The sequence below is a fragment of the Leishmania braziliensis genome, chromosome 29 (genome assembly GCF_000002845.2).
Source record: "Leishmania braziliensis MHOM/BR/75/M2904 complete genome, chromosome 29".
Taxonomy (NCBI): Eukaryota; Euglenozoa; class Kinetoplastea; order Trypanosomatida; family Trypanosomatidae; genus Leishmania; species Leishmania braziliensis.
This window is the reverse complement of record NC_009321.2, coordinates 1-51,302: the sequence shown is the minus strand read 5'-3', so window position 1 is coordinate 51,302 and position 51,302 is coordinate 1. Positions and strand designations below refer to the sequence as shown.

Genomic DNA, 51,302 nt, shown 5'->3' with positions numbered 1-51,302 from the left:
CCGGTCCGTCTCATGGCTCTCAGGAGTACGCCCAGAAGCGCAAAGAAGAAAACCAAATGGAAGCGGGAGAATGGCGGTAATGCGCCCCACGAATGCTGACTGCCCATCTTGCGCTTGCAAAAGCAAAAGAACAGGCTCTGCGTGTCTGTGAGTGTGTGCCACTGTCTCTGCCCGTCGTTCTATCAGCGATTCCTATTTCGCTGCTCGAGTATTTCTTCTCTGAAGCAGTCCGGAGCCTCGCCGACTGCTGAATGATTGCTGTAGACCTTCCTCTCCCTTTCCACATCACCCAAGAGGGCTCGCGTGTGCTTTTCTTTGCGCTTCTTCGCCGCACCGCTGGAGACGGCCTTTTCCCAGATTCACCGCCAATGTTTCTCGTCTCTCTTGTACGCTTCACCTTCACGCACGCGCATAGACGGCTTTCTCGACTCTATTTCATCCCGCGGCGCTCTTATCAGCATTGTTGTGCACGTGTGCTGCTGTCCGTGAAGACGTGACGAGTAACTGCAGAAGAAGTAGAGTTCAGGGAAAACAGAGAGACGCACGGCGGTGGTCAGCGTACACTGCGAGCACAGGTACAGAGCGAGACAGACACTACCTACTGTCGTACTCCGGTGTGTGCGTCTGGGGGTTTCTCCTCCGCTGTTCTCTGGACCTCTGCTGTATAAGGATTACTCATTTTCTTTTGGTGTTCCCTGTTCACGCGCGGCAGCAGCACCCTGACCGGTTTCTCTCCCTCCTGACTTCCACCTTTCCCAGCGTTCGGCTCACTCTGTTGCTGCCCAAAGGCCCAGTAGATCAAAGGTCTGTCTCGCTTACGAGGGTGGAGGTCGCCCAAAGAGGCGCCGAAGGGCGGTGTGGTGCATCGTATCGGGCACTTCCGCACCTCTTCGATTGGGAGGCTCTTTTCGTTTTGCTTTTGCTTCTCGTGCCATCGGCCAAGGGGCGCTGCGGGAGACGCGATCAGCGGTCCGCGAGCCCACTCAACAAGTGTAAAGCGGAAAGCGCAGAGATACCGAGAGAGAGAGTGTGTGTGCGCGTGTGTGCAGGCGTGTGGGGATCGCAAGCGCATTGTTGCCCTCTTCGTTTGTGCTTCTGTGCGCCTGTCAGCAACGCCATGAAGCTCGAGATCATCGAGTGCGTGAGAAAAGAGCACGCCGCGGGTGAGACGCTGACGTTTCAGCTCAACGAGGTGGACAGCTCGTTTGCCAACGCACTGCGACGTGTTATGCTGGCAGAGATTCCGACACTCGCCATTGAGTATGTGACAATCCGGCAGAACACATCGGTGCTGCCGGATGAAATGATTGCACACCGGCTCGGCCTTGTGCCGCTCTTCTCCGAGAAGGCGAAGCGCTTGAACTTTCCACAAGATTGTGGCTGTGGCGGGAGCGGATGCCCAGACTGCCAGATTACCGGCTCCTTGAAGGTGCAGTGCCCGCCAAATCAGCACAGCAAGCAGGTGTTCATTGGCGATTCCCTGCAGATTGATAGCGCTGAGGTGTACCCAGTGAGTGCGGAGGAGCATGGCATTTGGCTGGTCACTCTGGGACGCAGCCAAGTGTTGGATCTGAATGTCTTAATACGCAAGAACATTGCCAAGACGCACGCCAAGTTTATGCCGGTGGCGACGGTGGCGATGCGCTACGCTGCTGAGATCCTCCTCAACCCCAACGGGTTCCAGGCACTCGGGAAGACGAACGCGCGTGAGTGGGTGGCGCGCTGTCCGCGAAACGTCTTCCGATTTGTCGAGCGCACTGGACAGGTGGAGGTACAAGACGAGGGGGCTTGCATCTTCTGCCGCGAGTGCACATCGCAAGAGCCCCCGTTTGACAAGCTCCCCGAGCCGCTCGTGTTTGTGCGGCAGAGGAAGAGTAAGATGGGCTACTTCGACTTCACCTTTGTAGTGGAGTCGACTGGGGTGCTGCCGGTGCTGCAGATTGTGTACGATGCAGTGGCGGTGTTGCGCAAGAAGCTGCAGCGGGTGAGCGAGGGTCTCATGAAGAACCCGAATGCGGACGGCGTGATGACGCGCACGATTGGCCAGTCCACGACTGCCCCGGTGGTGCCCAACGCGGATGCCGTGCGGAAGGGAGCGGAGGAGGATAACCTAGACTTCACAATGCAATAGGCGCGTCGGCATTGTACGTCTCGGTGAACGCAGCATAGAAGGTGTGCAGATCACGGGAAACCCCGCCCAGCCCTGCGACTTGTGTGGTGCATGGCGCGCTGTCTCTGTCTATCCTGGTGTCTTGCGCAGCTTTTCTGTGTGACTGGAGGAGGCGACCAGGAGGGAGAAGCGAAAGGCGCACACGCATTTCCCCCTCCACCCCCACTGGTGGACGTTGTCGTTGCTGTGGCGCCGGCTGCGGCGAATCCATTTCTTGACTTTCGTGTTGTATCTTCTCTGAGATGAGGCGGTAGCGGCTGGAGTGATAGGTAAGGCGATGCGCTCTCCCCACTCCCTGTGTTAAGGCACGCTATAAATTGGCCTCCAAGCCACAACAGCAACTACCCAAGGCATCATGTGCATTCGGAGAGGGGCGAGAGGAGGAGGCGCAGAGTGGCGGCAGCTCTAATAGCCACTCTCATGCGCTTACTCGAGAAGAGAAAGAAGGGGGCGGAAGGGGAGGCGGTTCACTTCTACATCTCGCTCACCCCGGAGCCCAATCCTCCCTGTCGCCTATGTATTCATCATTGACGTTAGTGCTCGCCATGACACCTACTCTTACTGCGAACTCTTGCGCCCCCCCCCCCTCTTCCCAATGGCGTGACGGTGACAGAGGAAGAGGAGATTCACTTCACGCCACATTGTGCCTCGTTCCGTATCATGTTCTCTCTGTTGCACACGTAACGCCTCCCACTCTTCTTCTTCCTTGAACCCACGCTGTGGCGCTCATGTATGTGGATGTGCTTGGGCATCTACACGTGTGGAATAGCCGTTTGGGCGACTCCAACGCCACCACCGCCACAGCGAGCTTTTCTTCATTTGCTGTCAGGGTTGGGCGTGGTGGTTCCTTGACGCGCACCTCCTTATCTCTCTTGCGCTAGCTGACATCGTTTTTCCTCCTCCACCGCCGACGGCAGCCATGGAGGCGCCGCCCACCTTTTCATCCCGTGTGGGCCCGTCATCCACGCGTCTGCCAGGGCTGTCAAAGAGGGGCGCGCCACTGCGCGTCGGTGCGACTCGCACGGTTCCGTGCGTACGACAACGATCTACAGGGCTACTGGGGCTGCTGGAGCGTGGTGCCGTCGGGCCAGAAATTGATTTGGAACCTCTGCTCACGACGGACGGCCCCATGCGGTCGCAGCGGGTGCAGCTGCACAAAGCACCAGATAAGCGGCAGCGCCGTCCGCACGTCATGACCGAAAAATCTGGCTTCAACTCTGTCCGCGCCTACAAGTTGGACATGGAAGAGGTATCCAAAATACCAGCCTCTCTGAATCTGAGCGAGCTTCAGGAGTGGGAGGCGACACAGGCACAGGAGAGGCGTGTGCAGCGGTGCACCGTGCATGCCGCCGCGTCCCCGACAGCGAGCCCTCCGCGGATGTCTGCGTCTGGCTCGTCTCCGTCATTGGCTGGTGCTACAGCTGACTCGCTTCACGCCGCCGGTCCCGTACGAGAGGACACGCGCACCTACACGGAGCTGCTTGACTGGTACTCGATGCACGAGTTCATCATACGCAAGGGAAAGACGCTACGCAACACGCCTGAGTTTGCCTCCTTCAAGCGGCACTACGCGTCAAGCTGGAGCGAGGTAGAGCGCCTTATCGAGGTACTGGAGGAGATGCTGCTGAGCTACAGTGTTGAGCTGGTCTACGTGGATGGTAAGCGGCTCGCCCAGCTGGCCTCTTATCAGGCGCCCGACTTAATCTCTACGACGGAGATGCTAGAGTGCATCACGAACGCCGAGGAGGTGCTCCCCTTGCTCATGGATGCGTCACGCCCGTACCGCTACGGCCACCAGCGTCAGCAAGTGGCGTCTGCCAAGATCCAGTCGACGTGGCGCATGTATCGGCAGCGCATCGCCTACATCCACCTGCTGATCGGCACCCGCGCTGCTATTTCCATTCAGCGACAGTGGGCAATGTACCGCGCACTCTGCCTGACGCGTCGCACCATTCGTTCCTTCCGCGAGACTCGCATGAAGCAGTGGCAAGAGACGATGAGGGAATTCAGGGCTGCATGGCCGCGCATTGAAGAGAGCCGTCGCACGGTAGTTCACCTTCCTTCTCTTTCTTACCCCACTTACCAAGCGAAGAGGATGCCCTTCTACGAAGCGAGGCAGCTGGGGCAGCTAACACGACTGAGCATGCTAGTGGACCCGCGCGTGCAGCTTGTCGTTGTGGTGCCGGTGAGGCCGGAGGCGGAGGTGCAACAGTATTACACAAGTCTGCTTGCTGAGAGCGGCGTGCCAACTGTCGCCGGTCGCTTGACGTTTGTGGTACCCGAGAACACACAGCGGCTTCCTGCTGGGATGAGTCTCACACGTATAGTGCTGCTCTCCCCGCGTCTCCTAAAGCTGCTCTCTGCCCTGTGTACTGGCAAGCCAGCCTACATCGTACCCGGCGTCGTTGGGGCAGAAGAGCTGACATTGGCAACGCAGCTGAACATACCGCTGCTGTCGTCAGAGCCACGTCTGGTGCAGGGCTACGGCTCCAAGAGCGGTTGCAAGCGCTTACTGGAGGCTGCGGACGTTCTGACACCTCCCGGCGCGACGCAGCTGCACTCTAGAACGAACCTCTTGCATGCCTTGACGGGCCTCATCCTCAGTCGCCGCGCAGTCCAGCGTTGGCTGATCAAGTTGGAGAACGAGTTTGGCAGTCAAGGCCACGCATACCTCGACGTGAGCCGCCTACGTTCTCTGCAGGGTGTGGACTCTGGGGCTAGCTCCATCGACGCCGCGTCCCATGCCGCGCTGAGCGCGGCGGTGTTTCATGAGTTGGAGGTACATGGTGCGAAGCGCATGCGGCTCTTGCATCCAAGCAGCTACCCCAACTGGGAGGCGTACCTCACCATGTTTGACACCGTGGGTGGATGTGTCGAGGCCGTTCTGCCCGGGCTTTGCGCCTCTGTCACGGCAAACTTGTTTGTCGCCCCTTCTGGTGTGGTGCGGATTGAGTCCGTAGTAGAGCCGCTTCTGGCCCCGGCCTTCACCGCGATGGGGTCACTCTTCCCATACCGCACCAGTGTGCCGTACGCGGCGGTACGCGGCGCTTCTCTCAGCCTTGGCCAGGCGGCGTATCGCAAGCGTATTATAGGCTACCTGTCGGTCGACTTCGTGGTCACCAACGAAGTCGACGCCGAGAACACTGCTTCTTCCTCTTCTCAGCCGCGGCTCTGGGGTGTAGACGTGGACTTCGGGCTTACTACGCAGGCCTCTGTGCATGCGCTCGCCAGTGTCTTCAGCGGCAGTGTGTGGGACGAGAAGGAAGGCTCCTGTGTGAACCAGAGCACCGGCAAGCCGCTCGTGTATGTGTACAGCGGCGTTCTGTACAACCCGTACATTTCCTCTATTCGCCACTCCTCCTTCTTTTCCCTCTGCCGCAATCGAGGGCTCGCATACGACTGCAGTCGCCAATCGGGGATCGTCTTCCACTTCCTCAACGTCCTGCTGTGCAATTGCCTCGGTGTACTGTCGGTCGGCTCTGGGGAGGAGCGTGTGGTACAGCAGATAACAGAATTCCAGGCGCTCCTGAACATGGAGCTTCCCGCTCAAGGTCAGCATTCGGCTGACAGCAACTGCGTGTACTTTGCTTCCCTCGTCCGACAGCTCTCGCAGTTCTTGGCGTGAGGAGAGAGTGAACGCGTATGATGGTGGCGGTAGGGCCGTTCGTGGCGCGCCTCTATGTGTGTGTGCTTGTCGCCCACGTGCGGAGAGGTGGAGAGGGGTGTGTGGGACCTCTGTTTCTTCTGTCACGTGTGTGGGGGCGTCGATGTCTTTGTTTCCTTCCTGTTTTCCCCTGTTTGTCACCTACGATGTATAGAGAGGGCATGTTGTCCTGTCTGCCCCCCCTTCCCCCTCCCCCCCACACCACTGCTTGGAGTTTCATCATCTTCGCACGTTGGTGGCGTTTTTTTCGGCGTACACTCACTCGCCGTCTCCCTCTTCTGGCTCTTCGTTTTGCTCTTCCCCGACGCGCTTAACTCACACGAGGAGCGTCGGTGCGGCCCTGCCTCCTCCTCGTGTTCGATGCGTGTGCGCGGCTGTGTGTGCTGGCGCTCCTGCCCGGACCATGAAGCCGTGCTCCCATGTACACGCGTCCTCAGTAACTTGGGAGGCGCTTTGTCGTTGCGCGCACCAAGACGACACGAACCCCAAAGCAAAACAGAACTGACGCTCGAGACCCACATACAGTGTGCATACACCCGCCTGCGCTGAGCAGCATACCTGCTGTGGACGTTTCTCTTAGCAAATGCCTCCATGACAGTCGTGAGGGCCTCCGCCTGCGTTGCTGCATCTCAAGAGGTTTACCAGGATCGTCATGCTATGGCCTTCTCTTCTCCTTTCCACCCTCTCTCTATGCTGACACAGTCATCTGTGCGTCGCGAGGCTGCTTCCTGACGTTCTTGCCATGCATGATTCCTATCAAGGCTCGCCTCTTTAATGTCGCCTTCGCTCTTCTCTCTTCCCATTGGAATCCATGTTGAACACATGCGGTGGTGCGGCTGTCGAAGCATTTGGAAGCTGCACCACTGCAGGCCGCACTCTCCATTTTTCTTTTCTACTTCTCTCTCTTCATTCTGTCGTTCTCTTCCCGCAACGTGTTGCTGGCCCCGTCGCCCCCCTTTTTCTCTCTCTCTTTTTTCTCTGTCGACACTGGAGCTGACAGCCACACCCGCGATTGTCGCTCTATTCCACATCACCTTTCCACTTCCTTAGAACTCCTCTCTCGCGCGCAATCAGCCCCGCATCCTCTCTCCCCTTCGCTCGCAAATTTCCGCCGTTCGGCGTCTCATTACCGCTACGAGGCGAGAGTGGCTGTCGTCTTATAAACTACCACAACCTCCGCAACCCTCTCCTCGATACACTCCCGCTTCAGAGCGGTACGTCAGCTATGGACTCTAAAGGAAAGGAGGTGGTGGTCGATGTGCCATCGAAGGACCCACAGAAGAGCGACACCATCAATGAGAGGAAAAAGAAGGAGCATGAGCGCAAGATGAGCGAGGAGGACATGTTCATCAAGGAGGAGGTGGAGCTGCTTGTGGCGCGAGCCGCCGACAGCGATGTGGGTATCGCCAAGATTGCGGTGGAGCGCCTGGTGGATCTTCTTCAAACAAGCAGCAGCAGTAGCCTGGCTGCCGTACCACCGCCGCTGAAGCACGTCCGTGCTTTGTATCCGCAGCTGGAGGCGGCGCTCAAGAGCTCCCAGGACCCCTCTGTCTCGCGTCGCCTGCACGACCTCCTCTCCTTCATCTCCATGACGCTAGAGTCAGGCAGTAGCGGCCGCACACTACTGGAGCACAAACTCAAGGGTACGAAGAACGACTTGGCGCAGTGGGGCCACGAGTATCTCCGCTTTCTCGCCGGCGCCATCAGTGAGGAGTGGCGCGAGCGGCCCGCCAACAAGGAGTCGACCGACTCCCTGAATGGCTTTGTGGATCAGATCGTGTCCTACATGTTGGCACACCAAGACGAAGCGACGGCGATCGACTTGCTCATGGAGATCGACAGCGTCGTGCGCATTCTGCCGCTCGTGGAGGCGTCTAACTACAAGCGGATTGCAAGCTACATCGCGGCAATCAGCAAGTATTTGACTCGCCCCTCGGACAGCGAGGCGCTGCGTACGGTGTACGATATCTACAAGAAGATGCGGGCCTACCCAGATGCGTCGCTCATCGCCCTCATGCTGAACGATCGCAGCCTCGTTGCACAGCTGTTCAGGGAATGTACAGACAAACCAAGCCGCCTGCAAATGGCGTTGTTGTGTGCCAGGCAGAAGTGCTTCCTTGATCTGGATTGTGAGGAGGACGAACTCTTACAGGATGCGAATGGCAACATGGGTCTCTCGCAGCTGTACCGCCACACGGCGCAGGAGCTCGGCTCCATGGCTCCTAAGACTCTGGAGGAGGTGTTCAAGATGTCGGCAGATGAGAAAAACGGTCCGAAGGACCTGCAGAACAACTTGGTCTGTGCGTTTGTGAGCGGCCTGGCAAACTGCGGCTACGGCACTGACAAGTTCCTCTCCGACACCCCCACCTTTTTTTTCGACCAGCGCGAGGACCGCATCATCTCCACCACGGCTGCGCTTGGACTGCTACACCTGTGGGACCACACGGAGGGCCTCCAGCAAATTGATAAGTACTTCTACTCGGAGAGCACCTACGTGAAGGCTGGCGCGTGCCTCGCCTCTGGCATCGTCATGTGTGGGGTGAAGAATCCCTTTGATCCTGCGCTGGGGCTGTTATCGGAGCAGATCAACGCGCGAGAGACAGAGGTGGCTGTTGGTGCCATCCTTGGCCTGGGCTACGCCTACGCTGGCACGCGCAAGGAGGACGTTAAGGAGCTACTCATCCCGCTGCTGGCGGACTCGGAGCAGAAGCTCTTGGTGCAGTGCATGGCCGCCTACGGCCTCGCCACTGTGTTCGTGGCCTCTGCCGATGAGGACATCTCTGAGACGATGATGAACTGCCTCATGGAGGTGCCGGAGAGCAAGCTGAAGGAGCCCTGTGTGCGTTACCTGATCCTGGCACTCGGCTGCATGTTTCTGGGGCGCCAAGAAGCCGCGGACACCCTACTGGACGCCACCCGCGCGCTACCGGCGGTGATTCAGCGCTACACGGAGATTGTGGTGCGCAGCTGCGCTTTTGCAGCCACGGGTAACGTCGTCGTCATTCAGAGCCTCTTCCATGTCATCGCTGAGAACGACGACGCGCCCGAGAATGACGAGGAGAAGAACGAGGACGAGGCGGGTGGGGGCAACGCCAACGAGGAGGCAGCAGCGAAGCCAGAGGGGGAGGAGACGGTGCCACTGAATCACAAGGCGGCCGCTGTGCTCGGCGTCGGTCTCGTAGCCGTCGGCGAGGATCTCGGGATGGAGATGACAAAGCGGGCCATTATTCACTCGCTGCTAGCGGACACTGTTAGCAAAGGTAAGGATCCTATGTCAGGGCGCTGCGCGGTGCCGCTGGTCTACGCTCTTCTTTCCGCCGGCAACCCCAACATGCCGGTCGTGGAGACGCTGAATCGACTTGCCCACGACTCAGACCTGCCGACAGCCACCAACGCTATTACAGCGATGGGTATCGTTGCGGCCGGGAGCAACAACGCCCGCGTCGCCACGAAGTTGCACAGCCTCTCCTCTTATTACCAGAAGCCAGTCTTTGCCGGGGCAACCTTTGCGGTGCGCCTGGCCGAAGGTCTCTGCGCGATGGGTAAGGGGCACCTCACCCTCTCCTGTCTGCAGAACGACAACAATGCAGTGAGCATGACGGCACTGATGGGTGTGCTGAGTCTTCTCCACAGCTCTCTGGACCTGTCGAACACGCTGCTTGGTGAATGTCACTACATGTTCTACGCGATTACCCCGTCAATTAGCCCGCGTATGATGATGACTGTCAATGAGAATATGGAGCCGGTCGACTCCGTACTGGTGCGTGTCGGTCTGCCAGTGGACACGGTGGCCCTACCGGGCAATCCGAAAACAATCACCGGCTTTCAAACTCAAAAGACGCCGGTGCTGCTTAGCGCGACAGACAAGGTGGAATGCGCTGATGCCAAGTATGTGCCTCTTGGGACGGTACTGGAGGGCATTTGCGTCGTGAAGGAGCGACCTCAGGGGGAATAGGGCTTGTGTGCGTCGTACGGTAGAACGTAGTGGGCGTTTTGTTATTGTCCACATTCTCTTTTGTGTGCTCGTAGGCTGTAGTTGTTAGGGATCTCGATCGTTTGACGCGCGCGAGTGTGCACGGTTGGACACGGATGAGCGTGGCACTGCTCTTCTGTGTCGATGAAGGGACGAGATGAAAGGCACAAGCGCAGGCGTCGGTGCGTGCGTGTGACACGTACTCGTGCGAGTTTTTCCTGCTTGAAGAAGGCGAGGTGAGGGCACCGCCACTTCTCGTGCTAGAACATGCAGGCGTTGTTGACTCTGTCAAGCGGCAGCGTGCACTTGCTCGATCAGCGCCTTATGCTTCTTTGCTTTGACCGAGTGAGGTGGTTACCTGCCTGTGCGTGCGACGGTGTCTCTCTCTCTCTGATTGATGTAATGCCGGTGGGCGGTTTATTTTTCCTTCTGTTTCGATTATTCGTCTCCTCTTCTTCACGGCGTTCATATCGCGCGACGGTGTGTGCCGGCGGCGTGCACATAGACTGAGATGAAGCCTCCCTCATGACTACGTGACGAGGGACTCAGAAAGGTACGTGGGTGTCGCTTTGTTGGCGCGCGGATACATCTACATGACCAGGTGTTTCTTCTTGCTGTGGCGTGCGTTCGCTGCGCCCCACGCATGCCTCCTTCCATTTTGTCCTCGATGAAGGGCAGCGGGCAGGCCCACATTCGCTGGCTTGGTGCGTATGTCTTCTTCCTCACCACATCCTCTTCAGCAGGTGGATGAGGGACTGGCGGCTTTGTTTCTCACACACACACACTGACCTCTGCGGGTCGTATGATGTCTTTGGGAGCCACCGGTACTCACGGCGGGCTGCACCGTTCTGTGCGTATGGATGTTGTGTATCACGACACCATAGCCCCCATTTTTTCTTTCCCATCCAGCGTGACTTTCTACTTCACATAAAGTTGCGCACTGACCGTCAAGTCGTACTTCATGCCCAGCTCTGTCACGGCTCTCCCTTGAACTGCTCACTGCCCTCCTTATCTTCGCTACTGTTGTCCGTGAGCGATTGTGAGCGACGACCCCCCCACTCAGTGGGGCGCAACACGCAAATTTCCACAACGAAGATCGTCACAAAACCGAAGTGGACACGTTAAATTATCGTACCAGCCGCGGGTAGACCCCCCGCCCCCCCCACACACACCCACACACCCACACACCCACACCCACACACCCACACACACACAAACTTGCATACATACACGTGCACCCCCAGAGTGCACTCCTCTCCTCAGAAGCAAGAGGAACCGCTTTGGGTGGATCTTTCTTCCCTCGCATCTCACGCTTTTTCCTCGGACAAGCGACTTCTTCCTTCCGTGCTTTACTGCTGTGTTGTGCGGCTTGTGTGTCTCCCACTTTTGCCAGCCCCCGATTGTCGTTTTCTTTTTTTCTCCGCCTCCCACCAGGTGGGAATGCCGTCGACTGCAGACGGAGAAGCGGTAGAGTGGCAGCATAGCAAATGCCTACGCGCAAGTGCACTGACGTAACGTAGGCCGCTCGCGCTGTTACGTTCGCGTTTGTGAGTCTCGCAAACGGTACATCTCACTCATCGGCGAACGCATCGACGTGTTGGTGTGAGCAGCGCTCCATGTTGTGACTTCCCCGTCTCGCTTCCCTATCGCTCCCTCATTATCCTTTGCGCATGTGCCTCTGAGTGGCTCAACGCGAACTTGACGTATCCGGGCTAACTTGCGGCCTCCTTTGCCTGTTACTTTTTCCTCTCGTTTTCCTTTGCTATTAGTTTCTCCTGCTTCTTCTCGCTGCCTTCCTGTCTTCGTGTGCTCTTCTATCATTCAATTCCCTTTTCTGTCGGTGGAGCACTCCAGTGCGCGGGATCCCAGGGTTCAGTGCCCCACTCCGTGGGAAAGTCAGGCAGCTCCCCTATCCCCGCCAATGCCGCCCCACTTCTGGCGTTGACAGGGTCAGGCACCTGACGACGCCGGGGAGAGGCCAGAGCGATGCATCGATACGGATGTCGGCGGGCCGCCCCTGGACGGCGATGCGTCGGGGCGACCTGCGACGGTGAACACGTCTGTGCGGCCCATGTGGTGGGCAGGGTGTCTGCCTGGCTCGAGCGTCTCGCACCCGGCTCTCACTGCCTACTGGTGCGCGGCGCCTGCGCCACCCCGAGGCAGATGGAGCACGTGGCGGCGTGTGGGGTGGGTGTGCAGCGTTCCCGCCAGGGCCTGCGCTCAGATGACTGCGTCGGCGCGCTGCTGTGGCGCGTGCCTACGGCTGCTTTGCACGGCGCGGTGGGCCTGTGACCTGCCAGGGCCGGTGGTGGAGTGGAGTGTAGGTCCCTCCTTGTCGGAGCAAATGAGCCCACTGGGCGCATAAATGTGATACTCAAATATCCCCTTTGCCTCCTCTCTTTTTGATGTATTCGGGCAGTGCGTGTCGTCCCTTCATTGTCGCCTCCTCACCTCACAGCGAGTTGGCTGTCTTTTGTGAGACCATTTCTGCAGTGGTTTTCTTGTTTCTTCGGTGTTCTCTCAGCATTTCCGCGTCCGAGACGCTCCATTTCCTGTCTCGAACATTCTGGCCTACTTGATCGACCGCCGTGACTGGCAAGAGTGGTTTGTACACGAAGCTGCAGCCCTGTTGTATTGAAGGCAGCCTTCCCAATCTTCGCCCTTTATTTCTATCTGGCTCTTGGGTGCTTTAGCGATTCCTTGCAGCTTGCAAGGCACACGACGATGGCAATGAGCACCAACAATGATATCGAGCGTCAAATCATGATGGAAATGGAAGCAGAGATCCATCGATCGCAAGGGCATCGTCGTGATCTATACTCTAGCCCTCCACCCTTTGAAATCACCCCTATCACGGAGGACCCGATGGAGGTCACCAGGAAGGCAGAGGTAGAGCGAATTCAGCGTGAAATCGAAGAGCGCCTCCGCCGGAAACAGAAACAGCAGCGTGACCCTCTGCAGTTGTCGCCAAGTTCCCTGCCCAATCAAGGCGTGCCGGGTGCAATCTACAGCTCTTTACAGCAGCCCCCAAACCTTGCCTCGTTAACTGGAGTCCACAGTCGTTCTACAGTCGATGCATCTCTTACCAGTGAGCCTAAGGACGACGCCGAGTCTGAAGGTCTGTCCGAACTTCGCCAAAAGGAGGAGGAACAGGCGAGGAGAGATACGGAGAATAAAACACCAATGAATGCGGAGGATAACCTGAGCAGCAGCGCCTCCGTTCAAGTACTGCGGGAGGCGGAGGAGCAGGCCCGTCTGAGAGCGGAGGAAGAGGCTCGTCGTGAGGCGGAGGAGCAGGCCCGTCTGAGAGCGGAGGAAGAGGCTCGTCTGAGAGCGGAGGAAGAGGCCCGTCTGAGAGCGGAGGAAGAGGCTCGTCTGAGAGCGGAAGAAGAGGCCCGTCTGAGAGCGGAGGAGCAGGCTCGTCGGGAGGCGGAGGAGCAGGCCCGTCTGAGAGCGGAAGAAGAGGCCCGTCTGAGAGCGGAGGAGCAGGCTCGTCGGGAGGCGGAGGAGCAGGCTCGTCTGAGAGCGGAGGAAGAGGCTCGTCTGAGAGCGGAGGAGCAGGCCCGTCTGAGAGCGGAGGAGCAGGCCCGTCTGAGAGCGGAAGAAGAGGCTCGTCTGAGAGCGGAGGAAGAGGCTCGTCTGAGAGCGGAGGAGCAGGCTCGTCGTGAGGCGGAGGAGCAGGCTCGTCTGAGAGCGGAGGAAGAGGCTCGTCTGAGAGCGGAGGAAGAGGCTCGTCTGAGAGCGGAGGAAGAGGCTCGTCTGAGAGCGGAGGAGCAGGCCCGTCTGAGAGCGGAAGAAGAGGCTCGTCTGAGAGCGGAGGAAGAGGCTCGTCTGAGAGCGGAGGAGCAGGCTCGTCGTGAGGCGGAGGAGCAGGCTCGTCTGAGAGCGGAGGAAGAGGCTCGTCTGAGAGCGGAGGAAGAGGCTCGTCTGAGAGCGGAGGAAGAGGCCCGTCTGAGAGCGGAGGAAGAGGCTCGTCTGAGAGCGGAGGAAGAGGCTCGTCTGAGAGCGGAGGAGCAGGCTCGTCGTGAGGCGGAGGAGCAGGCTCGTCTGAGAGCGGAGGAAGAGGCTCGTCTGAGAGCGGAGGAAGAGGCTCGTCTGAGAGCGGAGGAGCAGGCTCGTCTGAGAGCGGAGGAGCAGGCCCGTCTGAGAGCGGAGGAGCAGGCCCGTCTGAGAGCGGAGGAGCAGGCTCGTCTGAGAGCGGAGGAAGAGGCTCGTCTGAGAGCGGAGGAAGAGGCTCGTCTGAGAGCGGAGGAGCAGGCCCGTCTGAGAGCGGAGGAGCAGGCTCGTCTGAGAGCGGAGGAGCAGGCCCGTCTGAGAGCGGAGGAGCAGGCCCGTCTGAGAGCGGAGGAAGAGGCTCGTCTGAGAGCGGAGGAGCAGGCTCGTCTGAGAGCGGAGGAAGAGGCTCGTCTGAGAGCGGAGGAACAGGCCCGTCTGAGAGCGGAGGAGCAGGCTCGTCTGAGAGCGGAGGAGCAGGCCCGTCTGAGAGCGGAGGAGCAGGCCCGTCTGAGAGCGGAGGAACAGGCTCGTCTGAGAGCGGAGGAACAGGCTCGTCTGAGAGCGGAGGAGCAGGCCCGTCTGAGAGCGGAGGAGCAGGCCCGTCTGAGAGCGGAGGAGCAGGCCCGTCTGAGAGCGGAGGAACAGGCCCGTCTGAGAGCGGAGGAAGAGGCCCGTCTGAGAGCGGAGGAGCAGGCTCGTCTGAGAGCGGAGGAAGAGGCTCGTCTGAGAGCGGAGGAGCAGGCTCGTCTGAGAGCGGAGGAGCAGGCTCGTCTGAGAGCGGAGGAGCAGGCCCGTCTGAGAGCGGAGGAGCAGGCCCGTCTGAGAGCGGAAGAAGAGGCTCGTCTGAGAGCGGAGGAGCAGGCTCGTCTGAGAGCGGAGGAAGAGGCTCGTCTGAGAGCGGAGGAGCAGGCCCGTCTGAGAGCGGAGGAGCAGGCTCGTCTGAGAGCGGAGGAGCAGGCCCGTCTGAGAGCGGAGGAGCAGGCCCGTCTGAGAGCGGAGGAGCAGGCCCGTCTGAGAGCGGAGGAGCAGGCCCGTCTGAGAGCGGAGGAGCAGGCTCGTCGTGAGGCGGAGGAGCAGGCCCGTCTGAGAGCGGAGGAGCAGGCTCGTCGTGAGGCGGAGGAGCAGGCTCGTCTGAGAGCGGAGGAAGAGGCCCGTCTGAGAGCGGAGGAAGAGGCTCGTCTGAGAGCGGAGGAGCAGAGTGCGCCGCAGCAAGGGTTGTGTTTATACCCTTATGGAAGTGGAAGGTTATCGTCAGGTGAGTGTGAGGTGCAGAGTGAGGGAAGAAGCGATTCTAAAGACTCTGCCTCCGAGACCATTAGCCGGTACTCGCTCTCTACTCTAGAGGCCAACCGCAATGACAACGGTATCCTCTCGAGGACGGAAGAAACGTCTGTGAAGGGCATAACGAATGAGGCTTCGATTGAGAGCTTTGAGGCGACCCTGTCCGCGGAGCTGAAAACGCACGGACTCATAGAGGATGCGGTCAGGTGTAGCCGAATTGATGTGCATCGATACGAGACTATTCGCGAGTCGGGAAAGTGCTTGTTTCCTCCCAGAGAGATTACGGGGGAGGTGCCGGCGCACGCAAAAGTGCAGCTGGGCTTCTTCTCTGCCAAGCAGACGATCATCGCTCTTCAGCGTCCGCATCAGAAGTCGAACGCCGACCGCGAGCGGCCGTGTGGGGCAGGTGAGCGCTCGCTTAGCACCCTCAAGTGTTATTTCGAGTCCGAGGTGCTGAGTGATCGCACCCTCACGGTGGATGACGATGATTACCCGCATAACGCCCTCACGGAACGTCTTCTGACGAGGGCAGAGCTAATGAAGGGTGATAGTGCCATGGTACGGAAGGCTGTTTCACAGATTTCCTACGGCGACCCGATTCAGGTGTTGGAGAGGGCGTATCAGAACAGCAAGGTGGACGATGATGCGGCGACCAAGTCGACGGCGGCAAATTTGTGGGTGAGCGATATTGACACCCGCAAGCCGATTCCAGCAATGCGCACCTTCACCGGGGGCTTTGTATATTGTATTGGTGTGACGAACATCAGCAACCGAGTAATGGAGCTGCACGGAGTGGGGACCGATCCGCTTGTCATTGCGGCAGCCCTGTACAGCTGGACGGAGCGGCAGAAGGTAAAAGTGTCTGAAACGTTCTACTTTGACTCCGAGCTGGACGTCTTCTATCCTCAGAAGCAGCGCAGCGAGCTTGCAAAGAAGAACCAGGTCGTGGCCTTTGTGCCAAACGAGTTCAAGGGCACACTGCATCTCGTGATACGTGTGTACCGACCCTGCTGCGAGGACTTCGACACCTACGTCGATTTGTACAGCCGTGCGGACCGCTATAAGCAGATCCACGTTGCTCCTATGAAGCAAGCGACGTTGCTACTGACCCAGGTGTCTGATGTGCTGGAGGAGCTGGGCTGGAACTCGGTTCCGCTGCAGGACGAGGCAAACCACCTGTCTACGAAACTCTCCGTCGATCGTCTCTACTGCAAGGGCTTCTCTGATGCGGATATGTTCAAGGTGATAAAGGACGAGCGCTGGCGCGGCACCCAGAAGGCGCTGCCAGTGGACATGGTCTTCTCCGTCTCAGATTTGAGCAACCACGAAGTGGCTTTTCCATCCGATCACTCAGAGCCGACGCCAGAGGAGAACGAATCGAAGGTGAGCCTGCTCGACCCTGATGTGCCGGGTGCTCGTCCGGTCATCTACCGCTACTCGCCGTGTTGCATCCCAATCCTCAACGCCGGTTACTTCACGACGTACAACAACGTGTACTACTTCTGCGTATCGAAGCTGAAGGTGATGTACACAGGCACCCTCCGCAACATCCCCGCTTCGCATCACACCTACGCCTTTCAGATTTGTGTGAAAGCCAAGGACGATGGGCTCTCGGAGGAGGGTGCGATAAGGTGCATCTACGGACGTGGGCTGTCGAACCTGTCAATGGAGACCACGGCGTGGTCGTCCTCGGTGCACAACTCGAATGACATGGTACTGAACGACGAGTTCAAGATACAATTGCCGCTAAACCTCTCCGACCACCATCACATCTTCATCACCCTCTATGCCGTGTGCCCGAGAAAAAAGCTACCAACGCTTGGGCAACCACGTACAATTAAGATCGGCTACGCCGCTGTGCCATTGATGATGAACGGCGTGGTACAGGTGCACGACAGCATCGACATTAAGTTTGTGGCGTACGATCAGGCCGCCATTGCGGCCGCAGGTGGGTACCTGAAGAGCTTTGCAGAGGCTCCCGCGAGCTTTCTTCTCAACAATGGCGAAGGCGTCGTCAGGGCTTCCAGTCAGACCAAGACGACGGTACACGCATCCAACCGCATCATTGCATCTGTCTTCCGACAGTGCCCTCCTTCTATTGCAGAGATGAAGAAGAACGACAAGGTACTTGACCAGTGCGGAGAGCTGCAGAATCTGCCTGGGATGGAGCCGGACCTGCACCGCAGCGTGATCAGCCTCATTGCACAGCTTCCGTTGGCAGAGATTCTGGCCTTTTACCCCTTTCTCAGCGCATACGCCTTCTCCCTCATCGGTTCCGGCTCGGCAACGGTGTCGCTGGCTAACCGCATGCACATGCTTGACGTCCTTCTCAGCATTACGTCCAAGGCGCAGCACTACGACACATCCGCTCACACAATACGTCGACGTCACAACGCCGAAGGGCTGACACCACAAGTATTCGTCAAGACAAGCGTTGGTAGTCTTCTGTACCACTTCCTGTCCAATGACACCCTCTATGAGGGCGCTGAGTGTAGGTACAAACGCCGCCTCTACAGTGGTATGGCCGAGGTGTGGCTGAACCTACTTCGAGTGTTAGCGCAGCAGCCTAACGGCGGCGGGGCGAACGCATGGAATGAAGACAGCGACGCTATTCCAACGCCTTCCTCCTCTGCTAACTCTACCAGTCCTAACCGTGGCAGGAAGGCACCGCCGCCGGCTCGAAGCATTCTGCGTGAGATGAGCAATCTGTCGTGGTTTCTCTTCGACATAATCTTGCGGTCCATGTGTCTCTGGGCAGTCGAGAACCCGGCGGTGCCCCGCCAGGAGCTCTTCCATTCATCTTTCTACACCACCGTGGCAGAGCTCTGCATTCTGGCACTGTCGCAGTTGTCCACCTTTGACGAGAGTCAGCTTGTGCACTACGTCGCTATCTTTGTGCGCAGTCTGATGCACTACGCCGACCGTGGTCGCGTGTTGATGATCTACAAACGCATTACTGCTTACTTCGAGGAGGAGGGCAACTTTGAGAGCCTTACCAACTTCCTCAAGTACGTCCTGGAAGGCCCGGACACGATTTACCTGCTGTTGCCCTCCACCGGTGCGGCGCACCCCGTCTTCCTCACACACATTGTCGTTCACTCGTTCACCACTCTTCTGATCAACCCGAACCGTGTCACACGGTCGATCGCTACCGACGTGCTGTATTCATTTCTGCGCCGCCTCGCCAACGACTCAGGCACGCCGAGCGAAAACCTCACCTGCATCGCGACACAGCTGTTTGTGCTGGTACGCAACCTTGGCCCGCACTGGAAGGCAATCACGCAGCCCAATGACAAGATTCCGATTGAGGTGTTTCAGCGGGACAAGCGGCAACTATCGATGACGTGCCTGTGGATTCTCTACTATACGCCCCGCCGCACGATTCGGCAATGGCTGCAGGAAGAGCTGGATGGAAAGATCATTGCCGGGATGATGCAGATCGTGGCCGAGTCGCAGTCTACCTTCCGGTACACCGCCACCCCCGGCACAGGCGGTGCAAATGACACGACAAGTGAGACAGAGAAGAAGCGGGTGTGGGAAGCTCGCATCGCGACCTTTGTGACCGCTATCGGCACTCAACTGTGCAGTGTCTTTCTGAATGACATTCCGAAGGTGCTGTGCACGGTGCGTGAATGCAGTCCTCACACCGCCGTCTTCCCCTTCTTTGTAATGCTGGAGTCGGTGCTCAACTTGGGCAACTCCACCATTTCCCTTCAAATGAGCTCCGCTGTGCTGCACGAGGTGGTGTGCAAGCTGTTCCCGGAGATTATCAGCCGCAAGGCGAGGATGGGGAACGGCATGGTGCTCCTCACCTTCCGTCTCATGAGCAGTTGCTGCCAGTACGTTCGCACCTCTGCGAGCTGTACGTTCCTGCTGATGAGTCAGGTCTTCTTCTCATGGAAGAACTCGCTGTCCAAGATCCGTTCGCTGACTGCGAACGCGCTCGTCTCCGTAGCGGAATCGCGCGTGAGAGATCTGCGTCTCGCTGGGCGCTTCATCGAGTTCCAGTTCGATGAATTGATCGAGAGGGCCAAGGTGGAGGAGGCGGACTACACGGCGCCGTCGCCCGACTTCGCCTCTCGCTACGAGGACGACTCGAACACACCTGGCGGTGATGCACAGATGAAGTACAAACAAAAGGTCGAGGACCTGGCTATGAGCGTGCGGCGAAATCTTCCCATCTCGCGCTACTTGCTGGAGAGGTCGAACGTGCCAGACCAGCAGCCACCACGTTTCTCTGACGAGTTTGCCGCCATGTCAGCGACGGTGCTCAGCCTCTTCGACGATGTGTTGCGTCTGCAGATGGACGACTCGATGAAGTTCAAGGAGGCGAAGGCGACGGCGTACTTTGAGGTGTTCCGCAACTTTCTGCGGCAGAACGCGCTGAAGGAGGCCCTGAAGTGGCTCTACCGACTGCACGACGCACACAGAGCAAACGGCGACTATCTGGAGGCGGGCATGGTGCTGGTGTTCATTGCGGCCCTGTGCTTCCGTGTCACGGAGGTTTTCTACTTTGTGAAGGGGAAAGACTCGAAGGGGGCCCGCATGCCGTTTGAAGTTCTCTCTCATGTCTTCTGGCACGACTACGTGCGCATCCTGCCCGAGGTGGATATGTTATTTCCTGCAGACACGGTGTACGGAGTTGTGTCGGAGCTGTACGTATGCCCCGACGACGCGTGCTTCTCCATGGAGGGCCAGGTGAAGGCACTGAAGGAGGCGGCCGAGTATCAGGACAAGGGTCAGTACTACGAGTACTCGCTGCAGACAATAGGCATTGTGAACAAGTACCTGGAGGCGGTCAGCGACTTCAAAGGGTCGTCGGTGGTGCATATGGCTATGTCCACCTGGTGCACTGCCATCGCAGAGCCCAAATCGAGACGGCACAACAATCGCTACTTCCTCGTATGGGCTCGCATGGAGCGTGACTCACCTCCCAAGTCGCGTAAGGAGCTGCAAGAGGAAGCAAATGACGGCATGGTAGGAGAGAAGTTGCACGGACTGCCGAACGACAAGCCTATTCGCCGCATCTACAAGATGCCTACTATCACCACTCTGGACGAGTTCAAAAGCTACGCCAAGGCCTACGTAGAGTCGCTCTTCTCTGACACCTCGCTGGTGCGACTGACAGACGACTTGACAGATACCTTGCCGGCCCTGCCGGAGCCTGACTCGAAGCGCAAACGCGTTGCTGCTGTGCACCGCCAGCCGAATCACTGCATGGTGACAGTAAGCGAGGTACAGCCGTACTTCGCGAAGGGTACCCCCGTCCCCCCCGACGGCTTTGACCACTCTATGCACATTAGCTACTTTGAGAACACCGTGAGCATTGGCAGCCGTGAAGAGGTGACGGACGGTCGCAAACTCGACCTCATGGCGCAGCGTATGAGTGTGAGCACTTACGAGCTGGAGCGCTCCTTTCCCTCCACGACGTCGGCCATCGACATCGCTAAGACGCATCAGGTAGTTCTTAATCCATTCCAGACCGCAGAGGAGATACTGAACAGCCGACGAGAGGCCATTAACCAGGCCCCAGTCAATGACGCCTTGATCACGGTGCTGCGCAAGGCATTCTCACCAAAGGGACTGCCGCCCGGTGCGTACATGAAGGAGGTGATCGCAGTCATGGGCGACCACCCTGAAGTGATTCACGCGGTGCGGGCACTCAGCACTCTCGCCCGTGCGAAACTCGACGCCTGCGTGGGGATGGACGCCATGGTCAAGAACCCCGAAGACTACGCGCTGGTGCTGAAGGCGGTGACCGACATCGAGTGCTGCTTGGTAGCCATGGATGCTCCTGACGAGAATGGTCGCACTAGCAGCAGTGGCATCTAGAAATTCCTGCGGCAGCATTCTGTGTACGGGTAGGGCGTATGGCTTATCTGCCTTGGGCATGCGGGGTTGGCATGCACGGGCTGCGGAGGGCGAAATGAGGCGATGCGCCGTTGATGAATGCGCATGTGCGCGTCTGCCGGTGTTTGCGTGTTGTGCCGCGCAAGGCGCTAATGACGAGATTGCCTTTGAGCTCCTCAGGCGTTGCGCTTCTTTTTTCTCTTTCCGATGGGCGTTTCTCACGCAGTAAGTTGTGTGGTGCTTTGGTGTAGTGGAGGGCTCTCTCCGTCACTCCAACTCCCTGTTCAACGTGCCGTGTGGTGCGGTGGGTAGCAGTGGGGGGGTGCTTGTGTCTGTGTACGCGTCATTGTGTATTTGTCATCAGAGTAGGGTGGACACCTGCCCCATTATTTAGCAAGCAGTGCACAGGAGCATGCGTGCGAGTCGCGAAAGAAGTAACTGGTGCTCATTCAATTCGCTCCGTCTCTAGTCGGTGGGGGGTTCCAGTGAGTGGCGCTTTCGTCTTGTGTCTGTGCTGAGTTGTGTTTCCTTCTCTCTCTCTCTCTCTTCTACCCGTTTCCTCGTCTGATCGGTTTGCTCACCTTTTGTTGTGTTTCAGCCGCTGTCCTTCTCGATTTCCCGTGTGCGTCATGGCGTATGTGCGTGTGTTGCGGTTGCGATGGCCGTAGGTGTGCAACTCCGGCGTTTTCTCCTCTCTATTTTCTTCTTTGTTATTTGTCTTCTTGCATTCTCGTAGTTCTCTTGTTCTCAGTCTTGTGCCTTTAACTCACAGCCACTCAACTAACGAACAGAAGGTGACAGTAGCGATGACGTGGCCTAGCTGCGAATGCGATTGATCAGGTATTACTACTGTCGCTACGCTGCCTCATCACCACGCTGCCGCACTCGCCGCCCCGGCAAGGACGGATCGCGCGGGGTTGTCTCACATACTCGTCGCGGCTTGCACACACTCCAGTGCATTTTTGTGCCTGCAGACATGTCACTTTAGGAAGCAGTCGATTTTCGTTCACCGTTCCAGTAGCACCCCCTTGTGCTATTGAAGAATGATTTGTAGAGGCGGCAGGCGACTTCGGATGCATACGAAGATGGAGCGGCGCTGCTCCAGCTTTAGCTGTGCTTGCCGCCTGAGGCACTCGTGCATAGTCTCTGACACTTTCCCTGTGCGCTCGATTTTGTTCTCTCTCGTCTCTGCGCCTCAACGCGTCAACTGTTCTCTCTTGCTTCGCTTTTGCGTTGTACTTTCTCCTTCCGCGCTGTGGTGGGCCGCGAGATACGACGCATCAGCTTCACACTATCGAAAGGGTGTACTCGGCTGCTCTGACGCTGAATTCCTTGCGGAGAAACATGGCAGACGCCTGCGAGTTCAAGAACCAGATCACCGGCGAGGTGACTATTCCTCCTCGAAGGAAAAGGGAGACTACACTTGAGGACGCTGAGACGCAGACGTCTAAGCTGAAGGTCAAAATCCACGAAGTCCAGACGGACGTCAGCTGCTTCCAGGTGTCGGATCAACTAGACAAGGGCGTTGGCACGGAGCAGCGGTCATCTCAGGCGACACTAGAAGGGTTGCAGTACGTGTACAGCGGGGTCCCCCACAATGAAGCGGAACTCTCCACGTTCCTGGAGCAGTCCATGGACAAGTTACTGGCAATTCTGCACCGAAATGCCACGAGTAGCGTCTTCGACGACTACTCCCCCTCCTGGTCGCGCAAGAACACCAAACTCTCCGTTCTATATACCCTCACGTCACCTGCAGCCAAAGAGCACAACTTGGAGGCGTTGGGGGTGGCATGGAATGCTCATGGTAACATTGTGGCTGCTGCCTACGGTCTCATGGAGACGTCGGGCTGGTGCCACAAGAAAGGCTACGTGTGCGTGTGGAACCTGGCTCGGCCAGACCTGCGGGAGAATAGTCCACATTACACACTGGAGATGAGGACAAGCGCCACATCCATTGCCTTTCACCCCACAGAGCCGTGCATGCTGGCCGTCGGAACCTACAGTGGTGAGGTTGTGGTGTTCCCAAGCGTGACCGAGAGCGTTCCACAACAGTACTCCTCTTTGGCGTCGGGGGTCGCTCACACCGAGCCGGTTACGGTACTGCAGTGGGTGAAGAACCCACAGGAGCCCCGGCGAGACCATCGGTATGTTTTGTGCTCTGCGAGTCAGAGTGGGCTCATTATTCTCTGGAGTCCGATGAACAAGCTGTCAAGGCCGGTCGCCGCGTACAGTGTGCGGAGCCGCCGCCACCTCACTGTCGGCATCACGGCACTCACCTATGGCGGTGTGCATAGTGAGCGCGGTATTTACTCCCCTGCATTGGACGGAATCCTTCTCGTAGGTCTGGAGAACGGTGAGGTAGGCTGCGGTCGCACATGGCCATTGCCAATTGGGACGAACTCCCAAGAATCATGTACAACTGTCCCTCTTGAGCTGGACTGGCTGGAGAGTCACTGTGGCCCGCTGCAGTCGCTCAGTGCATCCCCCTTCCTTCGGCACCTCTTCTTGACCACGTCCTCGGACTGCAGCGCGCGTCTGTACTCGGATCTCGAGCGCTCTCCTCTCCTCACCCTCGAGCCATCTGCGGAGACGAAGGGCTACCTCTACGACGGTCAGTTCAGCCCGTTCCGGCCCTCAGTAGTGGCAGTGGTGTCACGCAGCTCATGTTTGCGCGTGTACGACCTCCAGAGGGACCAACTCGGGCCAGTGTACACGGCGGCGGTGCCGTCTGAAGGAGGAGTGCTGAAGGTGGCCTTCAACTCCGCCGCTGAATGGCTGGCCACCAGCGATGCGCGCGGTGTTGTGCAAGTGTGGCACCTACCCACAGGGCTGTCCCAGCTCACTGAGCTTGAGCGTGCGGCTCTTCGCGCCAGCCAACCCACCCGCGACGGCCCCAAGGAGGTGCAGGACTCGACTGCTCTCCTCAGCCTGTTCGGGTCTCGTGCGTAGATGCATGTCGGTTCCGCTGAGTCTGTCCAGTTTACAGACTCTCTTTTTTTGTCCTTTAGCCCTTTCTGGTGATGCCCCCCGCCGCCCGTGCGTGTGACGAGGGCGTCGACTCGGTGTGGTGCCCAAATATGCCACGCGAGACTCGTGCATCGTTCGAGACTCAAAGCGCACTGCATTTCACGCTATAGTCTTGCACGCAGTGATCGGAGTACGCACCTCTCTCTCGCGCTGCGCGGGGGTTCCCCAGCTAGATGTATAGCGTAGCCTCCTTGCACTCCCTCAGAACCACAAGCTGCGAGCTCTTTGTGCGCATGCACATGCCTATTCCACGGCACCCTTCTGCTTATCACACCCGCTGCTGTCAGAGGCGTGCGGGTTCAGGTGAAGGTGGAATGCCCCTGCTGACACAGGCGCATGACAGTGTCCCACCAGCCACGGTACATGCCGGCGTACCACCCAGACACGTCCTCTCTGGCATGGACGGAAGCGGAAGAGGCAGACAAGGGGCCTTCCTTCCCAGGCAACAGCATCGTCCTGACACCGGTCGCAGGATGCAAAAAGCGAAGCACTGCGCGCACACGCTGTCAAGCACAGCTGGCACGGTGTATCGCACCTGTGCATAGTATCCAGAAGCCGGCAGAGCATGAGTGACTCACGAAAAAGGCGTGAAGCGATCCACACCCAACAGCCCCAAAAGTACATGTAGGCGAACCGCGCAGATCCACATCCGGTCAGGCGGGTTGATGAGACATACATGCTGAGTGCATGACAAGAGCACCCTGAGTGACACCATCGAACCCGCCAGACTTTGATGTGGAGAGTTTCGACGCCACATCACGGGATGCTGTGGCTTGAAGCGACAGAGGAAAAAGCATGGCGCACAGGCGGAGTACGGGGTTTCCGAGAGCTCTGATTTGGGGTTGGCCAACTTCCTTCCTGAGCTCACCCTGTGCACATCTAGACTTATCCCTGTTACCTACACGACGGGCGCTACAGCTTCCGCTCTAGAGCAGGACTCTGGACGCACCCCACTTTGATCATGGCCTGCAGTGCACCCAGATCCGTGTGTGGCACCAATTGCTCAACACGTATCCAAAGAAGGGACGAAAAAGGTCGAGGAGAGTCCGTCAGACACATGCTCCGATTCAGCAGCACAGAGCTCACCCTAGACAAGGAGAATTTAACGGTGGTGTAGGGGGTGGCAAAGGTGAGCTGTAGTTGCGTATGTATCTGTTTGCTGGCTTTTCCGTGGTGGAATGATGTCTTGCGAAGAAAAGTCTCTCTTGAACTTCACCGGCATTCTGCTGGAGTGTTGCAGCGTGTCTCGTTGACTCTCCCACTCTTGTGATCTCTCCAAAGCATCATGGTGAGTGTCTTTGAGGGGACCTATGCGTGTTTGTGTGGTAGGATGCAGAAGGTGCACACGCGACTTTCAATGCAGCACTAGGCGAGGTTTTGCGATGGGTGGAAGTCAGGCTCGACTCTCGTTTATTTGCCCTTTTCTGTTGTCCATCCACGTGCTGGGCCTCTAACACACAAAGGGGGGAGGAAGGGCGAGTGCATTATGCCCGTCTGTCCTTCCTTCTCTTTACCCATCCTTCTCGATCTCCCCCCGTAAGCAGACGATCATCGTGTGCGCAAGTGCGCACTTCGCAGCGGCTCTTCTTGAAGGTAGGAAACGGCATCAGCAGTAGTAAAGTACACGCGACAACACACATACACTGCTCTGTGCGCACTTTTAGCGCTTGTGTGACCCTTTCCTCGCCACTTTCTCCCCTTACTCATCGCTGACTTTCTCGTTGTGAATCGCTGGTGCTCTCATCATCTTCCTGCTGATTGGTGTGTTGGGAAGAGGCGTAACGGAGTATTGTGGCGCACACTACAAACCTTGGAAGGGCGAAGAAAACAGCGCAGACTCTTTGCTCGTGTTTTGTCTCCTCGCCTCGCTTGGTAGATCTTTCCTGCGTCTCTCTTTCCCGGACGCTTCAGCTTGCCAGGGCCCTTGTGGTCTTCACTCAAATCCACCCTTTACTGCATTGCGTGTACGGGTTTGCCCGCCTATGTGTGGATCTTCATAGACACTCCTCAACTAGCCGCACACTTCTCTCCCCCACCTCTCTGCAGATTAGCTCACATGGTTTTCTTGCGCCTCCGCGTCGCTGTGGTCGGTGAGCCAACCTCCGGCAAAACGGCATTCGTGCAGATGGTGCACAGCAACGGTGCCGTCTTTCCCAAAAACTACCTCCTGACAATGGGGTGCGACTTTGTTGTAAAGGAGTTCGTGATGGACGAGGACAACACGGTCGAGGTGTCGCTCCTGGATGTGGCGGGGCAGCGGCTGTATGATCGCATGACGGCTCATTATCTAGAGAGCGTGTCTGCCTTTATTCTCGTGTACGACGTCTCAAACAAGGGAACGTTCGAGTCGTGTCGGAAGTGGGTGACTAAGGCGAGGGCTGTGAAGAAGGACATTATCGGCTTCCTCGTGGCGAACAAGATGGACCTCGCTGAGAAAGCAGAGGTCACGGACAACCAAGCAGAGGTATTTGCACGCGCAAACCAGCTTACCTTTTTCAAGTGCTCAGCGCTGCGCGGCACGGGCACGGTGGAGCCCGTGGAGAAGCTCGCGCGTCTGTTCTTGGAGGCGTATCAGAAGAGGCTGACCCAGTTGTCACAGGTCAGCACAAGTTCGTGACAGGCGGGCACCGGCTTCAGCGTATTGCTGCACACCACCTCATCGAGTATTGCTTCCTCGATGTAATTTGAACGTGCAGGGTCGGCGAGAGAGGTATGCGCAGCGGCCTGCACTGCGGCGAAGGGTCATTCTGCATCTAGAATCCCGCTTCCCTCAGAGGCATTCTCCTGCAGGCGCCAGTGCTTTTTTATTTCGAGTTGTCTATGATGATGCTGATGTGCAATACTGTAGAGCGTTGGGATCCGCCCTCTAAAGGTGTAGAGAAGAAAAACTGCGCCCATACTTAGTGAGGGTCTCTTCCGTCAAAGGACCCCACTCGAGGTTCTCAATGGTGGTGCGAGGCACACTGTGCGGAGGAGTGAGACCCCCTTTCTTCCAGCTCCTCTCTCGTCGACAGCACGGCTTCTCTCATCGTTTTCCTTTTGGCGCTGCACGACTTGCAAAAGGTGCCCGGAGAGGTCTGTGGCGATGTTTCTTTCTCCCAAGACGAAGAGGGAGTACGCCCAGAACAAAAAGATCCGCCCCGCAACACCCGCTGGGCGAGATGCTAACTTCCCCGCTCCTTCTCTTGAAGTTTCGTTGCTCTACTCTCTTTCTTGTCCCCTCTATTCGCCCTATTATCTCTCTCCCTTACTTTCACCGACATCAACCGTGCACCCCGTGGACAGCTGCGCACTGCATGAGTCACAGTCCTTTTCTGACTGCTCTCTACGAGGATGTACGGATTCGGCTACCGCTGTGGACCACACAGTACGTAAACTTCGTCTCGAATGCCGCATTCGCCGTCTCGAGCACATGGATCGATGACAGCGGTGCGAAGCGTCAGTATCTCTTCATCCCAGTCGAGGCGAGTGACTCTAATTCTATCAGTGCGGCAGCATTGGCGGAGTGGATAGCACTTGTGGAGGCGTGGCAAGCAGCACACAGGGAGGATGACGTAAGCTGCTTCGTCGGCTTTGTGGATCTGGCCGGGACCGTGTCCTACTACAGGTGTGAGACTGCTGTGGCCAGTGCGTTGTGAGACAAAATCGACGCTTACAGGACTCGCCGCTGAGGCGACAGTGTCTCTGAGTGGGCCCTGCGGCGCACCACTTGCCGAGGGGAAAACAAAGAGGCGTCACTGCTCAGCCGCTGCCGCAACAGCAATAGGCTAGAGCAGTATTGAGGTGAAAAATAACCGAAGAGAGCGGCCGTTCCAAGCCTTTTCCTACTCCTGTCACTCACCTTTTTCTCCAGATGCGCTGCATCACCCCATGCGCGCAGCGGAGGGTTATGGGAGTGCTGGGGGTGTGCTGTATCGCTCAAACTCCAACCGCATGGCGCTGCTCTTTTTGTCTCCCAGTCGCCGCCATTTGCCTCTTGCACGCCGCTCCATTGTTATTACCATTTTCTTTCCCTCCTTTCTCTCTCTCTCTCTTATCTGACGCACGTGCTCTAGTCAGACGCTTGTGGTCGACTGTTTCGCAATCTCTGCGGAGTTCCTTCCGTAACGGCTGCCTGTTCCTGAGGCTCCATCATAGCAACGAAGGAAGAAGCACGCCTCTTCCTTTCAAGTGCACGTTAGACACCTGACGCTTCCCCAATCCTCGTCGCCTTCTTTATTCTCGTCTTTATTGGCAGGAGCGCTTCACCGTTCTCCTCCCTTCGTACTAAGTCCTTCCACAAGTGCAGAGGGAGACAAAGCTGTCACTGGCGTAGCACGCACGTGCACACATCACTGCGTACGACTAGGGTCCCCTCCACTTTATTTTTTGCCACTGCGCCTTCTAGTGAACGATCAGACGGCGTCTTTGTTCCTCTCCGGCGCACAACTGCCCTCTTTACGCACGCAATGGCGGACCCCAGCTGGCGCCGCGCCTGCGACCTGCTCGCAAAGCACCTTCAGTCGCTGGGGCAGAAGATAACAGCGATACGGCGTATCTCTAACCGGCGCAGCTCCATCGAGGAAATCAAGAGAGAGCGCGAGGAGGTGAAGCGCATCACACATGACGCCAACGTTACCGATGTGCAGGATATTCGCAAGATAGTTAAGTCATTTGAGCGCTTCATACTACTCGACAAGAGCCTTAGCGACGAGGGTAGAAAGCTTGCCAAAGACGCTGAAGTGATTCTCAAGGATTATGAGAGGACCTGCAACGACTTCTACCGTAAGTGTATGGAGGGCGAGTCTGCACGGGGCGCTCAAAGCAGCCGCGCGCTTCAGACATTCCGTGAGGCAAGCGAGGATGACGATGAAATCGAAAGGCAGTCGCTGCTGGCCAGAGAGTCTCCGCAACGGGTTCAGTTTGAGCGCGACATGTACGAGGAGCTCATGCTAGAGCGCCAGCGCGAGACAGGTGAAATCGCGGACAACGTGCGGGACATCCACGAAATTTTCCAGCATATCAGCGGGATGGTCAACGAGCAAGGAGAGCAGCTCGAGGTCGTCGACAATAACCTCTCTGCGGCAGAGCGCGCTACTCGCAACGCCTCGCAGCACCTGCGCCGCGCGCAGCAGTATCAAACAACGTCCTCCCGGAACAAGATTCTCTTCATATGCATGCTGATCATGCTTGCCATCGTTAGCATTGGCCTTCTCCTCAGCTGACCTGTCGAGCTGTCTCTTACCATTGATACATGCATGCAGTTCGCCCCCCTCTCTTCCACTTCAGCTAACGCTCTCTGACGGTTCGTGTCTGCACTGATCTCAGTCACTTATTGCGTATGTTAGCTCTTCCCTCCCTGTGCTTACTCTGTCTTTGTTGGTCCTTCTCGCTGAGATCGGGGAGAGGTAGGCTGTTACGCTATTTACCCTCTCTTATGCGTTGTCTTACGATCTCTACAGCCGAATCTATCAATATTGCCGCAGTAGGCATATGCCCATTGGTGCTCGTCTTGCTTTTTCTTCGTCTCCTTCCCTCCCCCCTGTCGGTGGAGCACCCCAGTGCGCGGGATCCCAGGGTTCAGTGCCCCACTCCGTGGGAAAGTCAGGCAGTTCCCCTATCCCCGCCAATGCCGCCCCACTTCTGGCGTTGACAGGGTCAGGCACCTGACGACGCCGGGGAGAGGCCAGAGCGATGCATCGCTACGGATGTCGGCGGGCCGCCCCTGGACGGCGATGCGTCGGGGCGACCTGCGACGGTGAACACGTCTGTGCGGCCCATGTGGTGGGCAGGGTGTCTGCCTGGCTCGAGCGTCTCGCACCCGGCTCTCACTGCCTACTGGTGCGCGGCGCCTGCGCCACCCCGAGGCAGATGGAGCACGTGGCGGCGTGTGGGGTGGGTGTGCAGCGTTCCCGCCAGGGCCTGCGCTCAGATGACTGCGTCGGCGCGCTGCTGTGGCGCGTGCCTACGGCTGCTTTGCACGGCGCGGTGGGCCTGTGACCTGCCAGGGCCGGTGGTGGAGTGGAGTGGAATTTACGTTTTATGGAAGAGAGCGGACGCACTGGGAAACATTTTTTTCTCTATTTGATTTGTTCTCTGCCACTACGTTTTGCTGTTGTCTTTTCACGTTCTCTGTTGTCCACGGTTGTGCTGCCTTTGCTTGCGTGTGCCCACGTCTACCAATCGCGTCGGACGCTTTCTGCGTAGCGGTGGCGAAAACGCAGAGGGAACTCCTCTTAGTGGGCTCCAGACTTGCGGCCTGCTAGCTCCTCTTCATCTTTCCTGCCTTCTTTTATTGGTGGGTGACCATGTATGGCTTACCGCTACGCAGCTTACTCAGTAGCTTTTTTCACCGTGCTTGATGGTGGAGCTCCCGCTGCCCCCCTTCCGTCTGCCCTCTCCAGGCTTCTACTTACTCGGTGCCTTTACTGCCTTATACCTTGCTGATGAAACCATGTATTGCATGACATCGCTGTTGCTCATCTTTTCTGGTAGTGCTCACCAGTTGAGCTTTGGCTGCACATCTCAGTTGGATTCAAAGTGGGGATCTACACCTCTTTTTGCCGCTCATTGTTTCTTTGCGGATTTCTTAAGCATGGAGGGCCCCGCTGGGCAGGAGGCTATCGTGACCCCGTGGACAGTAGAGGGTGACGTGGACTACGACAAGCTCATCAAGCACTTTGGCTGCCAGGCGATTGACGAGAGGGTGCTGGATCGGATAGAGCGTCTGACCGGGACGAAGCCTCACCATTTTCTGCGCCGTGGCATCTTCTTTTCTCATCGTGATTTGAACCTCATCCTGGATGCATACGAGAAGGGGGAGCCGTTCTACCTGTACACTGGGCGTGGGCCCAGCAGCGAGTCGATGCACATTGGGCATCTGATCCCTTTCATGTTCACCAAGTGGCTGCAGGATACCTTTCAGGTGCCGCTGGTGATTCAGCTCACCGATGACGAGAAGTTCTTCTTCAAAGATGTGACGTTAGAGGAAATTGACAAAATGACGACGGAGAACTTGAAGGACATTATTGCCTTCGGCTTCGACCCAAATCTGACGTTTATCTTCAGAGACTTCGAGTACGTTGGCAAAATGTATCGCATTGTTGCGCGCGTCGAGAAGGCTTACACGGCTAGCCAGGTGCGGGGCTGCTTCGGCTTCAAAATGGAGGATAACTGCGGCCGCTGGATGTTCCCCGCCATTCAGGCCGCGCCGTCCTTCTCTGCAGCGTTTCCGCACATTTTTCCGCTAGGGAAGGGCAATGTCTTTTGTATGATTCCTCAGGCGATTGATCAAGACCCGTACTTCCGCCTTACGCGCGATGTGGCGCCACGCATGGGCTTTTTGAAGCCAGCCGTCATCCACTCCAAATTCTTTCCGGGTCTTAGTGGGTCGAAGGGCAAGATGAGCTCCTCTACAGGTGCTGCGGTCTTTCTGACGGACACCCCAAAGATGATCAAGGACAAGATCAGCAAGCATGCCTTCAGCGGTGGTGGTGCCGATAAGAAGGAGCAGCTGCTACTTGGCGCGAACACTAACGTGGACATACCTGTGCAGTGGCTCCGCTTCTTCCTTGAGGATGACGAGGAGTTGAAGCGCCTCCAGAAGGACTACATGTTGGGCCGCATCATGACCGGTGACGTGAAGAAAGTCCTCATCCAAACCCTCACCAACATCGTGACGACGCACCAGGAGGCGCGCAAGAGGGTGACGGATGCGGATGCGGAACTCTTCACTGCCGTCCGCTTGATGGGACCAGCGAAGGAGGCAGCGGAGTCGAAGTAAAACGGCAGCCGTGGCTGGTACGTGTGTGTGGGTGCGTGTGCGTGTCTGTCAGGGGGTGGAGTGAGCAGAGCACCCACAGGGCTTCACACCGACTCTGTTGCGAAACGTCATGCCTGCTCACTGTGTGAGAGTGGAATAGCAGACGGGTAAGCGCCAGCGCTATTCTCTTCCTACCAACCGACAAGCACTGGGGCAGAACAATTCTGCGGACTTTTTCTCTCTTCATAACGTGAAGGCAACTCCCCTGCAGCACAGGTAATGTAGGAGGAAGTGAATGTGGCGATGACAGATGATGTGCAACCAATAAGTCTCTCTCTACTCCCCCCTCCCCCTTGATAACAACATGGCGCCTCCACGTACGTCCGTGGGACTGTTCGCACGCGAGACGATAGTGGGAAGGGTTTTCGTCGACTTCTTCTTTCATTGTGACTGAGAAGTAGGCTTCGCATTTTCTTCACTGTTGTCTGCATGTGTATGGGCCTCCACTCTATGCGCTACGCGCGAAGCAACACGTGTGCACTGCGCATGTCAGTTAAGTTTATTGGGGAAAGGGAGATCGAGAGGTTGTTGAAAAGGAAAACGGTCGCACCTTCAATGATGTGTGCGCGTTCTCTACTGCTGAAGCCTCTCCATCTTCTCCCCTTTCATTGTTGACAACAATCACGCGTATCCTCTCTCCCTCTCCCTTGTTCTGTTCACCCTCTCTTATCGTACATCATTTGTGCCCCCCCCCCCCCTCCCCCACATGCTGGGTTCCTGTAATGACCACAGCTTTCCCTCAGTGGCGATGCGCCGTTGTCCTTTCCCCCTGCAGCATCTTAGACACTTCTGAGCGTCTCGACCACGAGCGCAACAGGGATTGCGAGGAGCGGATTTGTGCGTTCGTTTGCAGACGCTTTGATGTGCGTCTCCCAAATGCGACGACCTGAGCCGTGGCAGCGCTTGCTGTCCCACGTACGCCACACTATCGCCACCCCATTTATTTTGCGAATCGGCACCGGTCCGCCAGGCTCAGCCCCACCGCTGGCGGTTGCTACAGATCCTCCTTCAGCTCTGCCCACAATTGCTACAAACTACTGTGAGCTGTCGGCGTTTGAGATGGACTATGCCGCTCGCTGCTTAGAGTACGTTGCCTACCAACAGGATGATACCCAGGCGGAGGAGAGTGACTCGATTGTGGACACCACTTCGTCGTTCTCTGTAGCACCGGTGTTTCCCACCGACGAGCGTGCTGCGACATGGCGCCCTCTCTTTGACCTTCTTGTGCTGCCCGACGGCTCCGTTTGCGTTGGGTGGCTTCGCCACCATGCGCTCGACGTGTGGTGGGGGCATCATGTGGCGGCCTACGTTGCAGACCTGTGGCAAAAGTCGCCACGCACGTTGTGGCTGCATTGCCGAGAGAAGCTGAACCGCCTGGTGCGCCGGCAGCTGCCGATGCGCCACCGGCACCTGTCGGTGTTTCAACCAAATGACACAGTTTCTACAGCGGAGACTGAGAAAAGCTTGCAAGCTGCTGTTCGCGCGCTTCATGTGGCGACATCGAGTGCGTACCAGTTAGAGCGTGATGTCCTGCTGCATACTTCAAACTCGGGCAAGCCGACGCTGCTGTATGTGCGTGCGCTGATGCACGACATTGAGCGACGTGATCGGGAGCTCCCCACTGGCACCGCCATCGCGCTGATGCGCCTGCTTGTCTGGACGTTCGCAATGTACTACGACAGCATGCCTCGAGACCTGGCCGAGGCGATCGTCACTTCCGCAGGCCATATCTGTGACTTGGCAAGTAACTCTGGCTGTCACCAACTCCTTACTTGGGGAGCTTTACTTGTCGGTTGCACAGACGTCCACGCAAAGGGCTCCAGTAAGCTCGTCCACGCCGACGCGGCCACTCAGGCGCTCACATTGACACTACTAAGCTCTATTGACATGCCAGGGCATGGGCGAGAGGCGGCGTTGCGGTGGCAGGCAGAGCAACACCTTCATCCACTCTGCGATGCTCTTGTGTCCGAAGAGGCGCTCTTGCTGGATGCCCTTGCCGCTTTCGGCTCCGACGCAAAAAACGCAGAGGACCGCGCCGCATTCTCCTCCCGTGGGTCTGCCGGTGACGGGCTGGTCGATGTAGACGCCAAGAACAGCACCACTGTTCGCGGTGATGTGGTCGCGTCGCACTTCAGCCGCGCCCTCGACCAGAAACTGGGTGAGGCCGAAGACGAAGGGGTCCTGCGGTGGGATCCGCTTAGGGAGTCCGGGCAGCTTCCTCTCGCTTGGCTGCCCGGCACAGGCACGGACGCAAAAGGCTGCTGGTGCACCCTTCTCACTCATTCGACGATCTTGTTGTCACACGGCGAAGCTAGCGATCACAACGCATCCAGCAATACCGCGTCTCGCTATGCGGCTGAGGTGAAGCGGGTGCATTGCATGCTGCGCATCGCGCTGGTGCGGCGGTGCCTGTTTTCGACAACCGACGCGAACATCTCTAGCCAGTACTCCATCGTCACCCACCTCTTCTCCTCTGCTGAGGCCCACTTGGCGCGCCTGACGCTTATCCACCTTGCGGCCACTGACGTGCTTCGGGAGGTAATTGACCCTGAGGCACCTCAGCGGGCGCTTATGGGGTTCCTCTTTCTCTTTCCATCCTTGTCACTACGCTCCGTGTATGGCGGCACAGTAGCCTGTGCTCAGGCGTCACTGTCCGCAGGTGCGTGCACGCTGCAATGCAGCTCGTGCATCGACAGCTCTCAAACGTCTGCGGCGCAGGACACCTCCTTGACCGTGCGTATTCCTGCTACATGCGCGAAGAGTCTTGCGAGTCGGCTAGCTGGTCGAGATAGCGCCCTGATCTGCGTGGTGCAAAGGATGCCGGATGACCCTACCGCTGCTTTTCTTTTGGAGGACCTGTGCATGCACCTTTACGCAATACTTCCCTGCGCCTGAGTGGTGGACGCATGCAGGCTCTCTACAGGTAATCTTGCCCTACATTAAAGGTAAGAAAGGTCCAACGCTAATCATATGATTATATTGTCCACTGAACCATTTTCTCGCGTTGCCGGGGAGCATATTTGTATCATAGCAGGGCGCTAGAACTTTTTAGCTCCTGTGTTGCTGCGATTGTGCGACGCGGAATTCTGTGCTGCTGTCGCCCCAAGCTCCATCTGCGTGTTGCTGCAGAGTCGCACAAAGATGCTTTGGCTTCCTTTATCGTCTCTACAAGTCCCCCTGGCGTTGTGGAAGTCTGCCCACTGTATCTTCTTCCGAAGTAATCTCTCTTCTCAGATGTCTTCCTCCTTCTTTTCCCCTCTTTGACACGCCAATGTCGGTGGAGCACCCCAGTGCGCGGGATCCCAGGGTTCAGTGCCCCACTCCGTGGGAAAGTCAGGCAGTTCCCCTATCCCCGCCAATGCCGCCCCACTTCTGGCGTTGACAGGGTCAGGCACCTGACGACGCCGGGGAGAGGCCAGAGCGATGCATCGCTACGGATGTCGGCGGGCCGCCCCTGGACGGCGATGCGTCGGGGCGACCTGCGACGGTGAACACGTCTGTGCGGCCCATGTGGTGGGCAGGGTGTCTGCCTGGCTCGAGCGTCTCGCACCCGGCTCTCACTGCCTACTGGTGCGCGGCGCCTGCGCCACCCCGAGGCAGATGGAGCACGTGGCGGCGTGTGGGGTGGGTGTGCAGCGTTCCCGCCAGGGCCTGCGCTCAGATGACTGCGTCGGCGCGCTGCTGTGGCGCGTGCCTACGGCTGCTTTGCACGGCGCGGTGGGCCTGTGACCTGCCAGGGCCGGTGGTGGAGTGGAGTGGAATTTACGTTTTATGGAAGAGAGCGGACGCACTGGGAAAATCAACACTTCTTGGGTAGCACAAGGGCTATTCGGTGGGCTCTAACCTGCACTTCACCACCATTCAACGCCCCGTTGTAGGCGCTGCTCTGTTTGTGTCGAATGTTCTCAAGCAGTTCTGTGTGCATGGTGATGGTGCGTGTGTAAAGCTATGCGTTCGTTTTGTCAATTCTTTTACTGCCGCACCGTCACGCATGTTGTCGGTCTCAAGGTCTCCATTTCTTCTCCCTCCTCACTACGCGTTCAAGTACGTATTCCACTCTTTATCTTGAAGTGAGGGAGTTGTTGTTTTCTCTTCGCAGCGGCGATAAAAAGCGCTGCTGAGCGTGGAAGAGCGTCATATTTTGACAGAAAGGGAACTCGAAGCAGACGCTATGCAGTCGTGTGTGACCGCAGCTGTGGGTCACACTGTAGGACGGGCACTCCGCCGATGTGCAACCGTCTTACCGTTGCTGCCGTACACAACTGTACGCTACGCGTCTACGGTATCACTGCCACCCGAGGCGCAGGCGCTCCGAGGCCCCGACGACTACCGTCACAGAGACGAGGGCTCTCTGTCGACCGAGGTGCGTGGGACAGTCGAGGAAATGCCTGACCTAGACGAGAGCGAGTTTGATGAGCTCGAGGCTGCGTCGCAGGAGCTCCACGACCTGTGCTATGCATTGATTGCACACCTTCGTTGCGCAGACCCGGAGGCGAACGCGGTCCTGTTTGAGCGCCGCGTTAAGCGAGGCTTGCGTGAGTCGAAACCTGAGCAGTACCGTCGGCTTTTGCACGGCCACGGGGATCGAAGTCTGCGGCGCCGCAACAACTATCGCACCCAAGAGGATTTCAAGGAGGCCCACCAGCTTTACCTGCAGTGGTGTGATAAGCTGCTGCTGCTGCTGACCCAACCTGTGCTGGATCGCCTTGTGAAGAGTGCCGGCAAGGGTCACCGTGACTTGCGAACTGACGGGGTTCACCGATACCGCCAGCCGCTGGCGCGTGCCACCTGGCGTACGTTTCCTCATCGCTGGTTTAAGCATGCACCGTTCGAGGTGCAGCAGCTTCGCGCAGACATGCCAGAGTCGGCGGTGTTAAATACGCGCTTTTACCGTGACCATGCGACACTCCGCTATTTATTTACCCTGATGGAGCCACAGCACTTTTTTCGGGATAAAATTGAGCAGCGCATGATGGAATTGACGCGTAGCTATGACCCGTTGCTGAGGTCCACAGAGTAGCACCGCAGCTCTGCCACGACTCTCGGTTTATATTTGTGTACATGTCTCTCTCTCTCTGGGAGCACATAGGAGTGTAGGCGTTCGTATACGACGGTGCAGTGTCTTGGTGGTAGTGGCTTGTGGGCTGCTTTGTCTTCTCTAGTGGCTTTAGAAGTGGCACACTGCAGCAGAAACACAGATGGGGTGCCCTTCTTCTTTGCACCTGCCATGTTTCGCTTCTCTGTGCATGTATGTGTGCCGCCGCCTGTGGCAACGTAGAGCTTGAGCATCTGCACAAGTGCAGGCGCACGCACTTTGGAGTCTATTACCATGCTCAATACAAGGCAAGGTCCGAGAAAGTGGAGAGAGTGGGGGCGTTGCGGTTGCTGCACACCAACTGTCCAGTGAGCTTTCTTCACTGGCGCCTGGGCTCCTGGGGAGGATATGGTGGCTTACCGCAGTAGCATTCCCTTGCTGGTCAGATTGTTTCACTGAGTTGCCAGCACTAGTGCATCGACGCACTGGAACACATCCTGTAGGGTGTGCCGTGCACAGTACGGTGTTCCTTTTCTTAGTTGTACCATTCCCTCCCTGCACTGGATCGGCGCCATGTCTAGCACGTTTTGCTCTCTGCGTTTCTCTTCATTGCTCTTTGTCCTCGACATTCCCCTTGCTGTTTGCCTTAACGCTTTTTTTTTTTTGCACCCGCTGCTCACTCACTGTTAGGCGGCGGTATCCCGTGAAGCCCTCCTCTACTCGTACTCTGTACTTAGGCCGCACCCGTGCCTCACGCACGCAGAGGACCACCTTTAGATCAACTTTCTCGTTGTGCATACACGTGCTGACACCATTTGTGACCCTGCACCTCATCAAGGCAAGCCGACGCGCACGTGTTGTGACGCTCTGGAGGGGAAGGTTGAATCGCACTGGAGCTGCCCTGGCACCGCAGCACTAGCTGCCGCTGCTGGGCTATATTTGCTCTTTTCGGTTCACTTTTTGGCTTCATTTCGTCTGTGTAGGCATTGGTAGGTTGGCGCGTGTGCGTTCTGAAGCGAAATGCGGCGTTTCAATAGCGGTGCTCTTGGCGTTGCCTTGCGTGTAGCACGGCGATGGCGCAGCGGTGGGGGCCCTGGCGATCGGCGTGTTCGGACAGACTGGTATCGCTGCTATCCTTCGCTCATGACGGAAAAAGACCGTGATATGTACCACTGTTACTACCCTTACTTATTCGATCATGGCGACAAGATGAGCTTGTACCCGAAAATCCCCGAGAACCCCCGCGAATGGCAGGTGGAGCAACTGCAGACTACCTACGACGCGATCCGCGAGGATAAGTACGACGCGTTTCGTCGGTTGCGCGATAAATTCCCCGAGCTCTACCAAGACACGCGTGCCTGGGACAACCCGCCGCCGTTTGGAGAGTTCAACATGTTTTACAGTGTTCGCTTTGGGATGGTCGGCGTCAAGGTTTTCACTTGCAAAGATTACGATGACCTGGGCAACCAGTTTGACTGTACTGCCTTCTGGTTCCCTGACAATCAGATTGTAAAACACTCGACTCGTAACGGCGATGTGGGGACCGACAAGGTCTATGTTGGCGCCATGAACGTACCAGTGGAGTTTCACAAACCGCACGTGGCTGCGTTTTACAAAGCCGCGGGCGTACCTGTGAAGCATGTGTCTGCCGGCTTTCCAGTGACGCCGGACGCGTACGCGCCAGTTGGAACTAAACTTGATGTGCGGCACTTCAAACCTGGCCAGGAAGTGACCATTACTTTTCAGAACACCGACTACGGTTACCAAGGAGTCATGTTTCGCCACGGCTTCGACGGTGGCTATGTCTGGCTTGGAGACTCCAAGTGGCAGCGACGTCCCGGCTGCATGGGTGCAGAAGGACAGAAGCGCATCTACCCTGGCCATCGCATGGCAGGGCAGACGGGCGCGTCTGCTGAAACCTACCAAGGTGTTCCAGTGTGGCGCATCGACTACAAGAACTCACTCATCTACCTGCCTACCCTGATTGACGCCGATGTCGGGACCTACGTGAAGTTTCGGGATACCATCAACACAAAAGGATACACACTGTGGAATGAGCACCGCGGCACACCGGCTTTTCCCACCTTTGTGCCCAGCGAGGACGAAGATCTTAACAAGCTGGCCACTGACGAGTGCCAGCTGACCTCTCCTCCACTGTACATGTACTTCCGAGACGAGTTCGCGGCTGCCCAGCTTGTGAGCCAGGCGGATGTGGAGGATGCCAAGAGTGCCAAGCCGGCGACTGCAGCGCCTAAGAAGAAGGTGTACGACTTGAAGAAGTACACCGAGGCCAGAAAGAAGTACCGCAAGAGCCTGCGTAAGGCACGCAAGTACAAGCTCATGGGCATTCGCACGCACGCCCACGAAAAACAGGAGGAGGCTCGGCGCGCCAAGATTTTGAAATATAAGCGTGTCAAGACGTGAGGCTGGCGATCATTGCTGCCCTCCTGAGAGGGTCTTCGCCAGCACCAGCGAACTGTCGCTGGCTCAGTTAACCTCATGGCAAGCCAAAGAGGGGGTCTTAGGCGCACAGACCCCCTGGAGGCGACGATGCACAAGTGTACACTGTTGCTCTCTTCATCTCTTTAGCTTGTTGCGTCTCTGACTACGTGTGCACTTGCGTCCTCGCGTATGCGTGCGGGACGTCGTTTCTCTGAGCATCTGAGGAGGCTCGTCTATCCTAGGCTGATGTTTGCGTTTCTTGTTGGCTCGTTGGTTCGTTGCCATCGCGTAAGCAAAAAAGGTTAAAATCACAGTTGCCTAGCGGCGTGTGGACGTGGAGGCGATCGCGGTGCCCGTGCGTACACCCATGGTAGGCCAATTCCAGCAGCACAGGAGATGGGACTCGTAGTCCGCCACAATAGAGTGTTGAGGAATGAAGCTGTCCGAATACATCTCCGGCGCAGCTTATATATTTTTCTTTCATGGGAGAACATAGCGTTCCAACGTTCACAGCCTACTCGTGCCACAATGACTGAAGAGGAATTATGACACTCGCGCCTTCTACTGACTTCCGTTCACACCCGCCATGAATGAACTACGCTTTAATTCCTTACTGCCTCTCTTTTTGTTTGACGCCGTTGCCTGGTGTTGCCGCTCCTTCGCAATGTGCTTTCGTGCCCCTCATCCTCTACACTCCTCGCCATCTCTCTCTTTCATGTGTATGTGTGCATGTCAGCTGGCGACGCAGGTTTCAGGCACGTGTTGATCTCTTCGTTTTCCTCTCGTTTTCTTTCTTTTGGCTGTGTTTGTGTTCTGGCATACTCGTGCGCTCACACTCATGAGGAGCGTGTTTTGTTCACCACTCTCCCTCCTACCCCTTTCCCTTTTCCCTCGTCGGGCACTGCAACCAGCGCGCCGCGTTTTTTCCTTCGCAATCCGGCAAACACACATACCCACCCTAAACTCTCGCTCGCGGGTTACGGCTTAAGCGACCCCCGATTGGTACGGCGGACGAAAGAGGTGGGGGTGGCAGAAAAGGTTGCATTCCTCTGAGACATTTCATTTCTCCGCAATTCTCCTGCAGAGGCACACCCTGGCCTATACACCCGCGAACACGCACAGGCAGTAGAGGGCAGTTCGTGTGCGTGTCGGAACACACGCGTATAGAGAAAAAGGTAGAAGGGCGAATTCATCCAATCAACACCAGCTTTGCTTCTTGGGATTCCCTCTGTTTTCCCGAGCTGGTGCACAATGCAGACTTCTGTGAGCTATTCTATCTCTGCCTCGCGGCTTAGCGCCGTTTTGGCGCAGTGGCACGCTGCTGCCGCTCGTGGAGAGGAAGCCGCAAAAAAGTGCGATGCGTGGGCCTGCGTCTTTGGAGAGCGTAGCGTCAACACCCCCGATAACCAGCGTGGACAGGCGATGCTCCAGTACATCCTGGAGGCAAAAGAGCCAGTATGCAACACCGCCGCACTAATCACCAGGGAGGTGACGCTTATTCTCCACGGAGCAGGCGTGCGCGTTGTGGCGCCGACGACAAAGCTCGAGGGACACACTATTGAGGTGGTGGAGGGGGTCGAGGCGGCACAGGCGCATGTCACCAAGCTGCTTGCGGAAAAGACAGTTGGTGCCCCAACGAACGAGTTCGCCATTCAGGAGGGTGCATTTGCGACCACCTTCGCTGAGCTCGTGCGCAGAGTCGTGCCGAGTGAGTCGCTTCTGTCAGCCGCCCCTGCGTTGGGTGAGCTGCTTTTCGTGAAGGATGATGCCGCTCTCGGTTGCGTTGAAAAGGCTGCAGGGCTGTGCTGCGCTGTCTTTCGTCGTTACGCCCGTGACTGCATTGCGGATGAGATGTCGAAGGCGGATCCCAAGACCCTCTACGACGTGCGTCAGATGCTGTACACCACGCTGGAGCGACCAAATACCATTCAGGCACTCGAGTCGCTCGCTGTGGACGATTTCGCCCTCGTCACCGGCCTGCCGCCATGCCTTTTTCACAGGGGGACGTACAAAACCCAACTCAACGTGGACGAGGACACGCTCAAGGAGGCATGCAATGTTCCCATTCACGGTGATGTGGTCGTTGTGCGATTTGGCGTCAAGAACATTGGCTACACCGCTTTTTTTGGTCGTACACTCTTGGTGGAGTCGGCCGCACCGCCGAACGCCAAAGCAGTGTATCAGTTTGCCTACGATGTGAGCACTAAGCTCATGGAACTCCTTGTCCCTGGTGCTCGACTCAGTGACGTGTACGCTGGCGTGATGCAGTACGCGAGCGATCAAAACGCCGAGCTGGCCTCCTTCCTATCGAGGAACTTCGGGTTCTCTACAGGTCTCCTCGTCCTCGAAGCGCGCGGGAGCATTTCGGAGAAGGGTATCGCGATCGTCACCAATGGGATGAGCTTCGTGATACGCGTCGTGCTGGAGTCCGTTCCGAGCGCAGACGGCGAGGGCACGTTTGACGTTGAGCTCACTGACACCGTAATCATACGCGGTGGTGTGGCGGAGCTCAAGACAAAAGTTGCACGCAAACTGGCGGAGATTCTCTACGAAGACCTCGATGAAACGGCCGCTGCGACGGAGGCGCAGGAGCAGGCGCGGCGCAACTTGAACAAGATCACTCGCCAGGGCCAGTCCGAGACCGTTGTGCTCTCGCGCGAAGTGCAGCGCGAGCAGGAGCTGCGACAGCTGCTGAGCGAGCTGCACGCCGAGTTTGTGGCGGCCGGTGGCAAAAAAGGGGTGCAGACCTCAACGGAGGAGTACCGTACATACGACGTAGGCCGTCTGTCTCTGGGTGAACTAACTCCGTACAAGCCAGATGACCGGTTGCCGCCTCTGGAGGGCAACAACGGCATCTTTGTGCAGCCGGAGAAGAAGGTGGTGTGGCTGCCAGTGTGCGGTCGTGCTGTGCCCTTTCACGTGTCGACGGTAAACAAGGTCGATGTGAGGGCTGAAGGTGATAAGTACATCATGACCATTGTGTTCCATAGCATGCAGGAGGCCAATATAGGCTACAAGCTGAACCGCACCAAGGTTTTCCTGAAGGAGCTGACGTACTCGAGCCCGAGGAACGTCTTCGCCGATGCTGTAATCGCCATCCAAGGCATTCAGCAGCGGATCAAGAACGAGGATGCCGCCCGCAAGCGTGCCCTCACTTCCGCCTCCAACGGGAGATTGACGGTCACCCCCAATCCACTGCGGCTCCCGACAGTCAAGATTCGCCCGCCGATCGCGAACACGAACCGCCAGAGCAAGGGCTGCGTGGGCAACCTTGAGCTGCATGCCAACGGGCTGCGATTCTCATTTCTTGGTGGTGCCCCGTTGGATATGCTTTTTGAGAACATCAAACACGTCATCTTTCAACCTGCGGTGAAGAGCATCTACGTGATTTACCATGTTACCCTCACAAAGCCCATCGAAGTGAACCGGAAGAGCATCTCGGATGTGCAATTTGTGGCAGAGGTGCTGGAGAGCAGCGAGCTGGCGAGTAGTGCGCGACGATCCTTCGATGATGAAGTCCAGGCGGAGGAGCGCGATGAAATGCGCATTCGGCAGACAAACAAGCAGTTCATCACCTTTGCCCATGCCGTGGAGGAGCGGAGCAAGATCAAGACGCAGCTGCCCACCAATCAGTTCTCCTTCGACGGCGTCCATGCTCGTTCCATGACGACGTTTAAAGGCAATCGCGAGGTCCTCTGGGCTATCAGCGACACCCCAGCTTTCACACAGAGCGTCCAGGAGGTCGAGGTGGTCTCCTTCGAGCGCATTATCCCAGGCGGTGCAACGTTTGACATGTCACTCATCCTGAAGGACTACAACAAGCCGGTCATCACAATCAACTCAATCCCGCGCAATTCGCTGGAGCACATTAAGGACTGGTGCCTGAGCGCGCGGCTCTATTACATGGAAACCACTGTGAACCCGAACTGGCGCACCACAATGAAGGAGATCCGTGAGGACCCAGACTGGAACCCGTGGCTGCGCGGAGAAGGCTGGTCGGTGCTCAATAACGAGACGAATGAGGAGGACGACGAGGAGGACGACGGCGGCGATTCCGACTCGGATTCGACGTACTACGAGGACGAAGATGATGAGTCCTCCGAATCGGACGACAGCTCCTGGCTCGAGGACGAGGAGAGTGACGTGGAGTCAGACAGTGACGCAAGTGACGAGTCCAGCGCCGCCAGCTGGGACGAGCTCGAACGCCGAGCAGCCGCCAAGGACCGTCAGAGCGGCTACAGTGACGACGACGATCATCACCCACGTAAGCGCCCACGCACGGGTGCCGTTGCACCTGCCGCAGCGGCTGCGCCCCCTATCCGACCCTCAAAGATTCCGGTCAACATGGCGGGCCGCGGGGGCGGCGGCGGCGTTGTTCCACCTGCGCGTCGATTCTAGGCGTGCTCAAAAGTCGTGTTCATTCTTTCTTCTGTGTGCATGTGTGCCTGGAAGGGCTCATGTTGTATTTGTCACCGGTTTCTTTTTCGTTGGGTGTGTCTGTGCACGGTGAGCAGCCACTACGTGCTAGCGTGTACTGCACGTTCGAGAAGCACCTAGTGTTAGCAAAGCACGACTGTTGGGATGGGCTGTGATGTGACGGCTAAAGAGCGTGATGTCATGCCTCTCATATTGTCCTATTCACTGCGTGGATGGGCCTGATAGCGACTATACTAAATTTTCCTTTTGGCGTGTTCCTATCGAATAGTTAACTCTGTGCAAGATGACTAGCGAAGTGCGTCGTGCGGTGGATCAGCTAAAGAGAACAGAATCCGAAAGACGTGTAGAGGGCCCCTGACACCGCTTCATCAAGGTGCAATGAACCGTGTCGGCTCTTGTGAGTTGCGAAGGCGGGCGAATGGAGACAGCAAGGGGTTTGGGCTGCGTTATTCCATTTGGTTCATTCTAATTCACCCTTTTGGAGGCATCGCCGCCGCTTGCAGGCCTTTACTCTGCACCCGCGGGTCCTCTTATGCGTGCAAGCCATAGTACTGCATGCTGTGCCGTAGGCGGGGAGGCTGAGCTCTTCTTAACGATCACTTCTTGACATTGCCTCTCTTTTTCCCCTTGCTTCATTCAAGCGTGTCATCTCTGCCAGCGTATCCTCGCAACAGACGTTGCGCACCAGGCCACTCAGGCAGCATCCCACGGGCCACGTTACTGGTCGTTCGGTTTTTCACGGCATCGCTTTGTTTCCTCACGTGGAGACAAATTAGCCATCAGGGAGTCCGTCTCCTATGTTGTTGTGCAGACCAGAGTAGTACAATGGCGTACAACACAAGGACTCTGCGTAGGACAGAGAACAACTCCCAGACGTCCAGATCTGCAGCTTCATAGAGTGGCTGGGTTACAACTCGGCTGATGATGCGGTCTCCGCTCAAACGGCACACTGCTGCACTCTCAACAACGTCATCAACCAGCGATACAATACTCTCATCTTGCCACCAATCCTGAGCCCACTCTCCAAAGGCCTTCGCGCTGTCTGGGGATGCTCTCGCTAGACACCTTCTCCCGATGTCACGCCAGAGGCAGCGACCCGCGCGTCACCACCCACCCAAACAAGGCTTTGCAGAGCAGTCATCACGTACGCCTGGTGTTCACGTGAGCGGAACTCGTCAGGGTGTTTGCTCACCTGATCATCCGAGAGGGGAATGCTCGCTAAATGGAAGAAAATCACCCGTGCATCAAGTTGCCCGCGACTGGGACGCTGGGCGTTTACCGTCTCAGTCCCTACCTCTACTCTGGCATGAGCGAAGCGTGTACTGTGTGGCATTCCGTTGACGACACACCTGTGCCCTTGACGATCAGCCCGCTCGTGTACTACCGGACTCCCCGCTCGGCGGATCCGTGCGCATCGCAGTAGTGCCCGTCAGCTCTACCATGCCGACTGTATGGAGCCGCTGCACATCACCATTCAGGATGAGAGACAGAGAGAGAGAGAGGAGCAGAACGGGATCAGCCTAGTGCCTCTCCAGTGTTGACTATTCTCAAGACTGCACTGCGCAAGTGCATGTCCGCGCTCTGGACCGAGGGAATCAGGTCCATATGTGAATGGTGTGATTTCTATTCACTACATTTGTGGCTACACAGACTCTAGCAACGACTGTGAGAGGTCGTGGCACCTGGGACGGTGCCCGGGCGGATCGGCGCATCTCCTGGAATAAGTTCTTTCCGCTCTTTGTACGCGACACGCTCTAACTCCGCAGAGAGCATCAGACCTATCCAATGTTTGCTCCGCACGCGCGTATGGCTGCTTGATAGTGCACTTCCCTCTTGTGGAATTTATCTTCTCACAGTGCGACAGATCTCCGTCGCATCCCGAGCAACGCGACCTCAAGTAACCCTCGTACCCCAAACAAGGCCACAGTAGAATTAGCAAACTGCTGCTAAGGAAATTAAGAGGTTCAGCTGCGCACCTTTGATGGTGACCTGGAGTCTCGTGGTAGCGTCGCCGTTATGGTGCACCATTTACATCTCTGCGCTGATCACCTACAGTGTCTCCCGTTTTCCTGCTCCCCTAACTCATTCTACTCGCTGCACTTCTCCCTTCCCGTTGTTTGGCAGGACTTGCTGCGGTGTGCGATGCCCAGTTACGCGAAACAGACATGAGATGCCGTCGTCCGTCCTTCTATGTGCGCCCACAGCTTTGGCGTGCGTGCTCTACTACTGCAAGCATGTCCGACACAGCCGATCTCGTCGTCGTGCGAGAGTCGCCGCTTGAGAAGGTGGTGCTTCTCGAGATCAACAACGGCCGCGCTAATGTGCTGACATCCGAATTCATTTCAGCCTTTCTGCAGACGATTCAGGATGTGTGCAACCCAGAGAAGTCACAATGCAGAGGAATTGTCCTCACCTCTAAGACCCCGGGCATCTTTTGTGCCGGTCTTGATCTCAACGAACTCAACACAAACCTCTCGAGGGATCGGTTTGCGCACTATTGGGGGCAGTTCCAGCAGCTCTTCAGAACCTTTCATTCCTTGCCGGTGCCACTAGTGAGCGCCATTAACGGGCACGCTGCCGCAGCGGGATGCATCATCGCTCTTGCTTCTGACTACCGCGTCATGGCAAGGCGGCATCCCACAAAGCCAGTGGACTTGATGATTGGTATCGCCGCCGCCCAGCACGGCTTTGTGGTGCCGCCATACGTGGCTGGCTCCATGGAGCATGTCGTGGGCTTTCGCAAAGCTGAGGAGTTGCTCTCCTTGGGCTTACTGCTGTCAGCTGACAAGGCCTTGCAGGTAGGACTCGTAGATGAGGTTGTAGAGCACCACGATGAGGCTGTTGTGCCGTGTCTGCAGTTCATGGAGAAGCTGCTAGAACTCCCCTCAGCAGCGCCGTATTGGATGATCAAGGACATGTCGCGTCGTCACCTCCTAGCCCCGCTCTGCACCGAAGATCTTCGTACCCAGGACACTGTCAGCTTCTACAACCTCTTCAGCAACTCTCAGGTAAAGCAAACGCTAGCACAACACATACAGAAGTTGTCACGGAAGTAAGCGCCCCAGCTGTAGTGGTTTCTTTTTGTTTTCATGAGGGACTACTCGTACTGCGTAAGGTGCCCGTTAATCTCGCAGCTGAAGGATCCCGCTTCACTTGAGCGGCGGTCTAGTGACGTTTTCAAAGGAGGACAAAGAGGTACGCGATGCACGCGCATGTGAACATCACCCAAGGATTTGACGATGAGTGAGGCCACCAACTTCCGCTTATTTGCGCGTGTCTGTGCTAATATATATATATTTTTTTTCGCGTTTTGCTTGCTACACCTCCTCAGCCCTCATCTTTGCAGCGCTGGCTCACGTAAGTGCTTTGCTGCGCGTTGCTGTTGCAGTACTCTTCTCGGCGAGTGGCGCGGCATCACGACATCTACTACACTTTGCTTGAGGCACGCTGTTGCCGTGTCTCCCTTAGTGATTCTCCCTTTTCGTTTGGTGGCGCGCCTGCCACAGAACAGGGATTCTGAAGTGTCTGCCCCTAAAGCTCTTTAGACTTCTAAATTGCCTAGTATCTTTCTCCTAAAAGCAGCGGTGAGAGCCGTGGGCCAACCGTTGTCCTGAATCCGGTGTATAAGTGAAAAGGCCACCACGTCCACCGACTCGTCTGTCATGCACTAGTATAAACCCATGTATTGCAGCTACTGCCGGAAATCTTCCACTGCAACTGCCTGCTTGCAACCCCAAAGTTCGGTGTGCGTGCACCTTCACCTGCGTTTTCCCTCCTGCGATATCACTGACGATGGCTCCTGACAGATTGGCTTCACACCTCCTCTAACCCTGCAGTATCGCGTTCTGGCTGTGAGTCGCAACTGCACTTTACAAACCTGGCACATCTCAAAAATCCACTCTCACCACCCATATTCACCTCATCGAAAAACCCTACCTCCCGGTGAGGAGTTCTCCCTTCGCCACCGCGGCTGTAACAGAGTTCACCAGCACACCGGAGAATTGTGACCTTAGATGAATTCTTCGCTGTGCCAATACCTTCACCCGCAGTACCAACATGAACATGCGAAGTTGGCGTGTTCATTTGCTCGTGCACTGGAGCTGGGTAGTGCTTAGAGAGGCCCAGCAGTATGAACAACGGTCTTCCTTTCATCCTGCGTACTGACTCACTAACCACTTCCTGATATCCGTCAGCTTTGCAGAGGCATTTGTGACCGCGGTGCGGGAAAATAGCACCTAATATCGTCAACATGCCTTTTCCATGCGAAACGTTAGGGTACACGGGTGAGGGTTAGGGTTAGGGTTCCATTGGCGGCGTGTAAAACCACAAAGGCAATCGAATGGCACTTGACCTTATAGGGGGGGGGGTGGTGGTGGTTGGTGGGATGTGGTGTTGGATCTGGGAAATTTGACCGATAGCTGAATCGGTGTTCGTGTATCCGTGGAAAAGGAATTCTGACTGAGTGTGTGTGTCTCGGAAACCGACTCCTCACTTCCACTTGGGATTTGTTGAGCCGGAGACGGCTCGTGTACCTCTACCGGGGTTTTTTTCCCGGGAGGAGGGTCCGGGTACCATCCGGGTCCACCTGGGCCGCTGAGGCGGGGAACCCGGGCCCGCAGTGAATGATAGCGAGAAATAGATTCGAGAAAAATATACACACGATACGAAAATGTTCCGTATTTCTTATGGATTCTTACTTTATTATTGTCCCTTATCTCTTCTCCCATGTGAATGAAGTAATCACACTAAGTGGAGTTGATGCGGCCCGCGACGCAAAAACGACTACATAAACTTAGCTGTTTCTCTCGACTAAATCAAGACATACAGCGACACAAGCGCACGTTTTCTCTTTCCCACCGAGTCATCCAATATATCCTTACCAGAAATGTCCGACAAACAGGAACGCCTCACAGAGGAGCAGCTGGACAAAAAACTGGAGATGTTTCTGGACAACAAAGCAACCCATCACACAGCAGAATGCACAAGGAAAAATTACCTGGCAGGAAAAATAGACAGAAACGATCTCGCTGAGGCATGCATCGCAATGGCGACAACAGCTATGGAAATAGCCACGACCAATCGAACCCAACCGACAGAAATCCAAAAGGTGATGGACATGGAAGAAAAGTGGAAGGACACATGGAGAAGAATTAAAGCCGTGGAGGACCCGTTGGAGGGGTGCAAATCCAAGATGGAATCGGCAATTCTAGCGCATCAGATGTCCCCAATGGTCGCCGCAACCGCTACGATTCTGCTGGGGTTGGCAGGGACAGAGTCGCAACAGGCCAGCTATCAAGAGCGAATTGCCGCATGGTTTTCCATGTTTGTCGATGAGGCGCGCTCGTCGCGATTGCTTGCGTACAACGTGCAGGTCGCCGAATCCGTCGCAGGAGGGATGCGACAATGGCGTCAAGTGTTGACACGGTTGGACGCACCTCTCGTTCCGGAAACGGAACGACTCGCACACCTTAACCGTATCACACTGGAGGCGGCACTGAACGAGAAGTATTGGATCGAAAAAGGGATTAAAGGAGGAGGCACGCACACAACACGCCCACGCGATATTTTTCGGACACCGCCAAGAGACGGCAGCGATCCCATGGAAGGCGGCGCGCCGTACGCACCCATTATTGGAGCAGATGACTCGCAAGTCGCCGCTTTGGATATGAGCAGCTTCGGTGCCCTCACGGAAGAGTCCCAGTTAAGGATACAGGACACGCTTACGCAACTTCTGAGGGAACAAAAAACGGCACCGCGAGTTTCAAATCATACCCAGGGATCCCGCAATTATCAAAACAGCGGGAGAGGTGCAGGATACCGAGGCAATTACCGAGGAAATGGCGGAGGTAATCGGCGTGATAGCTATCGCGGAGGCGAAGCGCAGGAGTTCTTTTCGTCCGAATAAAAAAACTAAAGCCCGACGGGACCACTGCCGACGTTTCAAAGGAATCCACACACCACCTAATAAATATATTCGGTGGTGTAAAAGCACTTGCACAAGAAGTGTGGGGCGGTGATATGCGCGAGGGGAAAACATCGAATATCGAACTCGATGTGATCTACAAAGCGTACCTCCCTGAGAAACGGATCGTTCTGTCGGACACGATGGTGCACCTTGATTGGAAACGCGCGCAGCAGCTCGCGGCAAAGGTGCACCGTCACGGCGTAGTGTTTTTCCCCATCTTCATTATGAAGCACTGGATTGCAGGGCTTTTGGAGAAAGGGACGCGGGACTCAGCAGAAATACAGCTGAGCATCCTCGACTCCGCACCTTCTCCCATAGTGGAAGAAAAACTGCGTAAGCACTTCAAAATGGTCTGGCCAGCTTTGCGTTTGGTGAATGAATTTTCACCACGTCAGGAACGCTATAGCGACGACTGCGGTTTGTACATGTCTGCCGTATTTTTCGGCAATCATCTGGACATACAAATCGACCATAGCCACGACATGGCAAAGTGCATGCGGCGCCTGCTGTACGCGGCGTCGAAACACCACCCGCCACGTGAATATTTCCTCGAAAAAATGAGGAAAATTCTGACGAACCACCCGGTGTCACGGAAAGATTTCTTTTACAACGAAATCGAGCACAAGCCGTGGTTGAAGAAAACCACGGTGAACCGTGAAGACACCTTTCACTTGGGTGGAGGCGAGAGGCGCGCAACGAAGTCCACGAACCCGAAACGGGATTCCAGGCGCGCAAACCAGCCGAAAGCACGTGCTCCACAGCCACCTCCTCGACAAAAGAAAAAGGAGGAAACGGTGCGCAAAAAGATGGACCGGGCTGAGCGCACAAAGCGCACGCCACAGACGCCTGCACCCGCGTCAAAAGCACCTTCTCGTAAACGTCCGGAGAGATCCGCAATGGATGCCCCACTCCCACGGCGAAAGGCCGCGAGGAAAAGTGACAGGAGAACACCAGCGAATTCCTCAGGTAGGAATGGAAACAACACACGCTCTCTAAACTCGAGCGAATTTCCATCCGAGGATGAGGATCTGCCGGTGATCGACCTCCCGTGGAGGAAGAAAAACTCCGTCACACGTACGCCTGAGCATGCGCCAAACGACGCCACGGTGAGCTCAGAAGGCATTATCCCGACGAACGTGTCACCACACGTTCAGCATGGGAAATGCATTTCTGAGTGGACAGAAATCACCCTCTTGGAGGCGAACAAACATGCCAGAAAGGTGTACGAAGCAGTCCTGGATCACCTGTGGGCTGCGACGGCTCTGGCGCGAGTCGGCGATGGTGTGGCACACGGTCTGACCGACACAGCGGTGGGACAGCAACGCGTGAGGCACAAGCTGACACCACTGCAGCCTTACAGCGTCCAAGAGATGCTGAAGCTTCTCCGAAAGAAGATCCACATGGTCGATGCCTCACCGAACGACCCGAATGGGGTGATTCTTCGAGAAGAAAACCGAAGCGAGGAGGTGACCCTCGACTCCTCAATCGACGAACTGTACCTTGTCCGTGGACCGTCGTTACCGACATTATACGACGTGATTAAAGGATACAGGTTTCTGCTTGGCGCATGTCTCCGTGAGGCGCCGGCAGATGTGAATGGCGGGCGCTATCCGAGCCATTACGTTCTCACAAAGGACGCCTCGGAGGCAACGGTGGAGTCT

General features: G+C 56.9%; 14 protein-coding genes and 1 pseudogene across 15 annotated transcripts; all 15 read left to right on the top strand.

Annotated features, from left to right (window-relative positions):
- Positions 1-1,117: 1,117 nt before the first annotated feature.
- On the top strand, positions 1,118-2,131 carry LBRM_29_0150 (DNA-directed RNA polymerase I-like protein; the record flags this gene model as incomplete). Its single annotated transcript, XM_001566313.2, has 1 exon — positions 1,118-2,131. The coding sequence occupies one exon, from the start codon at positions 1,118-1,120 to the stop codon at positions 2,129-2,131; it is 1,014 nt and encodes a 337-aa protein (XP_001566363.1).
- A 1,168-nt stretch (positions 2,132-3,299) lies between these two features.
- Positions 3,300-5,795, top strand: LBRM_29_0140 (conserved hypothetical protein; the record flags this gene model as incomplete). The annotated part of the gene is made up of 1 exon (XM_001566312.2): positions 3,300-5,795. One exon carries the CDS (start codon positions 3,300-3,302, stop codon positions 5,793-5,795), a length of 2,496 nt encoding a protein of 831 aa, XP_001566362.2.
- Positions 5,796-7,059: 1,264 nt separating this feature from the next.
- LBRM_29_0130 (putative proteasome regulatory non-ATPase subunit) lies at positions 7,060-9,789 on the top strand (the record flags this gene model as incomplete). The annotated part of the gene is made up of 1 exon (XM_001566311.1): positions 7,060-9,789. The coding sequence occupies one exon, from the start codon at positions 7,060-7,062 to the stop codon at positions 9,787-9,789; it is 2,730 nt and encodes a 909-aa protein (XP_001566361.1).
- A 2,748-nt stretch (positions 9,790-12,537) lies between these two features.
- Positions 12,538-20,916, top strand: LBRM_29_0120 (conserved hypothetical protein; the record flags this gene model as incomplete). The annotated part of the gene is made up of 1 exon (XM_001566310.2): positions 12,538-20,916. The coding sequence occupies one exon, from the start codon at positions 12,538-12,540 to the stop codon at positions 20,914-20,916; it is 8,379 nt and encodes a 2,792-aa protein (XP_001566360.2).
- Positions 20,917-22,278: 1,362 nt separating this feature from the next.
- On the top strand, positions 22,279-23,883 carry LBRM_29_0110 (conserved hypothetical protein; the record flags this gene model as incomplete). The annotated part of the gene is made up of 1 exon (XM_001566309.1): positions 22,279-23,883. The coding sequence occupies one exon, from the start codon at positions 22,279-22,281 to the stop codon at positions 23,881-23,883; it is 1,605 nt and encodes a 534-aa protein (XP_001566359.1).
- A 2,134-nt stretch (positions 23,884-26,017) lies between these two features.
- Positions 26,018-26,578, top strand: LBRM_29_0100 (putative ras-like small GTPases; the record flags this gene model as incomplete). Its single annotated transcript, XM_001566308.1, has 1 exon — positions 26,018-26,578. The coding sequence occupies one exon, from the start codon at positions 26,018-26,020 to the stop codon at positions 26,576-26,578; it is 561 nt and encodes a 186-aa protein (XP_001566358.1).
- Positions 26,579-27,257: 679 nt separating this feature from the next.
- On the top strand, positions 27,258-27,599 carry LBRM_29_0090 (conserved hypothetical protein; the record flags this gene model as incomplete). The annotated part of the gene is made up of 1 exon (XM_001566307.1): positions 27,258-27,599. The coding sequence occupies one exon, from the start codon at positions 27,258-27,260 to the stop codon at positions 27,597-27,599; it is 342 nt and encodes a 113-aa protein (XP_001566357.1).
- An 810-nt stretch (positions 27,600-28,409) lies between these two features.
- On the top strand, positions 28,410-29,165 carry LBRM_29_0080 (QA-SNARE protein putative; the record flags this gene model as incomplete). The annotated part of the gene is made up of 1 exon (XM_001566306.1): positions 28,410-29,165. The coding sequence occupies one exon, from the start codon at positions 28,410-28,412 to the stop codon at positions 29,163-29,165; it is 756 nt and encodes a 251-aa protein (XP_001566356.1).
- A 1,136-nt stretch (positions 29,166-30,301) lies between these two features.
- LBRM_29_0070 (putative tryptophanyl-tRNA synthetase) lies at positions 30,302-31,723 on the top strand (the record flags this gene model as incomplete). The annotated part of the gene is made up of 1 exon (XM_001566305.2): positions 30,302-31,723. The coding sequence occupies one exon, from the start codon at positions 30,302-30,304 to the stop codon at positions 31,721-31,723; it is 1,422 nt and encodes a 473-aa protein (XP_001566355.1).
- Positions 31,724-32,638: 915 nt separating this feature from the next.
- Positions 32,639-34,657, top strand: LBRM_29_0060 (conserved hypothetical protein; the record flags this gene model as incomplete). The annotated part of the gene is made up of 1 exon (XM_001566304.2): positions 32,639-34,657. The coding sequence occupies one exon, from the start codon at positions 32,639-32,641 to the stop codon at positions 34,655-34,657; it is 2,019 nt and encodes a 672-aa protein (XP_001566354.1).
- A 1,276-nt stretch (positions 34,658-35,933) lies between these two features.
- LBRM_29_0050 (conserved hypothetical protein) lies at positions 35,934-36,782 on the top strand (the record flags this gene model as incomplete). The annotated part of the gene is made up of 1 exon (XM_001566303.1): positions 35,934-36,782. The coding sequence occupies one exon, from the start codon at positions 35,934-35,936 to the stop codon at positions 36,780-36,782; it is 849 nt and encodes a 282-aa protein (XP_001566353.1).
- Positions 36,783-37,817: 1,035 nt separating this feature from the next.
- Positions 37,818-39,221, top strand: LBRM_29_0040 (ribosomal protein L3-like protein; the record flags this gene model as incomplete). The annotated part of the gene is made up of 1 exon (XM_001566302.1): positions 37,818-39,221. One exon carries the CDS (start codon positions 37,818-37,820, stop codon positions 39,219-39,221), a length of 1,404 nt encoding a protein of 467 aa, XP_001566352.1.
- Positions 39,222-40,490: 1,269 nt separating this feature from the next.
- On the top strand, positions 40,491-43,637 carry LBRM_29_0030 (transcription factor-like protein; the record flags this gene model as incomplete). Its single annotated transcript, XM_001562164.1, has 1 exon — positions 40,491-43,637. The coding sequence occupies one exon, from the start codon at positions 40,491-40,493 to the stop codon at positions 43,635-43,637; it is 3,147 nt and encodes a 1,048-aa protein (XP_001562214.1).
- A 2,204-nt stretch (positions 43,638-45,841) lies between these two features.
- LBRM_29_0020 (3,2-trans-enoyl-CoA isomerase, mitochondrial precursor-like protein) lies at positions 45,842-46,732 on the top strand (the record flags this gene model as incomplete). Its single annotated transcript, XM_001562160.1, has 1 exon — positions 45,842-46,732. The coding sequence occupies one exon, from the start codon at positions 45,842-45,844 to the stop codon at positions 46,730-46,732; it is 891 nt and encodes a 296-aa protein (XP_001562210.1).
- Positions 46,733-48,434: 1,702 nt separating this feature from the next.
- Positions 48,435-51,299, top strand: LBRM_29_0010 (annotated as a pseudogene; the record flags this gene model as incomplete). The annotated part of the gene is given in 3 exon segments: positions 48,435-48,704; positions 48,709-49,536; positions 49,539-51,299. Coding segments are annotated over 3 exon segments (2,859 nt in total), but the record flags the coding sequence as incomplete, so codon positions are not given.
- Between the last annotated feature and the right edge of the window lie 3 nt (positions 51,300-51,302).